We start from the raw sequence: 72089 nt of genomic DNA, 5'->3' as shown, positions 1-72089 counted from the left end.
CATGTATTAAGGTGTCTGTAGTCCAAAACTAGACGATATGAATTGTCTGGCTTGGAGACAGGAAACAAAGGATTGTTCATTTGAGAGGTGCATGTTTCAATCACCCCCTGGTACTCAAGTTGATCTAAGATCTCCCTGACCTGTTTTTTAGCTTCTTGCTTTATGGGATACTGCCGTTGGGCAGTTGGTTCACTTTTTAGTTGGATTTTGTGAGGAGGTGAATCCTCATCCCATCCTACATGATTTTTATACAATGCAGGTGCCTGGGCCACTGCCCATTTCCTTGCATATGTGTATTTTTTGTGAATCGGTATGTGATTCGAGAAGGCAGGCATAATCACTTCTTCGCCACGAGGGCACTCCCTGACAAACTCCGGGGGCCAATCTTTTTCAGCTAACAGAATATCATAGCCTTTTGAGAGCTTATCCCAAAATAGACCCTTAATTTTCCTAGTCTTATCACCCTCTATACGCAATGTTATTTCGTATATTTTATGGGGCTCGCTAAGCCTGGCGTCGGCAGTTTCAACCTGAATGTATTCATTCGTGTCCACTGTCTCCAGATGATTCATCAAGATCTTGCGCGCTATACTGATTTCTGCTGCACTGTCCAACATTGTCAATGCCCACTCCCCGTTTTTCAACTGTGTCCTCAGTATTCTCGGCATGGTTGATTACTCTAATACTGGCTACCTTCTTTTTAGGAAATTGAGATTTCTTATTTTGAGCAGGTTCCTTGTCTTTGGACTTGGTGTGCTCTCCTGGGTCTGACCGTCCTCTTCTTTCCGAATTCTGTGGAAGAGATCGAGAGGGACGTGTATCAATACTTTGATATCTATCAGGTCTTTTTATATTATCCCTATTTCTAAGGTTATATCTTTTCTCAGAGGGCTCCCGTTGGGGAGACTGGCGTTCTCGAGTCGGAGTTCTTTCCCTCCGTCGAGGAGACCTTCCTCTGGACTGGAAAACTTTTTCCTTGGGAGTGGATTGTTTATTTCCATCCCAGCTCTTTTTAGGAGTGTTTGAATTATTTTTAATAAATAATTTTTCTGGATTTTCGAGCAGTTGGGGCTTAACTGGTTTCCCACCCAAGCTGTCTCTACCTAATTCTTCATAGCATTTTTCTATGATTTTTGCAAGCTCAACAGGATCTTTTATATCTGTTTCCCTCAACTTCTGGCGAATCGCCACAGATGCTGCTTCTCCCTTTACATTGGCTAATAATATAGCCGTGACCTGCTTGAAGTCTTTCAGTAATTTCATACCTAGATTTAAAGCTGGTTCTGGACCGAATTCATTTTGAATCTGTTTTAGCACGTCTGGTATTACCGCCATAGACGGAACACCGTGTGTTTTTGTGTAAATGGAAGCAAAGACTGTACCCCAAGTGTCACAGTCCTCCACGTGTGGTGCGATTCCCATAGGAAGGCAGATGGTCAAGATTCTGTGTTTCTCAATAGGGGTAGTATCAGGAAATACTGCCTCTATTTGAGTGATTTTCTGGGCTAACCAGAAAGGAATTTGTTCCCGTTTTACGGGTGTTTTACCAAGACATGACTGTATGTTCTGTGGTGTAATTTTATTTGTGTTCCCCTGATGAGGGGTCAGCTGTGGTGTATTAACAGCTGGCTGGACTGTTGCAGTCCGTATTACATATTGGACTAATTGCCTATGTATTTTTATTAATGTGTTTAGCTGTACTAACAGCTCCTCTCTAGACATTTTTGCAATGTCAGGATGTGGTGTGTAGCTGGCTAGAACCGGCCACGTGGCTCCTGGTCTACCTAGTGGACCGAGCCTGGTTATGTGATCATTGTGTTTTAGGGCGCCATTAAACCAGAGCAGGTGCTCTTGAAATTTAAGTGGGATTTCAACCTCCTCGAAAGGAGCGTACTCTCCCGGAGGTTCCTCTATTTTGTAATAGTGAAACTCTTGTGTTATAGCGTTTACCGCTGGAAAGTTTATCCATGAATAGAATACCTCTGTCTGCCGATACTCGTGAGCCTCTATCACGAAAATTACTGTACCACCTTGAGGTGTCAGTCCGTGTTCTATAAGTTTTAAAGTTATAGATCTTCTTAACTGGACCGGGATGATAATAGCACCCGGGTCTGTGTATTCGGGACCTTGCTGAGTCGCATCTACTGCGACCCCAGGGGCTCCGTTTTCTGGCATTGTAAAAATGCGAGGTTTGCAGAGTAGGTCTCCAAGGAGACAAAGATTAGATGCACAATATTTTGGAACACTGTATCCTTCAACGTTGAATAAACCAGAGCTTTACATAGGAATCTCTTCCTACTAAGGTCGGGCGGATTTTAACCTTTCACCCACTCCAGACGTCTATTGGAGTATTTACGGGAGAAAGGGGTGTGAAATATGCACGACTGAGTTACTCTACAAGTCTTACGTTAGTTTATCGCCTTACCAAACGTTAGGGCGCCATGTAGTGTAGTTCCTAGTTTCCCACTAGGCCCTGCGCATTGGAATAACATAAACAGTAGTATCGACGTGGAACTGGCTATATTCCAGGCCTCCACTGACTATGCTAAACTTAATTGGGTTGTGTTACCAACTAGCTCAGTGGTCACTGGAAACTTTCTTCTCTGCATAGGAAGTGATCAGCTTCCTTGGCACAGACAAGAAGGGATTCAGCTTTCCAACAACCGTGCAACATGACAACTTTGCTCCTCAGATCAAGAGTCGATCTCTAGGGTCGTGTGAAACAATAGACATAGATTTCACTCAGTCAGTCTAGTGCAGTTTACTTTCACAGTATGTAGAGAATAGAGAGACGGGCGTGTATCAATAAAGGTTAACATTTATTGAACAGTCTTTCTTCTCATACAAGAGAAATGTATTGCCACAATTGCAATAACTGTTATTATAAAAAGTACGTACAGTAAGATAAGAATAGCGAAATAGAACTGTAAAAGCATTGATATGGTTTCTTAGCCATACAATGGTTTAAAAGTAATAAAACATTTATACAGTCATATATACATTAGGCTAACATACTCAACTGGTGCTTCTAACTAAACCTACCCCAGTGTGCCTGACCTAGGCCTAACACGTGAGAAGGGGAGTAAGTAAGTAGCTTAAGTTAAGTTGGTTTTGCCAAGGTTTGTTTCAAGAATTCTCGTCTAAGGGTTTAGTCAACACCATACCTCTGAATAGAATGATGGAGGATTGGTATCTCCTTCAGGGGTCTCTCTCGATATCCCAGTCACCTGCGAGGGTAAACTGGAAGCGCCGGGACTGGATTTCTCTGCACGAGAAAGGCAGCGGCTTCTCTCAGTGCGTCGAGGAAGGAGGGGTGACAGCGTCCGCGGGCAGCTGGGCTGGATGTCTTCGCAGAGGACAGCTGCACGGCTCCTCAAGCGTACTGCACCATAGGTCGCGCTGTAGCGGCGATAATGGTAATCAGTAGCTTCACCACCACAGGATAGCAGGCTGCAGCGACAGAGTGCTAGTTTTTACCAACACGGGGTCATGCAGGCAGCTGGCATCAGCAACATGTTCGCTCATTGCTTAAGGCAACGTTGGTAATATTTATACCTGACAGGTGCCGGGTTTGACGCAAGTTTGCTGGACATAAGACGTCAATTAAAGATGTCACTAGGAAGTGATAGTTATCAGTTGCTCATTAGAGTTCCATTACTAATCAAAACATAGCAAGCGGGGATTTCCAGGTTTGCTAAGTTTTTATCTTGTTGAAGAACTCGGAGTGTTATCTAGGAATATCAGATAGTGACTGCTGCTCTGTCATTGCACTAATTGGTCGCAAAGGAAGTAGCAGAGAGTCATGCTGGAATGTGGCTCTGTGGCTCTGCTCGTGTGAGGCCAGAGATGACTTTTCAGAAAATCGCACTTGAACGGTTATGCCAATATAGGGAAAAAGGGGCTTTATAGCCGAATAGGGGCATAAGGTCACAGTATCGATCAGGAACCTAGATAAGCACATGACAAGGGGATCTGCCAGGGAGCCAGATTTAATATGTCTAGTTAACTTGTCGAACTCCTCCTCAGAGATTTCAGGAATAGCCGACAGTTTAGAGACAGGACTAGGTCTCGTGGCAGAGATAGAGCGAGGCCCTATCACAGGGGTGAAGGCTTGATAGATGCCCCGGATATTCTCCACGAAAAAGGAGGCCAGCTCTTCGCACTGGGCCGCCGAAGTGGGGATATTGTTAGCAGATTTTTTTGTGCTGAGTTCTTTAAGAATCCTAAAGATAACTTTAGCAGGATTAGAGCTGATTTTTAATTTCGGAGGCATAGTACTCTGCCCGAGTCCTGCAGATGGCTTTATGATATATCTTAAGCTCTTTTAAATAGCAGGTCTTTTTCTCAGACGAATAATCTTTCCTCCATTCACGCTCATATCGTTTACAGATCTTCTTCAGGCCCAAAAAGGTATTGTTGTACCAAGGGTTGGCGTCCTGCGTGCGTCCTTTAACCCACGTGGCTGGAATGAGTCTATCTAGTGCCCAGGTTAACCATGTAAAAAAGGAGTCATAACCTGTCTCAATATCATTAAAAGGGCCCAACGGATCAGATTCCAAAAGTGCATGAAAATCCACTAAGCGGAGCTTACGCCAGGATCTTTTGCGCATGGCTCTTTGAATTTTACACATGTTAGAGGCAGCGATACAAAAAGTCAGCTCCACTAAAAAATGGTCTGACCAGGCAATTGGTATAGGAATGGTGGTACTGGACAACTCGCTATTCGTAAAAATCGGATCCAACACATGGCCTCCATTATGGGTGGGGCCTTTCACTAATTGAAGGAGCTGAAAGGCAGCTAGATCAGCAATCAAAGTATGAATCGTCAGATCGTGTTTCAATTCAAAACAAAGATTAAGATCGCCCAAAATACTAAAGTTAGCTGACCCCACAGTGTACGCTTCTACAGTTTTCAAAAGAGAGATGTTGAACCCGCACATGGGTCCAGGGGGCCTATATATTAATGACCCTGCAAAGGTGAAGTGAGTGTTAATGGTGATGTTAAAATGTTCCCATTCACAACCTTTCATATTAATCTTCTCAAAAAGGCAGGAATAGGCCGATCTCGTAATCACAGCGATACCGCCACCTCTGGTAGCTCTATTTATCAGAGTGATCGAATATTCAGGGGGTAGTACTAAGTTCGGAATTGTCGTGAGGTCGTCCCTCATCCATGTGTCCGTTAGGAAGAGGATATCCGGAGATTTATCCACTATAAGATCAAATATTTCCACATGGTGTTTTGGTAACAATCTCACATTCTGTTGTATTTCTATCTAGGACCCTAATTCGATATTCCCGATTCATGCCCTTATGTGGTTATAATAAATAATATCCTTATAAAGGCATAAGAATCATATCCATATTTAGTAATAGCCCATGCAGTGCAAAGCACGGCAAGGCTACTCCCATAGACTCCTAGAAAGCACAACGCGTTCTTTAAACAAACCAAGCCTCCAGCAGCCCGGGAAAACCCCCTGCTTTTTGTTTTGATTTGCACGAGAACTCCTGGAGTCCAGAAAGAACTGCTAGTTCTTAGTGACATCTTATGTCCAACCTTAAGTCAAACCCGGCACCTTTCAGGTATAAATATAAAAACATTGCCTTAAGCAAACACACGGTGGTGGGGAGCAGAGCGACGTTCTACTTGTCCGAGAGCCCAGCTGTTGCCAGAGCCGAAGGAAGGCGCCCCTCCTTTTTTGACGCGCTGGAGAAGCTGCCTTTTCTCACGCCGAGAAATCCAGCTCCGGTGTTCCCAAGTTACCCTCGCGGGCTGCTGGGAGATTGAGTCTTGAGAAGCGAGATACAAGACCTCCTTCATTCTATAACCAAGGTACGGAGCTGATTAAAACCTTAGAGAGAATTCTTGATTCCGATCCTTGGCAAAAACCTAACTTTAACTTAAAACTACTACTTATTTACTCCTTCCCATGTATTAGGCTTAGGTCAGGTACACTGGGGTAGGCGTATCTTAGAAGCATCAGTTGAGTCTGTTAGTCAATGTTTTTATGTATGTATATATTTTATCTATTTTAAAGTATTATATTGCTAAGAAACCATATCAATGCTTTTACAGTATTATTTCATAATACTACTTTTACTGTACGCACTTTACTTTATCATAAGTATTGCAATTGTGGCAATTCATTTCTCTTGCATGAGAAAGAAGACTGCTCAATAAAATAACACCTTTTTATTGAAAACGCCCGTCTCTCTATTTCTCTGCATTGTGGTGGAACTAAGCATGCATGATTGACTGAGTGAAATAGCTGTCTATTGTTTTCACACGACTCTAGAGATACACTCTTTATTCTGAGGGAGCAAAGTTGTCATGCTTATGTGGTTGTCAGAAACGAATCCCTTCTTGTCTAAATCAGGACGGTTAACTCTTTCCTGAACATTAGAGAAAGCTTCTAGTGACCTCTGAGCTAGCTGGCAAAACTAATTAAGTCTAACATAGTCAGTAGAGATTTAGATGACCTCAGTCCTACGTCTACACTGCTGTTTATGTTATTCCAATGTGCAGAGTTTATTGGGAATATAGGAACTACACTACATGGCGCCCAACGTTTGGTAAGGCGATAATCTAACGCAAGACAGTAGAGTAACTCAGTCGTGCTTTTCACACAGAACCCTTTCTCCCGTAAAAACTCCAATAGGTGTCTGGAGTGGGTAAAAGGTTAATATCCGCCGGAACTTAGTAGGATGAGAATCCTATGTATTAGTTTTTGGTTTAGTCAACGTTGAAGGATACAGTGTTCCAAAATATTCTGCACCTAATCTTTGTTTCCTTGAATCTTGATCTGCAACAAAAAAACTTTCTTTCAATAACATGACGGAAAGCGAAGAAGAAAGAGATAGAGAAGCATTAGCAGCTCAGCTCTTAGAGGAAGACACAAGTCTCCAGCACGGTGACCCGAATGCTATAATCATTCCGGTCAATATAAGAAATATTATAACTCTTAAACTTATAGAAAATGGACTATCACCAAGAGGTGGTACAGTCATATTAGTGATAGAGGCACATGAGTATCGGCAGACAGAGGTATTCTATTCATGGATACATTTTCCAGCAGCACACGCTGTGACAAAAGATTTCCACTATTACAAAATAGAGGAACCTCCGGATGAATACACTCCTTTAGAGGACGTTGAAATCCCACTAACATACCAAGAGCACCTGCTCTGGTTTAAAGGCGCCCTAAAACATCAAAATCACATCACCAGGCATGGTCCACTAGGTAGACCAGGAGCCACGTGGCCGGTTCTAGCCAGCTACACACCACATCCAGACATTGAAAAAATGTTGAACGTGGAACTTTTAGCTCAGCTAAAACTCTTAATTAAAATACATGGACACGTGGTCCAATATGTCATGTGGACTGCAACAGTCCAACCAGCAATTAACATCCCACAACTGACCCCTCATCAGGGGAATACAAACAAAATTACACCACAGAACATACAATCATGTCTTGGTAAAACACCCATAAAACGGGAACAAATTCCATTCTGGTTAGCTCAAAAAATAACTCAAATAGAGGCAGTATTTCCTAATACTACACCTCATGAAAAACACAGAATTCTGACTATCTGCCTCCCAATGGGGGTCGCATCACATGTGGAGGACTGTGACACTTGGGGCACGGTCTTTGCTTCCATCTATATAAAAACACATGGTGTTCCGTCTATGGCGGTCATACCAGATGTACTAAGACAAATTCAAAACAAATATGGTCCAGAACCTGCTTTAACTCTGGGCATGAAATTACTAAAATACTTTAAGCAGGTCTCGGCTATATTATTGGCCAACATAGGAGGAGAAGCAGCATGTGTGGCAATCCACCAGAAATTGAAGGAGACAGATATAACAGACCAACCATTTGAACTCGCCAGAATCATAGAAAAATCCTATGAAGAACTAGGAAGAGATAGTTTGGGTGGGAAACCAATGAAACCCCAACTAACTGAAAATCCTGAAAAACCATTTATTAAAAATAATCTAAATACTCCAAAAAAGAGTTGGGATGGTAATAAACAATCCACTCCCAAAGAAAAACGATTCCAGTCCAGAGGAAGATCTCCTCATCGGAGAGAAAGATCTCCTGGCCGAGGAGGCAAGTCTCCCCAAAGGGAACCCTCTGAGAGAAGATACAATCTTAGAGATAGGGATAAATTGAGAAAACCTGATAGATATCAAGATATTGATACACGTCCCTCTCGCTCTTTTCAGACTTCCTCACAGAAATCGGAAAGAAGAGGACGGTTAGAACACAAGGAAGAGCACGTCAAGTCCAAAGACAAAGAACCTGCTCATCAAAGTAAAAAATCACAAATTCCCAGAAAGAAGGTAGCAAGTATTAAAATTAAACATGCTGAGGATTCTGAGGACACAACTGAAAAACGGAGAGTGGGCCCAGACATTGCTAGACAGCGCAGTAGAAGTGACCATAGCTCGCAAGATCCTGATGAATCTTCTGGAGACAGTGGACACAAATGAATATATTTAGGTGGAAACTGCAGACACACGAGTTAGCGTGCCCCATAAACTATATGAAATAACATTACATATAGAGGGGGATAAAACTAGGAAAATAAAAGGTCTCTTTTGGGAGAATCTTTCTAAAGGCTATGACATCCTGTTAGCTGAAAAAGACTGGCCACCAGAGTTTGTCAGGGAGTGCCCTCATGGCGAAGAAATGATTATGCCTGCCTTCTCAAATCATATTCCGATTCATAAAAAATACACATTTGCAAGAAAATGGGCAGTGGCCCAAGCCCCTGCATTATACAAAAATCATGTAGGATGGGATGAGGACTCTCCTCCCCACAAAATCCAGTTAAAAAATCAACCGACTGCACAAAGGCAGTACCCAGTTAAACAAGAAGCTAAAAAGCAAGTCAGGGAGATCTTAGATCAACTTGAATACCAAGGGGTGATTGAAACATGCACCTCACAAATGAACAATCCTTTGTTTCCTGTCTCCAAGCCAGACGATTCATATCGTCTAGTTTTGGACTACAGACATTTAAACTCCTGCTGCAAAACCTTTGCAGTACAAAATTCACACAGTGCAACACTAATGAACAACATCGTGCGCAAAAAATATAAAATGACATTAGATATCTCTAATGGATTTTTCTGTCAAAACATTGCACCTGAAAGCAGGTATTTGACCGCTTTCTCAATAATGGGATCGCAAAAACAATTTTGCCGACTCCCCCAGGGATTCAAGAATAGCCCAGGATTATTCTCAGCAAGGGTAACAGAGTTACTACAAATATATGACGATGAGGCATTATCATATGTCGATGACATCTATCTTACAGACGATGACCTGGAGACTCACTTAAAAAGAGTGAACACCATAATTCTTGGGTTCGCATCAGAGGGTTACAAATTAAACTTTAAAAAGTAAGTCAAGAATTGCCCATCTAACAGTCCTATTTTTAGGATATGAATTATCAAGTGAAGGCAAAAGCCTGGCAGACAACTTCGTAGAGAAGTGTGCAGTACTCCAAGCACCGAAAATGCTGAAAAATTTACAATCAATACTAGGCTTCCTGAATTTCGGTAGAACATACATTCTAAATTATGCGGAGTGGGTTAAACCTCTCTATGAATTATTAAAACCTGATTTCAAACCAATACATTGGACTCAAAAACACACAGAAATATTGAGATCAATGCAAACAGACATGTTAACTAAAACAAAATTGCAAACTCGCGACAACGTACGCAACCTTGTAATCTGAGTAATCCCAGGAAAATGCGGATTCACATACCTTACCTGACCTCCAATGAGGGAGAAACGGTATCTATAGCTTACAAATCACACTTGTACACTCAAGCTGAAATGAAATTCAGCTCTACAGAAAAAATTCGGACAGCGGTTCAAACTGCTGTAGCAGGAGAAAGAGCCCTAGCCCAAGGCAAAAGAATGACTGTTTATACAGAGGAATCAGCTCTAGAGGCATTACCAAGTCCACGCAATGGAATACAGTGGCATTAGATCCAAAATGGATACAATGGGAAAATTCTCTTGTTACAGAAGACGTGAAATACTATTTTGACCCGAAACTGAAAAAACTAGATGATCTAGAATAGGAACAAGAATATCCTCTGCCAATCGAAATTCTGCCTCTCGAACAATATACATGTGTGATGTATATGGACAGATTTGCACACCATTACGATGTAGAGAAAAAATCCTACAATGTAGCGTGCGCGATTGTTAAAGGTCGCTGGCGCTCTGGTAAATTCAAACCAATGATCACCAAAACTGAATCACTCCGAAACTGTTCAGCTCAGCGAGCTGAAATAAGATCTTTAAAGATGGCGCTTGAAAATGCCGATCGCGAATTCCCCACACTAATAGTGTGCATTTCGCATTACTGCGTCAAGTCATATAACAGTGACATGCAGACATGGAGCAAAAACGGTTACAGAGATGACACAGGTGCCACAATAAAACATAAAAAGCTTTGGGGACAAGTAGTTCTTTTACAGAGAGAACTACAAAAGACTCACGTGATACACGCACTGAGTCATCGACGTGATGGCGTTCACGTTGCAGGGAATTTGTTGGCTAATAGAGCCACAGCGGAAGCGGTTCAACCGGCTTCCGTAGCCAATAAAAAGTGTTCAGAAAAACAAATAGATGGAGAAACCATGCTGGCGGTAAAAGCGTCATTAAAAGGTGATTATGCAGCATTATCTCTCAACTATCCACTCAGTAATATGTACATAATCGATGCAAACTCCATTCCTTTTGCTCAAATCCCTGGAGTGGGGGATAGAGTAATTCCAGACATGAACCGGAGGGTTTTCTTGATTGAAGACGCACACATGGGACTGGGTCCGAGGCACCAACAGATCTTGAAATCTCTAATAGAATTACAATCAGAATACTGGTGGCCGGGGATGAGCTTACAAATTTACAAATTTGCAATGGATTGTCCTGACTGCAACAGAGATCGCAGTTGTGAACCAGACCAGACACCTGCCCAGACACCACTATTGGATAGCATCAGGCTATCTATGCGCAAAAGTCCCACCGGACAAATGCGGTCCAATAATTATTAAGACTTGATTCACTAAAAATGTAGACCCCAGCGCTCGGCTGACGCCAGACTGTTATAAAAGATTTGCGAGTCTTTATCAGCACATACACAATTGGCATGCTACATTCTGACCAGGGTCCTGCGTTTAGCTCTCGAGCTTACAAAGAGGCCATGACCAGCATGGCATTGCATTGCGGTACTCTTCTCCCTTCCATCCTGAGGGAAATGCGGTAGTGGAAAGAAAAAAACGTGACATAAAGCAATCTATAACGGCGAGGGTATTAGGTTCGGGTGATGGGTGGGTCAAACATCTAATAAGTGTCCAACGTAGTCTTAATAACATGCCAAGGAATTCTCTAGGAGGTATCAGTCCATACGAACGTTTGTTTGGTACTTGAATGATTATCCAGGATCTGGATCGTCAGACTTCAGTGGTAGAAGAAAAAACTTTTGATATCAAAGATCGTTTGGCTGTTTTACAGGACTTGAATGAAACAAGAAAGAGTCTAAGTAACATAAAGAGTAAGCCAACAACCACTGAAGAACCACCTGTCCCAGCAAGACCTGTCTGGATTCCAAACATTGGGGATCTGGTCAGAGAAAAGATCGCAGTGAAGAAGGAATTTGGGCCTTCTTACCGAGAAGCAGTACCTGTCTTAGCTGTCAGCGGAACAAGATCAGTAGTACTACCGTCACTTGCTGGTAAAAAGAATTGTTTCCATCGACCTGGTGAAACCACAAACATGTGGCCGATAATAAATAGCAGGCCCAGCGGACTACCAAGAAATAGCAGAAGACCAAACTTTGCTACAATCCAAGAGGTTCAAACTGAAAGACTAATCACATTCGATAAACCTGCAGTAAATAAAAAGGGACTATGCAACAAAGCCATGGAACTTGTGCCTCTTGAAACCCAAATTGCAACAATGCGTGATGATACACCAATCTACAATGATGTAGCATCAGAATGTACAAATGTAACAAAAGAAAATCAAAGATCAATGGAAATCCGGAAGCGATACCAGCAATTGACAGAACTGCATCTGGCTATTTTATCAACTTTGATGACTTTTCCGATGATCCAAGTGAACCTGGAGACAAGCCAGCAACAAAAACTTTCAAAGAAAAAATGACTGAGCTGTTTCACCAACTAAAAGAGGCATATCTGATTTCACCATGGATTGAATTTTGGATTGTGTTAGGTGTACTTTTCCTCCTGCTTTGGCTCATCATGGTTTTATGTTTGGGTAGATTCATTGGTGGAAAATATAGTACAATGGAGACAGCAAGTCAGAACACCAACTTGGTCTTATAATCTCACAGATCCTCTCACATCGAGAAAAGAGAACTATAATCAGTGAACATCACAGCCAACCCAATACCTGGGGGTATTGCATGGGACAGAACTGACTATGATATTTATGGCCCGATTGAGCTCTTGAAGTATTCACACCAGTTTAAGATTTCCTTAAGCGATTTTGTGAAACCAAGTTCTTTTTCTGATGATTGGGATTTTGAAAATATTAATAATATGATGTCAGATTTAGTAATATCAGCCACATTTACAGAACATGATTATTTACAGGGTTCATCAAACTATGAAGAATTATACTGTTACAATCACTATGGTCATCACTATTTGCATAAATCTGCACAACCTAGAAATGTTTTTACTTATAATCAATGGGAACATTGTCCAACTCCACCAAAAGGAAGTTCGAAAACATTTTATGAGAAATTTCCATACTTCTCAGGGTTTAATACCAGTGATCCAGAAACGTTTTATTTTAAAATGTTAAATAAGACAGGAATGAAAACAATGTTGAAAAATACTAAACTGATTTATTCTGAAAAATGTTATGACAAAATGTCTACATTTGGTTTTGAGTTCTGGAAAAATAACATTGAAACAAAAACCATCTGGGGTTCAAAAGACTGGCAGGTACAAGGTCTTGAATCATTATTTAGAGCCTGCATGATCCCAGAACAAATAATATTCCTGAATGATACCATTCAACAAACTACTTGTCTTGGTGTAGCTAAGATAAAAGACTTAAATAAACCGTCTATTCCGAAGCCCATACCTGATAGCAATAGCACTACAGATGTGGAAATAGACGTATCCAATATTTTTCCCCAAGACAGAACAAATCCTGAATGGAAAAAATGGTTGATCTGGCCCACAGACACAAATAACTGTCAAGATAGATTCCTGAACAAAACACAGGGGTTCAAACTGACCAGGCCAGACCAAAGATACTCCAGAGACAACATCCAGGGATAGTTACAACATACAGTGTAGGGAAAATATGCCTTGAGTGGCTACAGAAATCCACACTGGCTGAAATTAAGCAACACTTGACTTTACCTAAAGAAGGTGCTGACTTGCGAGATTTCATAATGGGACCTCGCAAACAGCGTCAAAAACGTTTCATAGCGGCCGGTATATACGCTGCATACAACGAAGCTTGGAAAGTAATGCAAATTGAAACAGCAGAAAAAATACGAGAAATTGATCGTATAAATTTGGAAAAATCACTTTCTGTTGTGGACAATAGGTTAACGACTCTGTCTTCCAGAATTTATTCAGTGGACATTATTGTATCATCTGCCTTTGATATAATAGAGCAAGACTTGCTAATGTTAGAACATGGTCAGTCCCAATTGTGTTCTATTGTACAGCTTGGCTGGATGTTGCAAAACCTACGTTCAGGCTACGTGCCATGGCGTCTAATGAACATAACGTCATTATTTTCTATCTTTAACCTTACTGATAAACAAATCAGTTTGGCACAAAAAGGAGCAGATTATACGATTCTGAGCATTGAAAAACTTGAGAGATTGCCATTGACAATGTCAGAGAGACCTGTTTTTGAGTGGATAATACACGGAACAATTACAATTCCAATAACAACTTTCCAGTTTAAATATTGCCAAGAATATATACCAGCAGGCCAGTATGAAAGGTTGGGTAAAGGTTACATCAAATCAACCTGGGATTTACCTTACACACACAAATGTTATAGTGAAAGTAAAAAGGAGGTATTCCTTAGTGGCAATAATTGTAAAAAATCACTAAGCGGTACACTTCTGTGTCAAGGTATTAACTTGCATGGAGCCTGCGAAGGGTCTTCAAATAACCTTTCATGTCACCTGCAAGGCACTCCTGCAACACAGATAGAACCATTCTTCAGACAACTCTCCAACGGTAGCTACGTTGTAATAACTGACCACAGCTGTTGTGGAATGGTGCCATGAGAATGCTATCTCGTAACTGTTACTTCCAGGGTAATTTGCTGTATGCAAGTATTGTATCCAAACAGCAACGCAGACATGGAGGCGGCAATATGGCCTCATGTGAATATCTCTTCTATTCGAATTGATACTTTAAGCAGAATGAAGTCTATTCTTTTGCAGACAACTGTGCCTTTGACCTCGTCCAAAGAAACGTATGAACTGCAAGTTGCAAGGACAGTGGCAGAGATACATAACCTTTTATCGGCAAATTGCCCCGTGCATTTCGTAGAAATGTTAAGCCAAATTTTAAACATGTCTGATACCAGTGGCATCGCACATGTATTTAGGACAATTTTTTCGGGACTGGTAACACCATTTGAAACAGTTCTGGGCATCTTCCCGAATTTTGTCCATTCTGTCTTTGGCGGCCTACCTTTAATTTTGGGACTCGTAGCAGGAATTTTATTTTTGTTCCTTCTGCTCTGATATGGCAAGCCAATCCACAGACAAGACTCCAGCAATGATGGAAGAAACGATCCTAGCAATAAGATACCGAGACCGTATCACTAAAGTCCTCGGTTTGGCCCGGCTAAGAGATCTGAGTACAACTTGGTTTCTTTAATTCAGACCAATCTGGCAGGATTGCATCTTACCTGTGCTTCGATGTCTGCTTTGCGGAGAAGAATGCGTGTTGGACGTCTGTCTTACACTACCATCAGCAGTACCAATGGATATCGATACTTTGCTTTGTCCTGTAACGACTCATGCAACGTGTTGTCCCCAGCGGCTACCTATTCTGATGACGGCATTTGTTGAGACTTCACCACTATGAGTGAAGTGCGAGAGCAAAGCAGCACCAAACAGGTACAACCTTCTGTGAGCATTGCTGATCCAAATATCGATGATAGCAATCACGCACAGAACTGCACAGTTTCAGTATTTTCGAACTTGGTCGAACTTTCACCTGATGTTGTAGACCAATTTTTTGCAAGCCTATCTGATATGATGTTCTCCCCTGAACAACAAGAATAACTTTTAAAAACAACATGCACACAGCGTTCCCTGAACTCTGAATTTGGCCTTCAGTTCTGTTAAACAAAGCAAACTGAAAACATTTGGAACTATTTTTCCCCTGAAAACGAAATTATTTTTTCTTTCAAATCAAAATATTTACAATTTTTTCCGGCACATGGTACTTTGCTTAACCCTTTCGATGCTGATGATGAGCTCAGCTCGTCATCACCCACGGGTGTCGTGTGCGGATGACGAGCTGAGCTCGTCATGGTGCCACTAAAATGGCATTTTCCAGCACAGGGGGGGAAAACGCCCAGCAGCCATGTGGTTAAAGTAGAACTATTCTTAGAGAACAGAGCTTCTATTTTTAGAGACATTAGAGACAATATTTTACCTCAGCCTCCAGCACATGTACAGTATCGTATAGATATGTGATGGAATGGTCTTGACCTTCTTTTCTGTATACAGAGCCATTTCATGTGTAATTTTCGCAATTCATTCAGCTGATATATATGCATTTAACTGAATGATAACCATCGACAGGCCAGAATGGTACAGTAACCCCAAACAAATTGGGGAAATCCCAAAGAAAGTCCTGAAAAAATTATGCATGGAGCATTTTAACATATTAAGGCTTGGAGGAGAGGTCATCAAGAAAACTGTGCCCGAACACCAGCTGCTGTTGACGACCCATAGAATGCAACCATACCTAAACCTTGTGACTTTGGGGTTTGACCGTTTTGTCTTGACCAGATTTAGGTTTAGCGTATTCCATCACCTAGTGTCGTTTCCAGTTAAAAACGACTGGCACAGAACCTTGGCCGTATGCCCATGTGACAACGTATCTTCCCAAACTGCCTTCCACCTGGTTTTGTTTTGCAAATTGTATAATAAAGAACGCTCCAGATGGATTAAACAATATTTGAGATGTGGGGCCTGGCGGCAATGAAGGCCAGCGTTTTTAAACTTGCAGCAACTGGGAAACCCACTATGTATAATGACTATGACAATGTTTTTAAAAAGTGTCTTAAGACGACGGAATTCATTATGAACTACTAATTATTCGATTGATTCAATGTAACTGATTTAATACTCTTTTTAATCTGAATGTTATTTATGCTTGTTGGATTGTATAGATATATTTTTGTATGAATCTGCTTTTATGATTTTTAACATTGTGAAAATCGAATAAAGCGTATTGAACTGAATTGAATTGAATGATAACCATGCTCAATACTAATTTTCGTGTATAAACCATACACCAGTTCAAATGCAATTATGTATTTTGGGGTGGGTTAGAAAACACACATACATTGTATGTTTAATATTGCTTTTTTTTAGTAATGATGGACATTAATACGCGGAGTGGGTGTTGTATTTCTATCTAGGACCCTAATTCGATATTCCCTATTCATGAACTTATGTGGTTATAATAAATAATGTCCTTATAAAAGCTGTTGCCAGAGCCGAAGGAAGCCGCCCCTCCCTTTTTGACGTGCTGGAGAATCTGCCTTTTCTCACGCCGAGAAATCCAGCTCCGGTGTTCCCAAGTTACCCTCTCGGGTTGCTGGGAGATTGAGTCCTGAGAAGCGAGATACAAGACCTCCTTCATTCTATAACCAAGGTACGGAGCTGATTAAAACCTTAGAGAGAATTCTTGATTCCGATCCTTGGCAAAAACCTAACTTTAACTTAAAACTGCTACTTACTTACTCCTTCCCACGTATTAGGCTTAGGTCAGGTACACTGGGGTAGGCGTATCTTAGAAGCATCAGTTGAGTCTGTTAGTCAATGTTTTTATGTATGTATATATTTTATCCATTTTAAAGTATCATATGGCTAAGAAACCATATCAATGCTTTTACAGTATTATTTCATAATTCTACTTTTACTGTACGCACTTTACTTTATCATAAGTATTGCAATTGTGGCAATTCATTTCTCTTGCATGAGAAAGAAGACTGCTCAATAAAATAACACCTTTTTATTGAAAACGCCTGTCTCTCTATTTCTCTGCATTCTGGTGGAACTCAGCATGCACGATTGACTGAGTAAAATAGCTGTCTATTGTTTTCACACGACTCTAGAGATACACTCTTTATTCTGAGGGAGCAAAGTTGTCATGTTTATGTGGTTGTCAGAATCTAATCCCTTCTTGTCTAAATCAGGACGGTTAACTCTTTCCTGAACATTCGAGAAAGCTTCTAGTGACCTCTGAGCTAGCTGGCAAAACTAATTAAGTCTAGCATAGTCAGTAGAGACCTAGATGACCTCAGTCCTACGTCTTCACTGCTGTTTATATTATTCCAATGCGCAGAGCCTATTGGGAATATAGGAACTACACTACAATTCAACTGAAGCACCTTTAATCGTTGCTGCGAAGGAGATTTGGGAAAAGCTCCTATGGTATTAGGAGTAGGGGATTAAATTGATCACATACACATGTTACCGGGCCACTCATGGGATCAAGAGGGGCCAAACAACCTTGGGGCTTAGAGGGGCACAGACTAAGCATCTCCTCTCTAGAGTAGAATCCCTTCTCCGGTAGGTTTTGGCCAGCATCTCTGGCGAGAGGCGCTAGACTGGTGAGAGGCGCTGGACTGGCGCGGACGGTGCAGACGGGCTTGCATTTGGCGCGCCTTTGGCGCGCCGCCGGCATGCCCGCTGCGCCCCCCCGCTGTGCCCCCCCGCTGCGCGGACGGAGTCCGATGCACATTTATGGGGCGAGAGGAGGGTGGAAGGATGCAAACAACTGGTCCGCAACCCTCAGAGTCCCCCCAAGATGGTGGCTTGCCCCTCTCCAATCCGGCGTCAGCACCTAGTCGGCTGCGCGAGGATCATGGGTCGGGATGCAGTGGAACTAGGGTAAATCAGCCCCTAGGACGTGGTGCATGTAAATAATGCGCTAGTGCAGTTCGCAGAGTAAAAAACACAACACTTTTAGATTCAAGCAGTTTCTAAACTACAATCTACCGGCTTCTGCCTCAGGAGAGTTTCACCACAGGATATGCGCGCGGGCGCTTCAGGCACGATTTAAATCCCCGGGAGGGCGGGAGGATGAAAACAACTCGTCTGCAACCCTCAGAGTCCCCCCAAGATGGCGGCTTGTTCTCTCCAATCCGGCGTCAGCACCTAGTCGGCTGCGCAAGGATCAGGGGTCGGGATGAAGTGGAACAAGGGTAAATCAGCCCCTAGGACATGGTGCAGGTAAAAAATGCGCTAGTGCAGTACGCAGAGTAAAAAACACAACACTTTTAAAATCAAGCAGTTTCTAAACTACAATCTCCCGGCTTCCACCTCAGGAGAGTTTCACCACAGGATATGCGCGCGGGTGCTTCAGGCGCGATTTAAATCCCTGGCAGGGCGGGAGGATGAAAACAACTGGTCCGTAACCCTCAGAGTCCCCCCGAGATGGCGGCTTGCCCCTCTCCGATCCGGGGTCAGCACCTAGTCGGCTGCGCGAGGATCAGTGGTCAGGATGCAGTGGAACTAGGGTAAATCAGCCCCCAGGACGTGGTGCAGGTAAATAATGCGCAAGTGAAGTTCGCAGAGTAAAAAACACAACACTTTTAGATTCAAGCAGTTTCTAAACTACAATCTACTGGCTTCTGCCTCAGGAGAGTTTCACCACAGGATATGCGCGCGGGCGCTTCAGGCACGATTTAAATTCCTGGGAGGGCGGGAGGATGAAAACAACTCGTCTGCAACCCTCAGAGTCCCCCCAAGATGGTGGCTTGTTCTCTCCAATCCGGCGTCAGCACCTAGTCGGCTGCGCAAGGATCAGGGGTCGGGATGAAGTGGAACTAGGGTAAATCAGCCCCTAGGACATGGTGCAGGTAAAAAATGCGATAGTGCAGTTCGCAGAGTAAAAAACACAACACTTTTAAAATCAAGCAGTGTCTAAACTACAATCTCCCGGCTTCCGCCTCAGGATAGTTTCACCACAGGATATGGGTGCGGGTGCTTCAGGCGCGATTTAAATCCCTGGCAGGGCGGGAGGATGAAAACAACTGGTCCGTAACCCTCAGAGTCCCCCCAAGATGGCGGCTTGCCCCTCTCCAATCCGGGGTCAGCACCTAGTCGGCTGCGCGAGGATCAGGGGTCGGGATGCAGTGGAACTAGGGTAAATCAGCCCCCAGGACGTGGTGCAGGTAAATAATGCACTCGTGCAGTTCGCAGAGTAAAAAACACAACGCTTTTAAAATCAAGCAGTTTCTAAACTACAATCTCCCGGCTTCCCCCTCAGGAGAGTTTCACCACAGGATATGCGTGCGGGTGCTTCAGGCGCGATTTAAATCCCCGGGAGGGCGGGAGGATGAGAACAACTGGTCCGCAACCCTCAGAGTCCCTCCAAGACGGCGGCTTGCCCATCTCCAATCCAGCGTCAGCACCTAGTCGGCTGCGTGAGGATCAGGGGTCGGGATGCAGTGGAACTAGGGTAAATCAGCCCACAGGACGTGGTGCAGGTAAATAATGCGCTAGTGCAGTTCGCAGAGTAAAAAACACAACACTTTTAAAATCAAGCAGTTTCTAAACTACAATCTCCCGGCTTCCGCCTCAGGAGAGTTTCACCACAGGATGACATTTGTGAGACTGACAAAAACAAGGGCTTTCATTGTTGGTTTACTAGTGTACAGTACGCTGAGAAAGGATAGGAAAGAAGAAGAAGAAGAAGAAAAATACAAATGTAACGGACCCTTTTTGGCATTGTGCATCACTTGGGATTCGACATTCAGGGAGCTGCAGCTGACAATGGATAGAAGCAATACGCCAAGAGGAAGAAAGGAAAGAGAAAGACATTCAGGCCTAATGCAGAAGCACACTGGCTGCCTTCACAAAAGGGCAACCAGCCACATAGCCAGGCAGGCTACCACAACAAGAAGCAATAAGCCAAGAGGAACAAAGCAAAGAAGACATACAGGCCTATGGCAAAAGCAAGCACACTAACTACCACCAACACAAAATGGCCAACAGCCACATGGTCACTCACAAGCTATGATAACAAGTAGGAGGCCTGGAAACAATGAACTCAAGCAGGCCTATATGAACACAGACTTTACAAAATGGCCCCTTGCCACGTGGGGAGGCTCAGCCAAGGCAAATGCTGGCTGGCCCACTATTATAAACACAGTCACACACTGGCCAGACAAAGGAGGCATGCTGAACAACACAGCTTTAATACAATAATGCCAAAAACGAAAATCCACAGGGCTAAAAAAGGTTGGCAAGTTACACAACAAACACATACATCCAACAAAGATATTTATTTAACACACATGAAAAAAGTGAAACCCCACAAAAAACACATTTTGTATTTCAATCCAATGTCATTCATGCCCTAAATGGTGTTTTAATTCAACAGACACCACAGAAACAGTTGTTTCATGCACCCATGAGTAGCTCTGGGCATATTGGTTGGAATACCCATTGGCAGACTAGCCCACATAGTGAATCAATCAATTCAAATCAATAATATTGCAAATTTATTAGAAATATTAGATATTAGTGTACTGAACTGTGCTACATTTTTTGCTGGATAAAACAAAAGAAGAAAAAATTGCATGCAAACCAACAACCAGCAAGACGGCATGGCCACCACAAAGAAGGCTTGCAGGCCTAATGCAGAAGCACATTGGCTGCCCCTTCACAAAATGGCCGCCAGCCACATGGCCAGGCCACAACAACAATAAAGGGAAGACAGACAATGCAGGCCTGTGGCAAATGCACACTGGTTGCCTTCACAAAATGGCCACCAGCCACATGGACAGGCAGGCCACAACAACTAGAAATGGAAGACAGACAATGTAAACGTGTGGCAAATGCACACTGGTTGCCTTCGCAAAATGGCTGTCAGGCACATGGCCAGGCAGGCCACAACAAGAAGCAATAAGCCAAGAGGAACAAAGGAAAGAAGACATGCAGGCCTATGGCAAAAGCAAGCACACTAGCTACCACTACCACTAAATGGCCACAAGCCACATGGTCACTCACAAGCAACACCAACAAATAGGAGGCCTGGAAAACAATGAACTCAAGCCGGCCTATATGGACACAGAATCTACAAAATGGCCCCCGGCCACAGAAGGATGCTCAACCAATGCAAATGCTTGCCCACTATTACAAACACACTCACACACTCACCAGACAAAGGAAGGAGGCATGCCAAGCAACACAGCTTGAAGGCAACAATGCCAAAAACGAAAATCCAAAGGGCAAAAAAAGATTTGCAAGTTACAACCACACACATCCAACAAAGGCATTTATTTAACACACATAAAAAAGTGAAATGCCAAAAAAAAACATTTTGCATTTCAATCCAATGCCATCCATGCCCTAAATGATGTTTAAATTCCACAGACATCACATAAACAGTTGTTTCATGCACCCATGAGTGGCACTGGCCCTACTGGCTGAAAGGCCTATTGGCAGAATACTGGGCTTGGGAATTAAATAAATATTGCAAATTGATTTCAAGAGTTGGAAAAAATGTAGTGAACTTTGCAACATGTGTCCTTTATAAAAGAAAGCTAGTAGAAAACTTACATACAAAGAAACAACTAGGCCTTTACTGAAACTACAGGCCACCCACCACAATACATTTGTAAAAAATGATGAAAAGTACAAAACAAAGTAGGTGCACTGCCCCAATCAATCAAACAACACCAATTTTCTAACTTACCTGTGAAATCTCAAATCCAAAAGTCCTCGAATCAATGATATATGATGCAGCAAACACAAAGAGTGATCTTTCCAGCTCCAAATAAAAAGTGAACAGGAGACGGACAAAGCACTGGGAGGAGCCTGCTGGACAGGAACAGGAAGTTGGAGACTCTGGGGCACTTCCTTTCTCTTCAAAAACATGTACAAAAAGAAAAAGTGCTCCTTGCACAAAAAAGTACAGCAGAATGCCAATCTGAGGAGTTTTTTTAATCCAAATCATAATTTCGAGAAGGCTTTGATGCTGCTCGAGAGAGAGTCTTCTCCAGTTTGCAAATTCTGCGTGTTCAGGATTGCGATCTTCAAAAAACTTCCACCGGAAGTCTGATGGCGCGCCCGAATGACGTGTTCGTGATCGCACACTCTCGCAGGACCGTGCTGCTGGCTACCAAATCTCGTGGCACTTGCGAACAGATGGGAAATCTCGTCAGCGAACAGAGGCATCGCGGTAAGTCACTCATGGATGCATTATAAACGTGCAAACACAGAAAAACCCTCAGCTCCATTGCTGAGCGCAGAGTTTTTCCGTAACTCCGGGTTCTATGTGGAATGCAGAGTTGCCAAAAATCCACAAACTCCGCGAGTGGAGCGGATTTTACACCCAGGGTTACTCAACAGGACACCTCGCACAACTAAGAACCACAAGGCTTTCCTATAAGAAATATGGGGCATATTTACAATGGCTTTATCTCCGCTCTTTTGGCTTACAAAGCTACAAAAAGCTGAGATAAAACCAGCGCCCTATTTACAAGAGGGTGCTAACATGCATAATCCCATGTTAGCATCCTTTTTCCCAAGGCCACCCTTTGCATCTCCAATGAGATGCAAAGTGGGCGTTACTAGGCGTACCCCAGATGGACTACCTTGCAAATATTGCTGATGTTTACATCGCAATATTTCCAAGGCAGCCCACATGATTGTAGCACACATTAGATTTTGGCAAATTCGCCAAAATCTAACGTCTGCTAAAATCCTGATTTAGCCATCCCTAACATAGGGGGTGGATTATGCTTATACAACCCTATGGGTCGTATCAGCAAGGTTAAAACCAGCAATGTTCCCTGCAAAAGGGCGATAACCTCGCTATCTCTGGAATTTTTATCACCCTGGAGTAACACGTTGTCAATTACGCGCTATCAGGTCGATAAATACCAGAGATAGCCTGCGATAATATAACTATCGCTAAGCACGGACAGCGATAATTCTTGATGGCCGTTGTTAATATGCCCCTACATCTTTAGAGAAAAAAACGCTTTCTTTTGCAATCAACTTCACCGTGCTAGAACAGACCCAGGGAGCTCTTCAACATTATTAAACAACAAACTAACCTTACCTTCCCTCACGAAATAACAGCCACCAATGAACTCTATGAAGAAATTGTCAACTTCTTCACTGATAAAGTTGCTAAACTTGAGCAATCCTTCATCCAAATCACAAATCTGCCATCCCTCCCTACCTTCCCCACTGACTCACTGCCCTCCACATTAGCCCCACCACCAGAGCTAACTAACGACTGAATTCCCCCCCCATAAAAATAAAACAATGTCAACTACGATCTCACTCAACTGAAAAACAATGCTAACTGGTCTGACTTCAAATACATGACAGAAAATGAAGTCTTCAATATAATTGCAAATTTAAAGCCCACTTCCCACATGACGGATCCCCTCCCATTGACAATAGTACAAAACCTCAACCACATCTTTGCCGCGTTCTGAACAAAAACCATCAATACTTCTCTCTCCTCAGGCTGTATAACTGCCTTCCTTCAACTTGGACAAATCACAGCCACACTCAAAAAATCAGGGGCGGACCCCAATCACCTCAATAACCTCAAACCTATCAACAAACTTCAGTCCCTAGCCAAAATAATGGAGAGGTTTGCCCTACTACAACTCAACCAACATATAACCAAATTAAATCTTCCAATCAGGATTCAGGAAAGGCGGTTTCACTGAAACTGCTATGCTCAATATCTCGGATGACATTCACATATCCTTGGATGAAGGTGATGCATGTCTCCTAACCGTACTTGACTTATCTGCAGCTTTTGATACCGTAATTACCTCAGCATTACTTGACACTCAAGAACCGCAATGGTATAAATGGCACAGCCCTAAGATGATTCACTTCTTACCTATAACATCGCTCGCAACCAATTAAAATCAACAACTGTCTCTCGAAACCTACACCTGTTACTCGTGACGTACTCCAAGGCACAATTCTCGCTTTTTTCAATCTCTTCCTGGAACCCTTTAAAATCATCCTGACGCAAGCAGGGGTCAAATATCACCACTATGCTGACGACACTCAACTCTGCTACACAATCAAATCACCCAGTGACATCCTACATCTGAGCGCCATACTAATCAAGATATATACTTGGCTAAACACCAACCACCTACAGTTGAATCCCAACAAATCTGAACTACTTGCTACTTTTCTTCCCTAAAAACAACCCTCTACCAATCCAAGACTGGGTCAAGATCCTGGATGCTATTAATTGTTCTCTCACTCTGTCCTATTCCGTTACGTCCTTAGGCATCACTCTGGACAAAACCGTGTCAATGAAAGATCACATCAAAATCTCATCCAAAGGAGCGCTTTACTCACTAAAACATCTCAAGAAAATCTAACCATTCATCCCCTGATGATTTTAAGGTGGTAGTAGAATCTCTAGTCCTCTCAAAACTGGATTATGGGAACGTCATCTTCAGAGGAACCCTGGAAATTCACCGTGCCCCCTAAGATCAGTTCTCGGCACAGCAGCCTGGCTCCTCACAGATTTTAAACAGTTTGAGCACATCTCAATGGCCCTCAAGAACCTCAGTTGATTTACCATCGAAGGAAGATGTATCTACAAGAATGCTTGCGTCACCCACAAAGCCCTCCACACACATGACCTCAACTATATAGATACTAAACTTTCGAAAACAGGAAGAGCCAGAACTCTGAGAAGTTCTAACTCACTTCTTCTCATACCTCTCAAACTGAAAATAAATCTGCCCCAACACGCTCACTTTCTGGAAATGCACCCAGGATATGGAACTCACTCCCTAGAGATCTTTGCTGCAACCCCTCCTTTTCCTGCTTCAAAGAGGACCTGAAACACCTTCTCCTCAACAGATACTTTACAGGCATAAACCGAGCTGGGCTCTTATAGCCCACATTCGGACTGAACCGCTTGTGACGGTCAGTTGATTGTCTCAGCGCCTACACCAGTGACTTCAATGAACTCATGCTCTTATAATGTTCGCATAATGTAACCACCTTAACTGCATAGCTATTCTCTTCTGTCTCTATAAATGCATGTACTTTAATCTAATGGTCTTGCTTTATATGCAAAGCGCTCTGATACTCTCGGGTCTAGCTAGCGTTATATAAATCCTATCAATAAATAAATAAAAAATAATTAACATTTCTGAAGCAGAGTGTCCCATCTCTGCCAAGTGAAAGCAGAATATTTTGCTTCCATCTTAACACCTTCAAATGTGTATATTTATATGGAAACAGACATTCTCCATACACACACACACACTCACGCACACATGCATATATACATTGTCCAATACGCACATACCACACACACACTCACGCATACACACCCATGCGTCCCGGAGGGACCACACCGCCAACCAAACGGGAGGGGGCATCGCCATCATCCACAGGGACACCATCCGCATCACGACCAACACCGACGGCATCCTGACCACCGCCGAACACCTACACTTCCAGATCCACACCGACCCGAGAACCACCCTCAGAGGCACCCTGATCTACCGACCCCCGGGACCACGCACACACTTCAGCGAGGACATCGCCGACTTCGTCAGCCCGCATGCCCTCCCCTCCGCTGACTACATCCTCCTGGGGGACCTCAACTTCCACCTGGAGAACAACAACGATCACAACACCTCCACCCTCCTCGACAACCTCGCCAACCTCGGCCTCAAGCAGATGGTGACCACCCCCACCCACCTCGCCGGTCACACACTCGACGCCGTCTTCTCATCCAGCAAAGACATCGCCTTCACCCACGCCACTGGACTTCACTGGACGGACCACAGCTGCGTCCACTTCACCTTCAGAAGAACGACGACCCACCACCACCAGCAACAGGTTGCCCGTAGAAGCGGAAACAAGATCACAGCCGACCAGCTCGCCGCTTCCCTGAGCCAGCACCCTCCCGCCAGCTCAGCGAACCCCAGCCAGGCCGCCGACAACCTCACGAAGTGGATCAGCAACTGCGCGGACGAACTCGCCCCACTGAGGACCCCGCCCAGCAGACCCGGCAGGAAGAAGGCCCCATGGTTCACCGACGAACTCAAGAGCTCCAAGAAGAACTGCCGAGTCCTCGAGAAAGCCTGGAGAAGAGAACCAACACCGGACAACATGACCACCCTCAAGCTTGCCACCCGGAAACACCACCAGCTGCTCCGCGCCACCAAGAAAACTGCCTTCAAGGACCGGCTGGACAACAACGCACACAACAGCAAGGAACTCTTCAACATCGTGAAAGAGCTCTCCAACCCCAACGCCAGAAACAACGACATCACCCCTTCGCAAGAACTCTGCAACTCCCTCGCCTCCTACTTCCACAACAAGATCGCAGATATACACGACAGCTTCAGCACCCAACCGACGAACGCCACGACCGACACGACCGAACCAACGCCCCCCACCACCACCCTCTGCGCCTGGACCCACATCAGCACCGAAGACACCGTCCGCATGATGAACTCCATCCACTCCGGATCTCCGACCGACCCTTGCCCTCACCACATCTTCAACAAAGCCGACGATGTCATCGCACCCCACCTACGGGACATCATCAACACCTCCTTCACCACCGCCACCTTCCCAGAGAGCTGGAAGCATGCCGAACTCAGCGCTCTACTCAAGAAACCAACAGCGGACACCACCGAACTCAAGAATTACCGTCCCATCTCGCTGCTCCCGTTTCCGGCCAAAGTCATTGAGAAGACCGTCAACAAGCAGCTGACCACCTTCCTCGAGACGAATGGTTCCCTCGACCCCTCGCAGTCGGGCTTCCGGGCCAACCACAGCACCGAGACCGCCCTCATCGCTGCCACCGATGACATTCGAGCCCTGATGGACAACGGAGAAACAGCGGCCCTCATCCTCCTAGACTTCTCCGCGGCCTTCGACACCGTCTGCCACCGCACCCTAGTGCAGCGCCTCAGCAACATCGGAATCCAGGAGAAGGCACTGGAATGGATCGTCTCCTTCCTCAGCGGAAGGACACAGTGAGTCCGCCTACCACCGTACAAGTCAGAGGCCACCGAACTCATCTGCGGCGTACCCCAAGGCTCCTCGCTGAGCCCAACCCTCTTCAACGTTTACATGAGCCCCCTCGCGACCATCGCACGCCAACACAACCTTAACATCATCTCCACGCCGACGACACCCAGCTGATCCTCTCCCTGACCAACAACCCAGCCGCCGCCAGAGCCAACCTTCACGAAGGAATGAAAGAGGTAGCCGAGTGGATGTCGACCAGCCGCCTGAAGCTGAACTCAGACAAGACGGAAGTCCTCATCCTGGGATCCTCGCCCTCCGCCTGGGACGACTCCTGGTGGCCCCCCGCCCTGGGCACCGCACCCAAACCGACAGACCACGCACGCAACCTGGGCTTCATCCTGGACTCCTCCCTCTCCATGACCAGGCAAGTCAACGCCGTATCCTCGTCGTGCTTCAACATCCTGCGCATGCTACGGAAGATCTTCCGGTGGATCCCCACCGAGACCAGGAAGACGGTCACCCAGGCCCTCGTCACCAGCCGACTGGACTACGGCAACGCCCTCTACGCCGGAACCACCGCCAAGCTCCAGAAGAGACTCCAACGGATCCAGAACGCCTCAGCCAGACTCATCCTCAACGTCCCACGACACAGCCACATCTCCGAACACCTGAGAGACCTACACTGGCTCCCGGTCAACAAGAGAATCACCTTCCGTCTCCTCACCCACGCTCACAAAGCCCTTCACGACCAAGGCCCGAGCTACCTCAACAACTGCATCAACTACTACGCTCCCAAACGACACCTCCGACCAGCCAGTCTCGCCATCGCCGCCGTCCCCCGCATCCGAAGAGCGACGACAGGAGGAAGGTCCTTCTCCTACCTGGCCGCCAAGACCTGGAACTCCCTCCCGACTGACCTGCGCCTGACCCAGGACCACCTCTCCTTCAGGAAGAAGCTCAAGACCTGGCTGTTCGAGCAGTAGCAGCACCCCCCCCCCCCCTAGCGCCTTGAGACCTTCCGGGTAAGTAGTGCGCTCTACAAATGCCTATGATTGATTGATTGATTGCACGCACACACACACACACACCATACTTGCCAACACTGTAGAACAGGAAAGTGTGAGACTTTGGAGAAAAAAAAGACTATATATTGTCTCCATCAATTTCTATTGAATCAGCAGCAATTGCAGGTGGGAGTCACGAAAAGAAAGTCATTTTTTGCTTCAAAATGTGGGTGTCTCCCGCATCAATCGGGTCTTTTGGCATTTTTGACATAGACACACGCAAACCCGTGCATGCACACATGTACAGCCTCCACACACAAAGGTACATGCACACAAACACCCTCAAACATACCCTCCACACACGCACATACACACAAACGTGCACCCACACACGTGCGCTTGCGCACAAGAATGCCCTGCAAGGTGCACACATTTGCCCTGAACACGCCATTCAGTCTCATTTCCAACAAGTTCCAGCCTGATCTGTTGTGCACACTGTACACAATCACCTGCCTGCCTAGCCACACCTTGCAGTGCGAAGGACACACCTGAGGCGTTCGCTTCTCAGCCGGTTAGAGGAGCAGCTGCGTGGGTGTTTTATGGGTTTCTTGGAAGACACACTCTTGTGTTGAAAGGCTTACATGTCATCTCTGGAGCCAGCTGTCTGTAACCCCAGCTTCAGGGTGAAGAGAGTCTTTGAGGACACGCAGGTACTCATTTAGGGCCTGCCTCAGAGGTGGGTGTGCCAGAATTCATCTACCCTGGGACTTCATGGCAGGTGGTAACCCTAGGTGGGGATAGCCTGGTGGGGGCATTTAACAGAGGAATCCCTGCACTTTCACATTTCCTTCCATGCCACGCAGCTCTTGCCCTCCATGTTGCTGCTGGGGGTGTTAAACTGGAGGCCACAGGTTGCTGTGTGACTGCTGGGGTGTTAAACTGGAGGCCACAGGTTGCAGTGTGGCTGCTGCTTGTGTTAAACTGGAGGCCACAGGTTGCTGTGTGACTGCTGGGGTGTTAACCTGGAGGCCACAGGGTACAGTGTGTGTCTGATGCTGGTTTTGTTAAACTGGAGGCCACAGGTTGCAGTGGGTGGCTGCTGCTTGTGTTAAACTGGAGGCCACAGGTTGCAGTGCTACAGCTGGAGGTATTAAACTGGAGGTCACAGGTTGCAGTGCAACTGCTGGGTGTGTTAAACTGGAGGCCACAGGTTGCAGTGTGTGGCTGCTGAAGGTGTTAAACTGGAGGCCACAGGTTGCAGTGCGTGGCTGCTGAAGGTGTTAAACTGGAGGCCACAGGTTGCAGTGTGTGGCTGCTGAAGGTGTTAAACTGGAGGCCAAAGTTTGCAGTGTGGCTCCTTGAGGTATTAAACTAGAGGCCACAGATTGCAATGTGGCTGCTGGGGGTGTTAAACTTGATACCGCAGGTTGAAGAGTGTGTCTGCTAGGGGTGTTAAATTGAAGGCCACAAGTAAAAGTACGTGGCTGCTGGGGATGTTAAACTGAAGGCCACGGTTGCAGTGTGTGGCTGCTTGTGTTAAACTGGAGGCCACAGGTTGCTGTGCGGCTGCAGTAGGTATTAAACTGGAAACCACAGGTTGCAGTGTGTCTGCTGGAGGTGTTAAACTGGAGGCCACAGGTTGCAGTGTGTCTGCTGGAGGTGTTAAACTGAAGGCCACAGGTTGCAGTGCGGCTGCAGTAGGTATTAAACTGGAGGCCACAGGTTGCAGTGTGTCTGCTGGAGGTGTTAAACTGGAGGCCACAGGTTGCAGTGTGTGGCTGCTTGTGTTAAACTGGAGACCACAGGTTGCAGTGTGGCTGCTGGAGGTGTTAAACTGGAGGCCAGAGGTTGCAGTGTGGCTGCTGGGGGTGTTAAACTGGAGGCCAGAGGTTGCAGTGTGTCTGCTGGAGGTGTTAAACTGGAGGCCACAGGTTGCAGTGTGTCTGCTGGAGGTGTTAAACTGGAGGCCACAGGTTGCAGTGTGTGGCTGCTTGTGTTAAACTGGAGACCACAGGTTGCAGTGTGTGGCTGCTGGGGATGTTAAACTGAAGGCCACGGTTGCAGTGTGTGGCTGCTTGTGTTAAACTGGAGGCCACAGGTTGCTGTGCGGCTGCAGTAGGTATTAAACTGGAGACCACAGGTTGCAGTGTGTCTGCTGGAGGTGTTAAACTGAAGGCCACGGTTGCAGTGTGTGGCTGCTTGTGTTAAACTGGAGGCCACAGGTTGCTGTGCGGCTGCAGTAGGTATTAAACTGGAGACCACAGGTTGCAGTGTGTCTGCTGGAGGTGTTAAACTGGAGGCCACAGGTTGCAGTGTGTCTGCTGGAGGTGTTAAACTGAAGGCCACAGGTTGCAGTGCGGCTGCAGTAGGTATTAAACTGGAGGCCACAGGTTGCAGTGTGTCTGCTGGAGGTGTTAAACTGGAGGCCACAGGTTGCAGTGTGTGGCTGCTTGTGTTAAACTGGAGACCACAGGTTGCAGTGTGGCTGCTGGAGGTGTTAAACTGGAGGCCAGAGGTTGCAGTGTGGCTGCTGGGGGTGTTAAACTGGAGGCCAGAGGTTGCAGTGTGTCTGCTGGAGGTGTTAAACTGGAGGCCACAGGTTGCAGTGTGTCTGCTGGAGGTGTTAAACTGGAGGCCACAGGTTGCAGTGTGTGGCTGCTTGTGTTAAACTGGAGACCACAGGTTGCAGTGTGGCTGCTGGAGGTGTTAAACTGGAGACCACAGGTTGCAGTGTGGCTGCTGGAGGTGTTAAACTGGAGGCCACAGGTTGCAGTGTGGCTGCTGGGGGTGTTAAACTGGAGGCCAGAGGTTGCAGTGTGGCTGCTGGGGGTGTTAAACTGGAGGCCAGAGGTTGCAGTGTGTGTGCTGGAGGTGTTAAACTGGAGGCCACAGGTTGCTGTGCGGCTGCAGTAGGTATTAAACTGGAGGCCACAGGTTGCAGTGTGTGGCTGCTTGTGTTAAACTGGAGGCCAGAGGTTCATTTTGCAGTGTACATCTGGTTTTGTTAACTGAAGGCCACAGTTTGCAGTGCCTGGTTGGTAGTTGTGTTTACTGAAGGCCACAGTTTGCAGTGCATGGCTCATTGTGTTAATTGATGGCCAGAGTTTGCTGTGTGTGATTGGTGGGCAGATTACACGTTTGGTAACTCATGTCACCTGTCCCACTGGTCATTCACATGACTGAGTGTAAGATTCCATCCTCTCTATTCCAAAGAATGAGTCCATGTTTCAGACTCTGTAATAGTGACAACACGTGCCTTTGAGTGGCTAGCAAAGTAGGTCTCTGGTGGGTTTGACTGAAAGGGATAATGTAAAAAACACCTTCACAATGATTCTAATGTATGTAAATGCTCTTAACAGATCATACATGATGCTTTCTAAACCATAGTTTCGTTGCCTTACTGTTAGATTCAGAGATGTCACATTAACATCATTCTTAAGTGCTTTGAAAAAACGGAGATGGAAAGCAATAGCACTTAAGCTGTACAATGTGTGCACAATGCATTAAATAAGTGAGGGACATTCGGACTTGGCCTTTACAGATGTGGACATCTGCAGTGTTGACACAATGGTCAGGAGTATTGAGTACACATTTTCAAGTAAGATGTTCATCACTAATAGTTTGCACAGATGATGCATTCATGCGACTCAGTGGGATAGTGACCTCCGTGAAGTATAAGGAAGATGCAGTCATTGGACTTGGCAGTGTGCTGACCTTTGTTTACATGGCTAACTTGTGAAATGCATCCATGTTGGACAACAATCAGATTCATCTTTCTATTACTGTGCATAAATTCCACAAGACTGTGGGTCAAATACCTTTCACTCTAGCTAAACCTACTTCCAATGAATGTCCACGATAAGAGAAACACATGTGACCTGACAAACAACGACATCTGCTACTGGACATGTGAGCAACTTCAATATGATCTGCGTGATATGGCCTTTCGATGACTATACCAGCTTGCTGTGTATCAATCAAGATTTGTAGCCTGTAACACTAGACATGCTGTCCCCTAGTTGATGAATAGGGATAGCAGAATGTTTACCATTTCGAAACTCAATTGTGTGACTCCTGTACTCATTATGAGGTCTAAACTCTCTTGCATTAGTTGAGACAGGTATGCTATTACAGAAGGCCATCAATAGTGAGAGGCAACACATCAGCTGGCACGGAGTTATGTTGAAGATATTGTGAAAGAGGAAGTCCAAGTTGCAGCACACAATGTTACTGATGTGTGAAGGCGCACAGGTTGTCGTGCTTTCAAACATGTGGAGTTTACAGAACAGTATTAAGTATGTTACCCACACGTTCCAATAATGTAGTTGTGTAATCTCAGAAGAGATTGTAGAAGCGAGTCTGGAATACAAGGGATAATTAATCATAGGAAAGACAAACACAACCACAGATTTTTGTCAGCTCAGTAGATGGCATATTTATTGGCCACAACAAATAACAATTTTAACGTGCAACACGGTGACAGTCAGCATAGAAGGCTGAATGTCCAAGGATTTAATGTGTTTGATATACTTTATAGACTCAAACCACAAGACCACCCATATGACACGTAGCAAGAAGTTTTATACGTAGTCTACAGTCCACCATGATTCCCACAGCCAATGGACAAGATCTGCAACAAGACATCTCCTTGTAAGGTGTGATACATTTGATGCACATATACTGGAGCTAACCATGTGATCAGAATGGGCAGTTTTGGGGACAGTCAATCAAGATGCGAGCTGCCATGGTCTGGTATATTTCTATACAAACTGCGACATAAGCAGGCGATGAGTAATATTGCGAAATCTGTTATTTGCTAATAAAAAATGTATTGTGCAAGCAGTGTGTCACGTACCTCGTCTGGGCGTAGAGAAATGCAAAGACAGCATTTCTCAGACGGTGAAAGGGCAAAACATCCCAAGATGGAGGTTTTTAGATGTAGGCTAAGTTAATAGGGCCTGAAGCTATTATATTTGGTATCAAAGGAAAAGATGCCTTCAACATCATGTGATGAAACCTCTGTGGCAAATCCATATGGACAACCCATGTAATTCGTTGTATTTCTTGCACACAGCATCAGACCCGGGCAGCAAAGGAGACACCACCACAGATGTTGGAGAAGCAGCTAGCCAGGGTGGTTCCTATGCTGACACTGATCACGATGGAACCAGTGGCACAGAGGGTGATGGGAGCATCACTGAGTGACATAACATCGGTCACTCCAACTTCAAGCTCAAGCAATGACTCCCAGGTGGTGGTGGATGCCTCTGGACCTGTATCCACTCCATCAGAGTCCACCACCAACCCACCATCTCCACCCTCCCGGCTGTTCCTGTCCGTGGCCGCTCCCGTAGAAGGGAAAGCATCTTCTTTGCACCAGGTACCTCACCCCCTGCCTCTGTCTTCCCTGATGCCCTGAGTGCATTGACCTCATGGGGCAGATCTCTGTGGGGCAGACAGCAGTGACGAATGTCCCCAGGTGCATACCACTCAACTTACGCAGATCTTTCCTGGTGAGCATTCACTCTGACATGTATTCCCTACAGAGATCCAATCAGGCTCTGGCCTCCACACCAACGGCAGCAGTGTCCCAGGTCCAGCTGTCCCACCCCCCTCCTGCCTCTTCCCCATCCACAGTCCCAAGTACCTTCCCTGACCAAGGCACACACAAACATACACATGCATCCACCTCAACATCCACACGCAACACACAAACACACACACAGAAGGGAAAACACACACACACTCACACTCACAAGACAGACGTCACATTCACTACCACAGACATGCCAACTAACACAACACCCACTGCGCCACATGACACACTAACAGCAGAACAGGCAGACAGCACGCCACCAAACCAGACAAAATAGACACCACACCAGCATCCACAGACATGCCACAAACCTCACAACCCTCTGCCTCCAAAGCCCCTACCCTTGCCTCTCCTCATACACACTCTACCCAGAAACTCCCCACCTCTTTTCCCTTGACCTCTTCCATACCCAAAACGACCAACCCCCTTCCAAAAAAAAAGAAAATGACACTTGCAATACCCTTCTGCATTCTCCCAACACCAACTCCGCCCCCTAAACAAAATAGTACCTCCCAAGCTTCCCTCCCCTGGGTCCCTTAGGAATGGGCTGAGATGTGAAACTGTTTGGCACAAACAGACTTTCAGTATACAAATTAGAATTATAATGTTGAATTTGAGTTTATTTTCCTGCCACACTTGCCTTGCTGTCTCCCCTCACTCGGCCTAAACAATGCATTGGCATCATGACAACAAATAGCCACAGCACTTAAGGGTGCCATGGACATGACAGGCACCTGCCCCTGTCTGAACGAAAATCAGGTGATCCTAGGGATCGCCCACAAAGCTTAAGTCTAAAAGCCATTATGCCATTTTATCACAATGGGCACTGCTCAGTAGGGAGGCGGCAGAGGGAGAGGAGTCGAGAATGGAGGAGAGTGGTGTTTGGTTTACACTTTTCCACTGACAAATTGTTTGTTTGTACAAACTATGACTATAGTATTTTACCCACACACCATTTGGAACTGAGCGTATGATAGGTGTCTATGTAGTTATTTGTGTATTTAAAATGATGAAGGAAGTTTGAGAAACCCTTGTTGCTGGCCCAGATCACACAGAGAATATTGTGAAGGGTTGGTAAGGCTAGTGGAATGCTCTGTGCTACATGTGGTCAGCCGAGTGGACTGTGATTCCCCAGAAGTGTTTTGGGCCCGGGTTGTGCAGGGGCTACATGGGCCTGTGTTACACTCATGTACTAAAATGGAAGACAAGTGAAGATGTGGGTGTAGAACTGTGAAGCACAGCTGCACATGTTATTGGAGAGGTAAATGTTTGAGGGGCTGAGCTAGCTGAACAAGTGTAGAGGTGACGGCGAGTTGTGATAACAGTTTGTGCATGGAGGGGAGACTCAGATGTAATAGAGGCAGAACAAGTCAAATAAATAGATAGTAGTGGAAGGAAGGAGTTAGGTTTAAAGGCAGTGCTTGGATAGGATATGTAAAGTATCCTCATTATGACAATGGGAATTCGAGGAAAGTCTGGGGTGTGGATGTCAGAGTGTAGGGCCTCGAAAAACTGGTTAAAGCCTGGGTGAGGTGTGCTGGGAATATGTGGGTGTGAAAGAGGTAGAACCAGCTAGACAAGGTTAGAAGCTGGCAAGAGATGAGAGCTAAAGTACATCGCACTAGGGTGAAATGGGGTTGTGAAAGAGGCAGATTCACTGAGAAAGGTAGTTGTTAATATGTAGAAGTTAATGGAGGTATGGAGCATGGAAATGAGATGTGGATGAAAGAGAGACACAGAGAGACAAGGTTAAAGTTTTTGGAAACCAAGTGGATAGGTGGATGTCAAGGGTATACACCAGCTGTTTAAGTTAGGATGCTGAATGCAGAGATGCGAGGTGTTGGCCAGAAGATGGAAGGTGTGTTTAAATATATGGATGGTCTGGTTTGTCTAATTACTCTACGTAGGCTTAAACAGAGTAGAGTGAATGAATGGTGGGAGGCCAATGAATAAGGCCAGATTCAGTGAGCAATGTAGGTGTCAGTGTGAGAGATGTGGTGAGGTGGTAAGAGTGTATATAAGAGGAGGATATAATGGTGCACCTTGGCAGAAATGAGTGTCCCAAAGCCAGCGGAAAGGGGAGACATGGGGATGAGAGGGGTACATTTGACACAATACAGTTATCGGCTGCTAAGGAGGTGATACGTGCAGTACATTGTGAATACAGCAAGAATGGGAGGGGTGTTCTGTATATAGAGGTGAAGAGTGGTGCAGGGGATGTGGGTGTAGATGTAAGAGGGGCAGCACCAGAACTAGAAGGTGAGAGTCTTGGTGGACTAGTAAGAGTTCAAGGGTAGAGCTTAGAGGCAAGAGATTGTTTATGGCAGTACCAGAGGGTGATTGTAAGGAGCTTGTGGATGAAGGGGAGGTTGAGAGTAGGCCTGCATGTAGTTGGCAGAGTTCCACTATGCGGAACTCCGCAATGTGACATAAAATCTCCATGAAGTGCCACAAGAATCGGAGTGTGGCACTGTTAGAAATGGGGTTTCCGGTTGGCTGAGGCTTGCGCCAAAGCCAGGCAGAAAGCACCACTCTAGTCAGGGCAAGGAAGTCACCCGCCAAAGATAACCCCTGCTCACCCCCTTGGTAGCTTGGCACGAGCAGTCAGTTTTATCTCGGAGGCGATGTGTAAAGCATTTGCGCACGAACCCACCAGCAACAACATCCAAGGCCCCCCACAAAAGGAACTCCACACAAGGTTATATATAAAAATAGCCTTTGTATTATACCAAACACATTAAATAATAAACACACATTTTACAATGTGCCATAGGCACTGGCAGAATTTACAGGGGAATATGTACATGGGACAGGGCCACGTGGACCACTGTCAGGAATAGCACTTGGTAGAAATTAGCACTTAGAACATAAGATAATTGTAGCACCAAAGAACAAGTGTAGCACACAACATGTAACCACTGGCAAAGGGTAAGTACCAACTACGCAATCCTAAACACCTTAGGCAAATATCACGCAGGGAACCAGGACCTCACTAGCAACACCTGCACTAGGAAGAACAACCACCTAAGCATCACAATACAATTAGGGGTATAGGCATAAGACATTACACATGATGCATCACAACACATTCAGAGATTCAGGAAAAACACATGATCCGTTAAAACACATTCAGAGGTGCAGGAAGAACACATGATGCATAAAAACACATTCAGAGGTCCAGGTAAGAACAATTGCGCAGAAATCACATAAGCCACAACCTGTGACTGTCCCCAGGCCAACTGACCTCTCTGGGGCTAGGACGCCCTGTGTCCCAAATGTCAGGGGGCCTAAATGGAGCAGCTGCCCACTAAGTGCTGGGCAGCTGTAGCAGGGAGCCTGGCAGGCTCTGTAGACAAACGCCCAGTGTGGGGGGAGTGGCCCGCTGCCAGCTGGGGCCGCTCTACCACCCAAAATGCCAGAATTGTCGGAGTCCATCTTGGGGGACTCGGGAGGAAATTATGCCACCAAGAGCCTCTCATGGGCTCTTATATACTGCTTGGAACTGGGGGGGGGAGTGGCCTGCTGCCAGCTGGAGCCGCTCTACCACCCTCAATGTGCCCAAGAGCCTTGCAGGCTCTAAATAAGCAAAGGGCTCACTGGAGCTTCTCAAGGCTCGTGACCTCAAGGCCCCACAAACGCCGGTTGCGCTACTGAGGGGGGGCGGGCACCGGCAATGTACCCCGACGCCCCCCACTCTCTTTTCCACACAGCCCCCGTGCTCCACTCACCGGCGGGTCGCTGTACAGGAGCTCCCGCTCCTCGGGGCTCCGTCGGTGTCCTGGTGCTCGGGTGGCTCTCGGCAGCTTCTTGAGAAGGCGGGGTGGGCTCCCGGCCTCTTCCACCCCCGCCGTCACACTTCTCGGTGCAGTCCAATGCGGGGTAGGCTCCCACCTGGACTTTCCCCACAGCACACCTCTCCTCTGCTCCTCTGCTCACCGAAGCGCGGGGTGGACTCCCGCCGGCTTCTGGTTCTGGTTGCGGCCCGCCCACGTCGCAGCACGGCTTGCCTGGCTTCCGTGTTTTTAGCGGTCATCCCGCTCTTTGTATGATTTAAACCAAATCGAATAAAGTATTTTTTACTACTACTTTTTTTTACTACTACTGGGGGCCGCCAATAGCAGCGCGGCCCTCGATCGGGAGGCGGGCCCAGCGCCTTTGCAGCGATCTCCTGGCTGGCAGTGGTGTTTTTCCCCGGGAGTTAATCCTTAAATAACACGGGGTGGGCTTCCGTGAAGAGGCAATATACACCATAAAAAAAGGGCAATAAGTGGCAGGCTCAGCGGGGTGGGCTCCCGCGCTGCAAATTACCACTGAGAAGGGGGATTCCCACGCCGGGGAATCCCTCCAGGTAGGCAGCTCAGGAACGCAGCAGCACTGGTCCCCTTAGGCTGCCCACAGAGTGCTCCCAAGCGCTACAAAGATCAAGGAGCCAGGGCAAAGTGCTCCCCAGCTCTAGGATGCCCCAACGGGTAGAAACAAGTCCTTCAGGAGGTGGGGGGGGGGGGATGGGGGCAAGGCTGGGCCCAGGGTCAGCTCACAGGGTCCTCCTAGGCAGGGAGGCAATCCCAAGTGGCGGTCCTCCTGGCGCCCAACAGCAGCAGGCCCCCCTCCAAAATAAGATCAGCAAGAGAACATTTTGCAAGGGGACACAGCCCCTTTTTATACAGGTAAATCCTTTGTCCTTAGGTGCAGGGTGGGGGGAAAACCAGTCGTAGCTGGTTTTGGAGCACTGTAATGTGCTCAGTCACCCTTCCTATTCACTGACCAGGAAAGGGACATTAGACGCACCACAGGGGGCAGAGCCAGCATTGTGTGGGGAAAGCCCAGCCCTATTCAGGTCCCAGGTGCACTCCTCCCCAGCCATCACACATGCAGATCTCCCATTCACCACTGGGGAAGACCCATCCTGACTCCTGGAGCCTAGCACCCCAGCCAGCTCCAGCCAATCACACGCCAAACATAAATTACACAGACATGCCAACTTCTAGAAGTGGCACTTCCACACTAGACACAATCATGCCGCTCACATCATCGCGCAGCATTTAATCACACGAGTCCGCACATACCAAATTCGCACCTGCACTCCCCACGCATCAGGAACTAACACGGACACATACATTCCCCATGCATTCCTATAGGATGGCAGGCCAACCTTACCACATGCACGCACTTTACCCTGGGACACTGTGGTAAAGTGCGCAGAAACCAAAAATCACTATCACCAGGTCACCATTAAAAACCAAAAAGTTTAGGGGTGAACCTGTCAGAAGGGCCAAGTCCAACAGGCGCAAACTGCAGTTCGCGCTGATCTTCCTGTCACTTGGGTAGAAATTCTACTCGTGCTGCAGCTCGTGCTCGCTGACTTACCATTGGCGAGCGGGAGCAGGGAACAACTCTGCTGCGCTACGCAGAGCAGAGCTTTCGGCACACTGTAAGCTCCACGGAGTGAGGAGTGCTGAAAACTCGGGGAACGGAGCAGAGTTCACTGCCCAGGCCTAGTTGAGAGATGGGCATGTACATTGAGGTGGATGTGAGAGGGATCAAACCAGTAAAACTAGGGAATAGGCAGGCCAAGAGGTAATGTGGAAAGATACACATGTAGAAGATAATTAGATGTAAGTAGGCAACATCTGATTGTTGAAATGGCTTCTAGGAGACCACTAGCATATGTAAAACCTATTGGCATCACAGGGAACTATCCCTCCACCCTGCATGCCTTGGCTGAGTTGTGTGTGGGCATAACTGTTAAGTTTCCTTTTGTAGGTTGATGTTGTCACTGATTGCTCAATCTTCCCCTTGGATACTGTTCTGGGAGGGAGGTATTGAGGGTTCATGTTTTCTTTCCTGATGCAGATCCATTGAGTAGCGGGCCATCAATTAGGGCACATAGCCCCTCAAGGAAAGACTCCAGAATGTGTATTGCTGGCCTACCTTGGGGCAGACGACTCCCGAAACCCCTCCCCACATTTCCCAGTACACTACACACACATGGGTACTTATGGCATTATGACTTTGAATGTCAGGAAGTATGATTCCATGCACTGTAAATCTCCTTCGGGAGGCCCTCAGTGCTCCCGGTACCAGTCTTCCACAACCTGACAGCAAGCTAGGCCTGCTGCCGACCTGAGACATGACTCTGCCCTCGTGCTGCTGAGCCAAGCTCGAGCAGGGGAGGGCAGAACAATAGGTATCTTGTAACAGGGAGTTGTGACCGCCTCTCAGACAGGGATTAATGTATTGCCACAGGGTGGGGGTGCTTGTTACCACCACTCAGACTGCTTGAGGGGCTCATTTGGTGCCCTTCTTGCATACTCCAGCTCAAGCCAGTTCAGGGATCCTTTGGTTTCTACTCTGGCGCGAAACTGGACAAAGGACATGGGAGTATCCACTCCACTATCCAGCAACAACTCTGGGAGGGACCCCTGAATCATCCAAACCCTTCCCTTAGGGTACTTAAGGGGTGTAGGAAGGGGGAGGCTCTAGTTGGCGCAGTGCAACACTAGCGACAAGCAGGGACTCTCTCTTCCTCGTCAGGGCTGAGGGTTACCTTCCAGACAACCTCTGCTTACCCTCTAGGTAGTGTGGCTTAAGCAGTCTCAGGCTAATCTTTGGGGCACATAGGGTTAAACACTTGCAACAGTACACCTTCACAACCAACCCACCACACAACAAGACCAGACTGTATTCTTGTAAAAATATATCTCTTTATATAGATTTTACGCAGGCTTGTGAATACAGTCAAATAACTTTAGGGATACGGTTGCAGGTTATTAGCTTTAGGTTACCACAGTTCTTATCGTAGTTCTTTAGGGGCCCGTAGGCCGGTGTTAAACAAAGTTCTTTGTGGAGCCAGCGGCTTCCAGGGGATCTGTCCCACGTCGCGTTGCCTTCCCGGTGTCGCTGATCGTTGCGGCTCTTCGGCCGAGCAGGTCACTGGTCGTCCGGGGCAGCGGTGCTCTGTGGCGGCACGGTCCTTTCCTTGTTGCCTGCTCCGACCTTGGAGACGGCGGCTGTGCGGCTGTGACAAGTGGCAGTACGGTCCCCAAGTGCAGGACGTACCCAGCCAAATGTCGGTGCAGCTGTGGGCTCACAGCTGGGCTGTCGGGCAGGCTACCGACCGTGTGGATTCACGTAGGGCAACTGTCTGTCCTTGCAGGTGAGTGACGGCTCGCTATGCAGTCACCTCGATAGCTCGGACCGGACGGGTCCTCCTTTGCTTTGCTCTCGGGCTCCCGGTGCAGTTGTGGTCACGATGTTCGGGCCAGCGGCGGCTGGTCCTCACTGTGCTTCCGCTGTTGCTTTGGGCCCCGGTCACGGTGGTCGGGAGGGTGTGGATGCCTTAGAGGAGATTCCTCTTTGTCGGTGCTGCGGCGATGGTCAGCACCCGCAGTCGCTTTTCTTCCAAGGGGGGTAGCGTCCACTGGTCCTGGGACGCTGGTCAGGGGGCAAGTTCAGTTCCAAGCCCTTGGAGATCTCTTTGCAGAGTTTGGCACAAGTAGCACAAAAGTCTTTTCGTAGTCTTTTTGTCTTCCTCTCCTTCAGCAGCAAGGCACCAGACACAGGCAAGAGTCAGCACCCTTCCTTGTCTTCTCACGGTCCTTCTCGTAGGGCAGAGTCGTTCTGTGGCCCAAACTGGATCTAACTTTCAAGGAGCAGGGCTCCATCTTTTATAGGCCAATTCTTTTGTTCTCGCAGGCCAGGGGGGCCTTTGCATAGCCACTCTCAGTTCTGGAGTACCCCGGCGGGTGTACTCCGGCTTCTGCTTTCAGTGTGAGGGGCAGGCGCATCAGACGCCCCACAGGAGGTGGAGCCAGCATTGTCCGGACAGGGGTGGCCAGAGTACCTTGTTGATGGGGCTTCGCCCTTCCTGGGCCAGGTGCCGGCAGAGTCATCCGCCGCTCCCCAGGAGGGTGGAGCCAGCATTGTGGTGGTCGAGCACAGTGACAGTTCGAGTCAAGAGGCACTCCCACCTCCCACTAAGGTGTAATCTGCTCATTCACCACCTGTCATCCCTCCAGCCCTGTCACTCACACATTCCAGACAGTCGGATACACATACTGGCAGAGGCAGCTGAAATGGTTAAGCAAGCAAATGCTAACTTTCTAAAAGTAGCATTTGCAAACCCAGGATACTGAAATAAACTTGACTACAAGAAATATCTCATTATCCTGAGTTCAGGCATACTAAACATGACTCACTACCGTGCTCCTTGAGCCTGCGGGGGTTATAGGTCGTAATAATCCTCGCAGCTCAGTCTGGCCTAATGGAGCAGGTAGCCTTCAGTAGTGAACTACGGTCTTCGTTGTAGGTCACTACCAGGACATGCCACGCACATCAGGGCTTGTCCTACCTCGCACCTACAATGCACCCTGCCCGCAGGCCTACCATAGGGGTGTCTAATATGTAGTCCAGGGAAGGGTCGGGGCTGGCAAGTGGGGACACTTGCCCAGCTAGCGTGACAGTACGAGACCGCACGCGGGTTCTGCGGTCGCAGTTCCCAGACACATCTTTACGGCTGCTCGGGTGGGTGGCGCAACCAGCGCTGCAAGCCCACCAGCAGTATTGGCATCTACACGCCCCGGCACTCTCTCGTGCGCTTTACTAGGGACTAACAGTAAATCCAATGCACCAATCATGGATACCAATTGTATGTACAGTTTACAGTAGGGAGCACTTGCACTGCGGCACGGATCAGCCGTGGCGCAGTGCCCTGAGTATCGGAAAACCAGCAAAACATCGGAGGCACATCAGCAAAAAGTGGAAGGGAGACTCACGCCAAGGTGCCAGGTCTAACATGTGTCCCCTCCAGCTGAAATGTGGGGGGGAACTACCCTTCCCCAGGGAGTTCCACATCACTAAGGCGGAAAAATCTGGACCGTTGGCGTGATCGGTGCCAGGGCGGTGTTCCACCGTAAAGTCCATACTCTGTAGAGAAATGGACCACCTCAACAGTTTCGGGTTCTCACCCCTCATTTGCATCAACCATCTGAGGGGCCTGTGGTCCGTCTGGACTCGGAAGTGAGACCCAAACAAGTAGGGTCTTAGCTTCTTCAGCGCCCAGACCACAGCAAATGCTTCACGCTCTATTGCACTCCACCTACTTTCCCGTGGAAGTAACCTCCGACTTATGAAGGCTACGGGTTGGTCAAAGCCCTCCTCAGTCATCTGGGAAAGAACAGCCCCTACACCATGCTCTGAAGCGTCTGTTTGCACAATGAACTCTTTGGAGAAATCAGGGGCCAGGAGCACGGGCGCCGTGCACATGGCAGTCTTCAGGGTGTCGAAAGCTTTCTGACAGGTGTCAGTCCAAATCACATTCCTGGGCTGCTTCTTCGAAGTCAGCTCTGTCAAGGGGGTCACGATCGTGCCATAGCCCTTGACAAACCTCCTGTAATACCCAGTGAGCCCCAGGAAGGCTCTCACTGCAGTCTGGGTCTTGGGGGGTTCCCAAGCCAGGATGGTTTCGATTTTGGGCTGCAAGGGGGCTACCTTGCCACTCCCAACTTGGTGTCCCAAGTACACCACGGAACCCTGCCCAATCTGGCACTTGCTTGCCTTGATTGTGAGGCCTGCTCTGCGCAGGGCCATCAACACTTCCCAGAGGTGTCGCAGGTGTTCGGGCCAGGTGCCGCTGAACACCGCGATGTCATCCAGGTAGGCGGCACTGAACTCGTCCAGTCCAGCCAACACCTGGTTGACCAATCTCTGAAAGGTGGCAGGGGCATTCTTCATTCCAAATGGCATAACCCGGAACTGGAAATGCCCATCTGGGGTAGAGAATGCCGACCTCTCCTTTGCCCCATCGGTCAAGGCGATCTGCCAGTACCCAGACGTTAAATCAAACGTGCTGAGAAACCGGGCAGCCTCTAGCCGATCAATGAGCTCGTCAGCTCTGGGGATGGGGTGCGCGTCAGTCTTCGTGACTGAATTGAGTCCTCTGTAGTCCACACAGAACCGGAGTTCGGGTGTGGCTCCCGGCGCAGCAGCCTTCGGAACCAAGACCACGGGGCTGGACCAAGGACTGCTGGAAGACTCAACCACCCCGAGGGCAAGCATCTTGGAGACCTCCTCCTTGATGCAGGCCCGCACCCTGTCAGTCACCCGGTAAGCCTTATGCTTCACCGGCAAGCTGTCTCTAGTGTCCACATCATGGACGCACCAATCTGTGACACTCGGAACCAGGGAAAACAGGTCTGGAAACTGCCCCAGCAACTGGCGGCAATCCTCCTGTTGTTCGGCGGTCAGGGAGGGTGAGAGGTTAACTCCATCCACTGACCCATCCTTCTCACAGGCCACCAAGAGGTCCGGTAGAGGCTCTGACTCCTCCTCCATTCCGTCATCGGTTGCCAACAACATGCCCACTTCGGACCTTCGCAAGTGGGGCTTGAGGCGGTGACATGTAGGACCCGCAAAGGGTTCCTGGGCGTCTTCATGTCCACCAAGTATGTCACGGGGCTTTTCCGCTCCACAACCTCGAATGGTCCTGTCCACTTATCTTGAAGGGCACAGGGTTCCACCGGGGCCAGGACATACACCTCTTGTCCAGGCTGAAGCTCGACCAGAGTGGCATTCTGATCGTACCACCGCTTCATTTCTTCCTGGCTCGCTTCCAGATTTGCCTCGGCAAGTTGTCTGAAGCGCCTGGTCTGGTTTCTGAAGGCCAGCATGTAGCTATATACATTCTGGGGAGGTTTCCTGGGAGATTGCTCCCAGCCTTCCTTTACCAAACTCAGTGGTCCTCTCACGGGGTGGCCGTACAGCAGTTCAAAGGGGCTGAACCCTAGGGACCTCTGTGGCACCTCGCGATATGCAAACAGCAGGCATGGTAAGAGGACGTCCCACTTACGCCTCATCGGACCTTCCAGGCCCATGATCATGCCTTTGAGGGTTCGGTTGAATCTTTCAACCAACCCGTTACCTTGGGGATGGTAGGGTGTGGTGAACTTGTACGTTACGCCACACTCCTGCCAAAGGGATTTCATATATTTCGATATGAAATTGGTCCCCCTGTCGCTCACTACCTCTAGAGCGAATCCTACTCGTGAGAAAATTCCCATCAGTGCACGCCCCACCACGGGAGCCGTCACTGTCCTCAGAGGTATGGCTTCAGGGTACCGGGTGGCATGGTCCACCAAGACCAGGATGAACCTGTTGCCCATGGCTGTCTTGGGGTCCAGAGGCCCAACGATGTCAATACCCACTCGCTGGAATGGCGTACCGACCACAGGGAAGGGTTGGAGGGGAGCCTTGTTCTTCCCTCCCGTCTTCCCACTTGCCTGGCAAGTCGGACAGGTTCTGCAATGAGCATCTGAACTCTTATGCATTTGGGGCCAGTAAAAGTGGGTGACAAGCCTGTCGTAGGTCTTGTCCATCCCCAAATGTCCTGCTAAAGGCACATCATGAGCCAGACCCAGTAGGAAGGCTCTGAACTTCTGGGGTACCACCAGCACACGGGCTGACCCCGGTTCAGCAGCCTTAGGCTCCGAATACAGGAGGTCGTTCTCCCAGTACACGTAATGTGTTTTGGCCTGAACACCATTGGCCTGGTCTGCAGCCTGCTGCCGCATACCCGCGAGAGAAGGGCATTCTTTCTGCTCCCTGCAGAATTCCTCCCTGGAGGGTCCTCCTTCTTGCTGCCAATGGGTCAGCTCAGGCAGGTCCCCCAGTTCGGCGATCTGTTCCCCTGTAGGCTCCAGGGCATCCCCCTCAAGGTCTGCCTCCTCCTGGACCGTAGGAACTTCAGGGGCCGGTTTCCCGCGCCCCCTGCGCCTTCTCCCTAAGGCCGGTTCCTGGGCCTCTCCATCAGGCCCCAGGACCTCTCGATCACCCTTACTGGCTGCCATCGACCGGGTGGTCACGCACGCCCAGTCAGGCAGACCCACCATCCGCAGATGAGTCGTTTTCTCCACCTTTTCCCAAGGGGAGTGCTCCAAGTCGTTCCCTAGCAAACAGTCAACAGGCATGGTTTTTCTCACACAGACCTGCAGAGTACCAGAGACCCCCCCCCCACTCGAAGGGAACTTGAGCCATCGGACACTGACTCTCAGAATTATCAGCGTTGATAACCCTACAGTAGGCATGGGGTACAACCTGCTCTTGAGACACCAGGTGCTGCCTCACTGCAGTCACACTGGCTCCTGTGTCTCTAAGAGCCTCAGCTTCCTTGCCATTGATGATCACCACCTGCCCATATTTCTTAGTGTTAGAGGGCAGGTAGTTCGTAGGGATCATCTCACTGTCTCCTAACGAGACCAGGGTCATGTGAACGGGATCTCCACCCCCCGGGACCATCATTTCTTCTCCCAGGTGAACGCTAGTCACCTGTCGGGGCGGAGCACCAGTGGGTGCGGGTTTTCCAAATAGGCGACACTTGGGGTCACTGGATATGTGCCCAGGCTCGCCACATTTGAAACAATTGAAGGGCCCCTTTGGAACAGGTTTACCTGTCGGGGCCCCATTCTGCTTCGGGGGTGGGGGAGGCTGAGAACCCTGCTGCGGGTTCCCTTGGGAACTACTTTGGGGGCCTTTTTGGAACCCTTTCTGTTTTCCCCCCTTGTCCCCCCCACTCTTCTGCTGGGGACCCTGCCCACTCTTGGCGGAATCTCCCACGGGACCCTTGTGGACCCTGGTGCTGAGCCAGCGGTCCGCCTCCTCAGCAAGCTTCCTCGGGTTGGACAGCTTGCTATCGATCAGATGTTGGCGTAACTCAGGAAAACAGTGATCAGACAAGTGCTCCCATGCAATTAAATCAAAGAGACCTTGAAAATCATTCACTTTGTTACCTTTCACCCAACCATCCAGTGCTCTGCAAAAGTAAGTCACATACTCCACATACGTATTCCCAGGCCGCTTAGTACATCCCCTAAACTTCTGTCTATACATTTCAGGGGTAAGCCCGTACCTGTTCAACAAAGCTTCTTTCATGTGGGTATAGGACCTCTGATTCTCAACGGGCAAATCTAGCAAGGTATCTCTCCCTTCGCTAAGGAACCTTCCCCACAACCCCGCTCCCCAATCCTTTTCAGGGACCCGGTGGGAGGACATGGCTACCTCATATGCCCTAAACCATTGTCCTATGTCATCCCCCTTAAAGAACTCCTTGACTACGTCCTTCGGGATATGCACTCTTGACTCTACCTGCACTGGCGATGCGCTGCCACCAGAGGGAGGCCGATCCAAGTCTCTCTCCTTGAGACTCATCTCCCTCATCTTGATTTCGTAATTCATTTGGTGCTTTCGTTCTTCCAGCGCCATTCTTTTTGTTTCCAGCTCCAGCTGGATTTTCAATTCTGCCAACTTTCTTTCGTGATTCCGGGTTTCCTTCCTGTCCGCCAGCTCCTCTGGCGACAGGCCTTTACCCACGCTGTGCTCGCTGTCTTGTCGCTCGAGATCGATCAGATCCCCAAGCGCATTCTGCTCCTCCGTTGCATTCTGCTCCTCCGTTGCATTCTGCTCGGCGAGGACGTCTTGCTCTTCCGGGGTCTTTCTGGACTCTATCCAGGCTTTCAGGGCCTTGTAGAGCTCCGGCTTGTTCTTGCAGCCAGCGTGCGGAACCTTTAGTTTCCTACAAAAAAACTTCAGCTCCATCTTTGAGTATTTGTCCAGCTTTGCGGCGTCCCATTCTATCTCCAAGACCTCGGAGGTCGTGGACTCCGCTCCATCCAGGCTCTTTGTGCCCGGCATGGTTTCTGCACTCGGAATCTTCTTTCAAAAAGCAAAGTCTGTGGTTTAGTAACTGTACCGTAATCCTTGTGTAGCGGTCAGAAGCTCAGGTATAACTATCGCAAGTGTAAATTCGAAATCCTCACCGCTGCGTCCAATGTAGGAAGGGGGAGGCTCTAGTTGGCGCAGTGCAACACTAGCGACAAGCAGGGACTCTCTCTTCCTCGTCAGGGCTGAGGGTTACCTTCCAGACAACCTCTGCTTACCCTCTAGGTAGTGTGGCTTAAGCAGTCTCAGGCTAATCTTTGGGGCACATAGGGTTAAACACTTGCAACAGTACACCTTCACAACCAACCCACCACACAACGAGACCAGACTGTATTCTTGTAAAAATATATCTCTTTATATAGATTTTACGCAGGCTTGTGAATACAGTCAAATAACTTTAGGGATACGGTTGCAGGTTATTAGCTTTAGGTTACCACAGTTCTTATCGTAGTTCTTTAGGGGCCCGTAGGCCGGTGTTAAACAAAGTTCTTTGTGGAGCCAGCGGCTTCCAGGGGATCTGTCCCACGTCGCGTTGCCTTCCCGGTGTCGCTGATCGTTGCGGCTCTTCGGCCGAGCAGGTCACTGGTCGTCCGGGGCAGCGGTGCTCTGTGGCGGCACGGTCCTTTCCTTGTTGCCTGCTCCGACCTTGGAGACGGCGGCTGTGCGGCTGTGACAAGTGGCAGTACGGTCCCCAAGTGCAGGACGTACCCAGCCAAATGTCGGTGCAGCTGTGGGCTCACAGCTGGGCTGTCGGGCAGGCTACCGACCGTGTGGATTCACGTAGGGCAACTGTCTGTCCTTGCAGGTGAGTGACGGCTCGCTATGCAGTCACCTCGATAGCTCGGACCGGACGGGTCCTCCTTTGCTTTGCTCTCGGGCTCCCGGTGCAGTTGTGGTCACGATGTTCGGGCCAGCGGCGGCTGGTCCTCACTGTGCTTCCGCTGTTGCTTTGGGCCCCGGTCACGGTGGTCGGGAGGGTGTGGATGCCTTAGAGGAGATTCCTCTTTGTCGGTGCTGCGGCGATGGTCAGCACCCGCAGTCGCTTTTCTTCCAAGGGGGGTAGCGTCCACTGGTCCTGGGACGCTGGTCAGGGGGCAAGTTCAGTTCCAAGCCCTTGGAGATCTCTTTGCAGAGTTTGGCACAAGTAGCACAAAAGTCTTTTCGTAGTCTTTTTGTCTTCCTCTCCTTCAGCAGCAAGGCACCAGACACAGGCAAGAGTCAGCACCCTTCCTTGTCTTCTCACGGTCCTTCTCGTAGGGCAGAGTCGTTCTGTGGCCCAAACTGGATCTAACTTTCAAGGAGCAGGGCTCCATCTTTTATAGGCCAATTCTTTTGTTCTCGCAGGCCAGGGGGGCCTTTGCATAGCCACTCTCAGTTCTGGAGTACCCCGGCGGGTGTACTCCGGCTTCTGCTTTCAGTGTGAGGGGCAGGCGCATCAGACGCCTCACAGGAGGTGGAGCCAGCATTGTCCGGACAGGGGTGGCCAGAGTACCTTGTTGATGGGGCTTCGCCCTTCCTGGGCCAGGTGCCGGCAGAGTCATCCGCCGCTCCCCAGGAGGGTGGAGCCAGCATTGTGGTGGTCGAGCACAGTGACAGTTCGAGTCAAGAGGCACTCCCACCTCCCACTAAGGTGTAATCTGCTCATTCACCACCTGTCATCCCTCCAGCCCTGTCACTCACACATTCCAGACAGTCGGATACACATACTGGCAGAGGCAGCTGAAATGGTTAAGCAAGCAAATGCTAACTTTCTAAAAGTAGCATTTGCAAACCCAGGATACTGAAATAAACTTGACTACAAGAACTATCTCATTATCCTGAGTTCAGGCATACTAAACATGACTCACTACCGTGCTCCTTGAGCCTGCGGGGGTTATAGGTCGTAATAATCCTCGCAGCTCAGTCTGGCCTAATGGAGCAGGTAGCCTTCAGTAGTGAACTACGGTCTTCGTTGTAGGTCACTACCAGGACATGCCACGCACATCAGGGCTTGTCCTACCTCGCACCTACAATGCACCCTGCCCGCAGGCCTACCATAGGGGTGTCTAATATGTAGTCCAGGGAAGGGTCGGGGCTGGCAAGTGGGGACACTTGCCCAGCTAGCGTGACAGTACGAGACCGCACGCGGGTTCTGCGGTCGCAGTTCCCAGACACATCTTTACGGCTGCTCGGGTGGGTGGCGCAACCAGCGCTGCAAGCCCACCAGCAGTATTGGCATCTACACGCCCCGGCACTCTCTCGTGCGCTTTACTAGGGACTAACAGTAAATCCAATGCACCAATCATGGATACCAATCGTATGTACAGTTTACAGTAGGGAGCACTTGCACTGCGGCACGGATCAGCCGTGGCGCAGTGCCCTGAGTATCGGAAAACCAGCAAAACATCGGAGGCACATCAGCAAAAAGTTGAAGGGAGACTCACGCCAAGGTGCCAGGTCTAACAAGGGGGTTACCTGAGGGTTGGTCCCTAGATTCATTGTGGGGTTCAATTCAGATCAGCCGCCACGTCTTCTTCTACCGTCTGGACATTCTGATTGTGTCGTGCTGACTGCCTTTGGGAATGAGACTGCAACCAGGAAGAATCTGTCCGCTCCTGATCTCTTTGTTCTGCAAGCCAGCCGCAAGATCAGTGTCCGTGTGCCATACAGGTCCCTCCCAGGCAATGTAGACATCAAAAGACACCTGACGGAATCTCCCTTGGAGTGAAGGAGTCACTCCCCTGCATCCGCAGGCACCGCAATGCAGTTGACGGATTGCTGATCCTGGTCTCCAACCAGGTCGGTAACACCGGAGGCAGTTCTACCACTTCCTTGAGGCCGGCACTGTCTTCAGACCAAGTCTGAGGCTAGGATCCCTCGTCGACACCGCCGGAACTGAGTCCCTGTGCACCACATCGGCTGGCCGTTGCTAAGGCTGGGTGACTATCGTCTCCAGAGATCTTCGGACCCTGCCGAAGGAGCCTAAACTGACTTGCTGAACATGGTAAGTCACTTGGACCTTGCTGGTCCGAACACAGTACCTTTTCGTCTTCTTCCACTTGTTGCCGTTCCAAGGCCTGTTGGTGCTCCTGCCAGATACCGACCCTCTGGATATTGAAATCTGATGTGAGAGAGCTTGTACACTTTTCCTGGTCACCAACAGCGTCACCTGGTCCACGTAGCTGCAGAGACAAGGGCACTGTGAACTTGCCTGCAACAGCCGACATTGGTGGGCATTCAACTCCCCTGCCCACTGGTCACTCCTGAGTGACATAGACTTGGTTCCCTCTGCTGGCAGATACTACTCTTCTTGAATCCACCCTTGGATTCCACCAAACTCTTACAGCTTCTTTACCAGCACAATCTGGGGTTCCTTAGTCCTTACCCTGGATGGTTCCTTGGTCCCCAAGCACTTCTAAGTCATATGGGTCCACTCGACTTCAGTCGTTGGTCGCAATCCACTATTTTTGTATATAGTTTGGTCTCCCCCGGGAGCCCACTGTATTTTCGTGCTATTTACCTGTCATAATATTAAAGTATTGTGTGTATTGTAATTATATCTCTTGCATGGAGATTGTGAGTGTCCATAATAAATAACTATTTTTATAGCTACACAGTCTGGTTCTTTTTCACTTAATCTGCACTATAAGTTTAAATACTGGTGGAACAAACTGCTTTACACTGCTCCTAGACTGAGCCCGAAGGCTGATCTCCACAGCTACCACTTAGAGATCTTTCTAAGGTTGTCTAAACCACTAAAAACACCATATGGGTTGTCTGGATTGGTGCAGGGTGCTACACCTGAATAAGTGTGCACCATAAACCAAGCCAGCCTTGTACACACTCCACCTGCTATTACACAAGCTGCATCTAGTGCATAAGGTCCAAAAGGTTTTTATCTCTGATAGAGCCAAAACACTTAGAGCCAGATGTAGGTAATCCCCGATTACCGATTCTTAAATACCGAATCATACCGATTCGGTATTTAAGAACTGGCAATCGGGATGAAGGTATATTTACCGAATCAATTACCGAATCAGTAAGATTCGGTAATTACCGAATCGGTATTTACCAATTCGGTAATTGCCATTGATTCCTATGGGCCTTGAGGCTCATAGGAATCAATGTCAATTACCGAATCGGTAAATACCGATTCGGTAAAATTACCGAATTTACAAGGGGGACAGGGTGTCACTTTGACAGCCTGTTGCACCCCTGATTCTGGCTTGTGTGCAATGTGACACACATACATGCCCTTAGGGCATGTATGTGTGCCACATGGCACAGGTGTACATGCACAGATGTGCATGTACACAGGAATTCGTTATTCACCATGAGATAGTATTTCATGGTAAAGAACGAATTCTTAAGGGCCTGTGGCACTATTTTAAGTGCCACCTACATCTGGAAATACCGATTCGGTAAATATACAGAGTTGGTATTTTACCAAATCTGTAAATATACTGAATCAGTAAATTTACAGATTCAGTAAAATTCATCCGTTACCGACCGGTAATTGGCGACCTACATCTGGCCCTTAATATTTGTAGGGTAAATAGGGTGCTGGTGCTGGTCAGGGGAAGGTGGCCATACATAGCCTGCCTAGGGCTGGACTTAGTGGAGGCATTTCATACCATTTATTGGGAATACCTGTTTACCACTTGGTCAAAACTGGGCATATGTCTTTTTCCGACCAATCACTGCCAAAGTCATGATGTGAATAGACATGTCACTCTCTTTTACATTGGGCAGGGGGGCTCTTCAGGGCTGTCCCCTTTCGACAGCGCTCTTTGCTCTGGCAATGTAGCTGCTAGCCCAGCAGCTTTGTCAGGGGTGGTATGTGAGTTCCACTAGGCGAGGATGTACAAGTAATAACCATTGATGCAGACGACATGCTGCTGTATATTCAGTATCTCTACAAGGAGAATTTCCAGATATTTCTGTGAGATGATCAGATTTCTAGAGTGTGTTGAGTTTTGGTGTTAACTGGGCCAAGTCTTGTGTTTGTCCCCTTTGTGTGGACCATCTTCCACAAGAGGTAGTGGCGGGTAAGCAGAGAGTGATGTGGGAGCTTCAGGTGTTTTGGTATTTAGTGATCTGTTACTGTCATGACGCTAACGTTCTCATTGTGTAACTCTGACCAGGGCAATATCCTCCATACGTCCACAGATGGCTTTTTGGAGTACTCTCCCAGTTACAGTCCAAGGATGTATGTCACTTTCCAAGATGGTAATTCACCCCTGCATCTTATACTCTTTCCAACACCTAGCGATGACTAAGTCTCGTGCCCCCTCCAGGGAGCTGGACACCATGCTTTGAGGGTTCATCTGGAATGAGCGCAGGAGAAGTGTGGCTCTGAAGAAGCTGCAGCTGCCGGTGGGAAAAGGTGACCTGGGTGTGCCGTTTCTAGGACATGTTACAAGGCAGCACCACTGCAATGGCCGGCATCAGGTTTGGCTGGGAGGCAGTTATACAAAGTGGGCAGGTTCCCAACATGCAGGGCGCAGGAAATATTGGGTTCTATGTTGCTCCTGGAAGCACTGGTCCCCAGTGGAGCTGACAGTCTGGTGAAAGTGGCTTATTGGAGCTGAGCTAAGAGCCTGAGGTTGCTGACAGACATGATCCCGTACTCTCCGTCTATTACTCTACACTTCCTATCACTGCTCCATACAAGCATTTATTAAAGAATTTTTTTAATGGTTTTATATAGCGCGAACTAGAACCGAGACATCGGTTATCAGAGCGCTTTGCATGAGCACCAGTTTTGTTAGAGATGGACACATTCATATTTGTTGGGCACAGGGAGGTGAAGTGATTTGCCCAGAATCACAGGATGTTGAGCGTTCCTGCCAAGACTCGAACCCGGTTCCCCAGCGTGTAGATCGAGCGCTCTAGCTTTAAGGCTACATCCTCTCCCCTATTGTTTGGGAAGGGCTGACGGCATGGCAAGACACATGATTGACCTCAGTGGAGGATCTATTCTGGGTCCAGAAGGTCATAACCTTTGGTCAATTACAAGAACATCATGACATTCCGGTGGGCCATGTATTGGCACATGGTAAACTGATAGCTGAGATGGGACGCCTGTGGAGGGTCACAGACTCTGACCCAGAGCATCAGCCACTAACCCACACCCTACACGTCATGGGTGGAGGTCGGAGACTGGTGACCATGTTTATTAATGGCTTGGCGCACACATCGACTGACCCTCTATCACCCGTTCACCGGCTATGGGACACAGCCAAGGAGTGGGAATGCACCAGGTACTCCCGTTGTACAGTATCTCGTAATGCCAAACTCCAGTTTTCCACTTCAATTCCGCATCCAGCACAGGGCATGTCTCTCTGCAGCTGTCCACCCCCAAAAGTTTGTGTCCTCCCCTCTGTGCCCACAATGTGATGCACCTATTTAGGATTTGATACACATGTTCTGGTCATGGCTGGATGCAGCCAGCCTGTGATCCAGAGTCACAGATATACCTGACACAGTGACAGGTTGGGTCAACCTCCTTCCATTGGAGGGGATGCTGCTAGGGATATTCAGGCAGATGAGGGCTCGAAAGGTATCCAATGAAAGGAAAGATTTGTAAATGTTCATAGCACACCAGGCCATTTGCATGCTTTGTAAGGCCACTGCACTACCATCACTGCAACACTTGGGCACAGCGACTCTCAAATGGGATAGGGGTAAGGCAACTGAGCTGCTCAGGGAGGAATGTGTGTGCCTCCACAGGATTGCAATAGGTAACATATAGGACAACTTGTTACAGGACTTACAGGATACACAAGAAAGAGCCACCGGATGGGTGAAGGACTTTGAAGGGACAGGCTCACAGACTTGTGGTCATGGACCTATCAGAGGTTGTCCTGATATGGCTAGATGAGGCAGCAGCTCTGTCATGTGAGGCATACTGGGTGCCTTACATCTCCTCCTTCAATCACTGGGAGGGGAGTCTCTTCGAATCCGCATATGCAAAAATGACAACTGTCAACAATGGCTATTGTACTAGAGGCCACGGTCTCACCCCCTGTCTGTACTGTGGGGTATGTGGGATGATGACCTTCTAAATGCCCAGGATTCCTCTGTGCTCGTCTATCTTGTTATAGGTATTGTGTTTTTTTTTGTGGAATATTTTATTCGAGTTTGAAAGGTAATGCAATACATACATTTCAACTACAAACACATAATCAGGTGTTTTATCATAGTATCATATACACATTCAATTATGCCGAAACCACATGTATACATTTGTATCGCCTTCTGGAGGTGACTTCGTTGAGTGAGTTTTGAGTCCTTACTCTTCCTCAGAATCTTCACTGCTGTCATTCCGGTCCGGAGGTGGCTCACAAATGTCTCCTCTATACTTGTTCCATGCCCCCCATATTTTGGACCATTTTTTGGGGAATCCCCTGTTGCTTAGCACCGCCCTTTCTGTTATCATGGCAGCATCCATGTCTCTACACCATACTGTTAAAGTGGGTTTTTCTGCACGGCCCCATTTCTGTGCAATGTTCCGCTTGGCTATCATCATTCCCATTGTAGCCAAACTCTGCCCTGCGCGTGTGAGGTCGTTCGGTTCCCAGACATTTAGCAGGCAGTGCCTGGGTTCTGGCAGTATTGTAACCCCCTCCGACTGTGACATCATCCTCATCACTTGTGCCCGGTATTCGGCTATTTTGGGACAGTCCCATATGGTGTGGAAAAAGGTTCCGACCTCCCCACAACCTCTCAAACAATAGGGTTGTGTTATACGTCCCATTTTGTGTAGGGTGTGCCTTGTGTAGTACGAGCGATGTAGGATGTGTAATTGCACCAGCCTAAGACGTGAAGGAATGCCTATCTCTTTCGGGATGCCAGTGCCTCTTGCCCTTCAGAGTCGTCACTGTCACCCACATCAGTGGACCATCTGTCCCGCAGTGTTCCCATCAGATCGGGTAGGTTGTTTATTAATTTCCGATATGTGAGGGAGGTCGCCTTTCTCGACGTGTAGTCTGTTAACAGTCTATCTTCAAGGGGGGAGGATTCAGGGAGTTCTGTGTCTAGTGGAAGCGCTGTCATTAGGGCATGTCTGATTTGGTTATATCTAAATATTTCAGATGGGGCTAGGTCGTATTGCTGCCGTAACTGATCGAAGGGTAATACTCCTCCTTTTTGCCATAAGTCTCCAATCGTAGAGATTCCAATATCATCCCAACGATCGAAGCCTTTGCTGTATCTAAGATTTCCTAGCCGCTTTGTGTCCCACTGCGGAGTGAGTTGCGTGAGTAACCCCTGCCATCCCAGTCGTGCTTGAGCTGTGTGCCATATCCCCAGTGTGTGACGTAGCGGTCCTGATTTCTGCATAAATAATTTCTTATCGTAGAGGGGAGCCAGCATCTCAACCACACCTAACTGGTGTCTGTCCGCCTTTAGTGCTGGCTCTATCTGTGGAAGATGTACCCATTGATTAATAACTTTCAATTGTGCTGCTCAGTAATAAAGTTGCACATCAGGGAGCGCTATTCCACCATCGTACCAGCTGCGCACCAGCTTGGCTTGCGCTATGCGCAGTAGTTTGTTGCCCCATAGTAGATTGGTTACCTGTGCCGCGATTGCTTTAAAGTATGCGGGTTTTACTGGGTAGGGTGTGTTTTCCACTATATATAGGAAACAAGGCAGTGACATCATTTTGAATAGCGCCGCTTTCCCCAGTTGGGTTAGCGGTAAAGTTTCCCAATGCCGAATATCGTGTTTTAAGCGTTCCAGCGGTGGTTTAAGATTCCTATTGTGGAAGTCTTCAGCATCAGCTGTAATGTGAACCCCTAGGTACTTGAACCTGCCCTCTGCTGTTTTCAGTGGGCAGTTGTCTGGAAGACGTGGAGGAGGACCATGGAGCACATACATGAGGGATTTGGACCAGTTTAGGGTGTACCCTGAGGCCCGTCCATAGGCCGTGCATACATCCAATAGGCTGATTATGGAGCGCCTAGGGGTAATGAGGTACAACAGTATGTCATCCGCGTGGAGGGAGATCTTAGCTTCCCAGGTATCTGTCCACCTGAACCAATGTGTCGTTGGTTCCCACCTTATCCAGACCGCTAAGGGTTCCAATACTAACGCAAACAATAGCGGCGACAGTGGGCAGCCTTGACGTGTGCCTTGCGCCAGTGGGAAATTTTCTGAGATGTGGCCATTAACGGCGACATGCGCCATGGGTTTTGTATAGAGTAAACTGACCCAGGCACAGAATTTAGGGCCAAAGCCTAGATGTCTCATCACCGCGAATAGGAAGGGCCAGTGAAGCATATCAAATGCCATATGGGCATCTAGTGAAAGTATTACCGCCGGTTCTTGCACGTGGTCCGCTTGAGCTAGAGCTCCATGTAATCGTCTCAAATTAAGTGCTGTGCTCCTGCCCGGCATAAAGCCCGACTGGTCCTGGTGGACAAGTTCAGTTAGATGTGGAGTCAGCCTTGTCGCTAGCAACTTGGCGAGAATTTTGGCCTCTGCATTTATGAGGGAGATGGGTCTGTAAGAGGTACATTGGTCTGCTGGTTTGCCTGGTTTAAGGATGGCTATTATGGTGGCTATTCGCTGGTCAGGTGGGAGCTCCCCCTCTTGTAGGCTTTACGCAAACATGTGCAGCATATGCGGTGCCAATGTGTCTGCCATGTTTTTATAAAGTTTAATTGGTATGCCATTTGGGCCTGCCTCTTTGCCCGATTGTAATGCCCTTATGGCTGTGTGTATGTGTGTGTGTGTATGGCTCTATTGTTTGCGTTACTCCTGAGGCGAAAAGCCGGGAGCTGTTACTGCTGTATTTTTAAAAAATCTGTTGTGTATCCTGATTTTAAAATACCTGCCTATTTGCACAGTGAATATTTCTTTGACACTTACCCTTGACTCGCCGAGAACCTGAATATTAGCTATTGGGAACGGAATCACTCGTTTTCTTGGCGCCATTGCTCGCCGAGGGAGACGACAGCCACGCCCATCTCTTGCTGGCCACGCCCCCTCCACAGGGATAAATAGAGCGCGCTGAGCACTAGCGCTGCTCTATTGTTTGCGTTACTCCTGAGGCGAAAAGCCGGGAGCTGTTACTGCTGTATTTTAAAAAATCTGTTGTGTATCCTGATTTTAAAATACCTGCCTATTTGCACAGTGAATATTTCTTTGACACTTACCCTTGACTCGCCGAGCAGCTGAATATTAGCTGTTGGGAACGGAATCACTCGTTTTCTTGGCGCCATTGCTCGCCGAGGGAGACGACAGCCACGCCCATCTCTTGCTGGCCACGCCCCCTCCACAGGGATAAATAGAGCGCTCTGAGCACTAGCGCTGCTCTATTGTTTGCGTTACTCCTGAGGCGAAAAGCCGGGAGCTGGTACTGCTGTATTTTTAAAAAATCTGTTGTGTATCCTGATTTTAAAATACCTGCCTATTTGCACAGTGAATATTTCTTTGAAACTTACCCTTGACTCGCCGAGCAGCTGAATATTAGCTGTTGGGAACGGAATCACTAGTTTTCTTGGCGCCATTGCTCGCCGAGGGAGACGACAGCCACGCCCATCTCTTGCTGGCCACACCCCCTCCCACGTCACTCGTTGCCACTATAACTCATGTGTCAACACCGGAAGCGCAGCGGACGAGCGCAGCGGGCACGCCGATTGTGCGCCGAAGGCGAGCATAAGGCAAGCTCGTCTGCGCTCGTCCGCGACGAGGATGCGCCTAGTGCCACCAACTCTGCCCAATTCAGCCCACAGTCCCCACGCTACAACCGGGATGCACTGCTTAATCTACGAGGGTATGCACACGAAGGTAAGCTCACCTTTGAAGAGACAGCTTTTCCCCTACCTGACTTCACCCACAAGGGCTTAATCGTAGGAGGCCTACTGAACGTCAGATCCCTACCTAAGCATGCTACTGAAATCAATCTCCTCATAGAATCACACCATCTGGATGTCCTTTTCCTAACTGAGACTTGGACACATGCCGACTGTGATATCGATTTAGCATCTGCCTGTCCTTTAAACTTCAACATCCTGCATCTCCCCAGACCCAAAGGCCGCGGCAGTGGAGTTGGCATCATCTTCCGAGCCTCATGGCAAATAAACACAATTGACATAGACCCAGTACCTGGAATTGAGCTCTTTGGTTTGGCCATAAACTGCCACCCAGGTGTCACCTTCACGGTGATCATCTGTTACCGACCTCCGGGGGCATTCTCCATCCCGCAACAGCAAGCTCTTCTTACGATCGTTACAAACATGGCAACCTCCCACAACAAACTAATTATTCTAGGAGACTTCAATCTCTGGCCAAACGGCAGCCTAGATACAGGTTTAGACAACCTCTTGCTGTCCTGTGACAGCGTGGGGCTTCACCAACTGATTAAGGATCCCACCCACTCTGCAGGCAATCGACTTGACCTTATTTTTTCGAGCCCTGATCTAACTCAAGTAGGCGACATTCTGTCTATGAGCTGGACGGACCACTCGCTCATTAAACTCTACATTACCAACACCACAATAAGAAAGCCCAATAATAGCTCTCTACCAGAATTTACGTACCGAAATTGGAAAGCCCTAGAAAAACTCAGCACCACCATCAAAGTCTTTGATGTGCAGGATAGTTTCTCTCCTACCAGCTCGGTTGAAAACAACTACAGAGCCTTCAGCTCGAGAATCACTTCCATCACGGACTCTGTTGCCCCATTAAAACACTGCAAACCCAAAGGTAGAGCACCGGCTCCCTGGTACAATGACTCCCTAAAAACCCTTAAATCAGCCTTTAAACAGGCCGAGAGAAAGTGGAGACACGGATACTGTGATAATAATAAAACCCTCTGGAAAAATACACTCCGTGACTACAAATCTGCCATTGCAGAGAGCAAATCGACTTACTACTGCTCCACTATAGTTAACGCAGCTAACAGTCCAAAAAGCATATTTCAAATTCTGGATAATATTATACATCCTGACTGCGCCAAGAAATCTATTCCCCCATCTCAGACCCTCTGTGACAATCTCGCACAGTTTTTCACGGAAAAAATCGAGACCATCATTAACAACCTGGCAACACCCCCATCACATAACCCCCCAAACCCCCCCCGGAGCTGACTCCGCTAACCCTGATCCTCCAAGTTCAGCGTGCCCTCCTAGGGATAGTCTCCTGGCCTTTCCCCTGATCCCTGAAGCAGAATTTGAGAAACTGGCACTGGGCATTACCTCGGGATCTCCCCTTGACCCTCTGCCCCCGAAAACCTGGAAAGCATGCGGGAATGAGCTATTCAACACCCTCCGGAGGATCTGCAATCAATCTCTCGGGTGTGGCCTCGTTCCCAACCCCTGGAAGCAAGCGCTCATCACCCCGCTACTGAAGAAACCAACTCTGAATCCAGAATGCCTTTCCAACTTCCGCCCCATATCACTTCTGCCCTTTCCGGCGAAAGTGATAGAACGATGGGTCAACACCTGCCTCTCAACCCACCTCGAGCAGCATCACGTTCTGGACGACTTCCAATTCGGTTTTCGTCCAGCCCATGGCACAGAAACAGCAGTGCTTACTGCCATAGAAGAACTTCGAATGCGTGCAGACAGGGGCCAAGCCGTGGCCTTGATCTTATTAGACCTGTCTGCCGCATTCGATACTGTCAACCACGTGACCCTGCTTGAGAGGCTGAGAGAGGCAGGGGTTGATGGCACGGCCCTGCTCTGGTTTCATTCCTATCTCAGAGATAGAAAGCAGGCCGTATCCCTCCCTCCTTTCCAATCTGCCTTCTCCCCTGTCCCTCACGGTGTTCCCCAGGGTTCCTCTATCAGTCCGATCCTTTTCAATGTTTACTTAAAACCACTGGCACTTTAATCAAATCCCACAATATGACTACAGTAAACTATGCGGACGATACCCAGCTCCTTTTCTCTTGGGAGGGCGAAGATTCCATTTCTTTAGAAGCCTTCCACAACTGCCTTAGAGACACCGCAGGCTGGTTACACCGGAACTCCCTCGAAATTCAACTCCTCGAAAACCGAGGTTCTGTTCTGTCCTGCGAGCCGCATACCTCGCCTTCTGCCTGCTGAGTTCTGGTCCCCGGAAAACTCAAACAATCCGCTACCTGTTGCCAGCGTTCGCAATTTGGGCGTCATGCTAAATAACAAACTTAGCATGGAAACGCAGGTTACAAGAACAGTCGCCACCTGCTCAGCCCTTATGCGCTCACTGCGCAAAATCCTGCCATTACTACCACCTCCAGCCCGAGCATTGATAGTCAGGTGCACTATTCTGAGTCGCCTCGACTATTGTAACGCCCTCCTGCTTGAATCTCCTTCGACACTGCTGGACAGACTCCAACGAGTTCAGTCGGCAGCAGCCAAACTGGCACTTGGATGGACCAGGAGATCCTCGGCCACCGCTGCCTTGGCCGAGTTGCACTGGCTTCCCTTGAAGCAATGTATTGCCTTCAAAGCCCTTTGCTTGGTCTTCAAGGCACTACAAGGTTCAGGACCTAGACCTCTTCAACATCTGTTCTCTTGGTACATCCCGACCAGAACAATCAGATCCGCAACCGCCTGCCTTGTGAAGGTACCCAGATTTAAGAAGGTCAGGATTGGGGGAAGATCTTTCAGAGTAGCTGCTGCCAAGCTCTGGAACAGTCTGCCTGCCGACATTCGCCAAATTCCTCACCTCCTACCCTTCAGGAAACTAATAAAAACATGGCTCTTCCCCCAGCCTTCTACCCCCGCCCGCCCCTAATCAACTCCCCAGCCTGTAACCCAGGAGTAAGCTACCAGCGCCAGGATACCTGCCAGGTGACAGCCGTGCTCTATAAATGTTTTAAATAAATAAATAAATAAATAAAATGTCTTCTTCTGAGAGGTCTTTCTGCAGGTCCTGTGCCTCCTCTGCAGTCAATTTAGGCATGGCCAAATCCCTTACATAGGTCATCGCCTCTTCCTCTGAAATCACTGAGTTTGAACAGTAGATAGTGCTAAAGTGTTGTGCCATCAAGTTAACTATGGTGTGCAGGTCTGTTGTGCTGAGGCCGTCAGCTGTGCTTATCTGCGCTATCCATCTGTCCTCCCTATCTCTTTTACCTAACCATGCTAGAAGATTTCATGCCTTATCGCCAATATCTTATATTTTGTGTCGCATATTTGCTATTTGCTGCCTGGTCAGTTCCGTCAAATGCTCCTTGTGGCGTCTCTGTGCTAGATGCAAAGCGTGGGATGTGCCAGGGGTAGGGTCATTGTTATGTTGTGCCTCCGCCATCAGTAACTCCATCTCCAAAGTTTATAGTTCCCTCTGTTTCTCCCTGTTGGTATTCGTTACGGAGGATATGGCCTGTCCCCGAAGGACTGTCTTATATGCCTCCCACATAATGACAGAGGAGGTCACCGACCCCTCGTTCTCCTGAAAGTAATGTTTTGTCGTCTTTTTAAGCGCTTTCTTAATCTCAGGGATTTTGAGGTAACCAGGGCGTATCGGGTATGTCCGGCGTTTTAAGTGTTGATGGTGCGTGTAACTGAGTAGCATAGGTGAGTGGTCGGAAATGCCTCGAGGCCTAATTTCTATTTTGTTAATATCAGCCAGGCTACCCATTGATCCCACAAAGTAGTCTATTCAGATGAGGCTATTATGTACACTGGAGTAGTATGTGTATTGTTGTTCGGTAGGGTGGCATTTCCTCCAGATGTCGATCAGCCCCATCGCTGCAAAGAAACTCCCTAAGCGGGATTCCCCCTGCATGTACGGCTTCTGAGGGTGTCTATCCATGGAATTGTCAACCACCCAGTTAAAGTCTCCACCAATGAGCAGCTCTCCCGCCGGGAGTCCAAGCAAAAATGCACTCAAGGCCGGGAGGGCCACTGTCTGCAGTGCTGGGGGTATGTATACTGAGATAATATTTAGGTGTTTCCCTTCCCATTGCGTGTGTATAGCAGCGAATCTTCCCGCTTCATCTGATTTGATTTCTTTTATAATTAGTGGAAATTGCTTTTTGACTTATATTCCCACCCCTCTTGAGTTCGACGAAAAGGCGGAGTGCGCCACCATCCTGTAGCCCCACCTGTCGAGTTCTTTAGGGGATATGCCAGTGAGATGCGTTTCTTGCAGCAGTATTACCGCAGGGTTTCCCCTTTTAATACATTGCAGTACCAATCCGCGCTTAATTTTATCGCCCAGACCTCTAACATTCCATGTCATCACGGAAAGGGACGGGGTTGTGGTGACAGAAGCTCCCCCCTGGTCAGGCAGTGATTCATCCCCATTGTTAAAGTTTACGATACCAGTGGCTTCAGTAACGTGTGTCACATTTGAACTAATGTGCGTGGTTATGCAATTGAGGATCTCATGCGCAGTTGCAATCTTGAAACTATGAATTAATACTTTAGTAAACAGGACCCCAACTTCCCCCTCCTCCTATCCCTCCCACCCACCCTGCCTCCCTGCTTAACGGACATGGAACCGCCCACCGCCCCAACTTAGCAGAGTGCTTTTTCCCTCAACCCCAACCAAAGTACTTGACGGGGTAAGGAGTCTTTGAACAACATGAACCCCCCTTCCAGTCCATGGCCTGCGTCAGTCCGGTATCCAAGCTGGCAAGAACAGGTCTTTACAATCACTACATTTTCATTCCGGGTGTTTATATTTCACATTTTCATTCTTGACCGAGAGTTTCTGTGTCCGATCGTGGTGATCTCTCTGTGTCCGGGCGCCTTACAGTCCGATTGTCTGTGTCGTCGTCCTCCTTACGCAAACACAACCTCAACATCATCTCCTATGCCAACGACACCCAGCTAATCCTCTCCCTCACCAACGACTCCGCCACTGCCAGAACCAGCCTACACGAAGGGATGAAAGACGTCGCCGAATGGATGAAGAACAGCAGCCTGAAACTGAACTCAGACAAGACCGAAATCCTCATCCTGGGATCATCACCCTCTGCCTGGGACGACTCCTGGTGGCCCCTTGCCCTAGGCACCACTCCCAAACCAACGGACCACGCACACAACCTGGGTTTCATCCTGGACTCCTCCCTCTCGATGACCAGACAAGTCAACGCCGTCTCTTCATCATGCTTCAACACCATGCGCATGCTCCGTAAGATCTTCAGATGGATCCCCACTGAAACCAGGAAGACGATCACCCAGGCACTTGTCACCAGCCGACTGGACTACGGAAACACCCTCTATGCCGGAACCACAGCCAAACTTCAGAAAAGACTCCAGCGCATTCAGAACGCCTCCGCACGACTCGTACTGGACATCCCCCAACACAGCCACATCTCCGGCCACCTGAGAGACCTGCACTGGCTCCCGGTCAGCAAGAGGATCACGTTCAGGCTCCTCACCCACGCACACAATGCCCTCCATGACCGGGGCCCCAAGTACCTCAACAACCGCCTGACCTTCTACGCGCCCATCCGCCAGCTACGATCAACCTGCCTCGCCCTCGCCGCCGGACCATGCATCCGCAGAGCCACTGCCGGGAGAAGATCCTTCTCCTACCTGGCAGCCAAGACATGGACCTCCCTCCCGATCCACCTCCGGCTGACCCAGGATCATCTATCCTTCAGGAAGCTCCTCAAGACCTGGCTCTTCGAGCAGTAGCGGACCCCTCCCCCCCAGCACCTTGAGACCCTTCCAGGTGAGTAGCACGCTATAAAAATGTCCATGATTGATTGATTGATATAGGACCGAGTGATTGGGCTGGTGGGGGAGTGGCAGGCCAGGCTGGACTATATTTTTCAGTTTAGTGTTTTGAAACATGTATTGATCTGTCAACAATTAGAGCCTCGGATTATGTTAGATGTGAAATTGGAAATTACCCAGGCCTAGGTTTTCCATCCAATTGGGTGGATGCATTGTATTGACACTTGACAGATCTCCCATTTATTCTGGTATCATTTTGACGTGTTAGTTATGCATATTGTTTTCCAATTTACAGATATGCACACTAGAATAAATGCTTGTTACAAACCTGGTTCAACAATAGCAGGTTCACTTTGGGCGCCATCTTGGAGTGGTGTTCACTCTGGGTGGGTGTTGCTGGCGAGCGGTCTAGCGCTCCGGCTGAGTGGAGGGACGCCTATTTAAGGCGACCTGCCCTGTGGACTGCCCTGAGAAGGTACTCGCGCTTTGCATCGCGCTATGTGCCTTAATACCGCGCTATCATTTTTTAAGCTACCCTTATAACTATTTGTGTTCTTCTTAGTTGTATTTTGCCTTGATTTTAATAGGACTTATTGTAACCCCCTCACCTGCACTCTAATCAGCTCCTTCACCACTGTTTTGGCGGGTCCGGTTTCTGGGGTGGGATTGGCTTTGGGCGTCATCTTGGATTGGTGCTCACTTTGGGCGCCATCTTGGAGTGGTGTTCACTCTGGGTGGGTGTTGCTGACGAGCGGTCTAGCGCTCCGACTGAGTGGAGGGACACCTATTTAAAGCTCCCTCCAACGCGCAGCGGTTACGCGCAGTGGGCGTGCCTTCGCTGTGCCTGAGTCGTGCCAGAATCCTGCCCGTCTGCGCCCGTCCACGCTAAGGAGGCACGGCCCGCAGCAGAACTCTGGACCTGGCCATCATGACTTTACCTTTGAGAACTTATAGTAGGGCCGATCTACTGGCCCTTCGGGACCGATGTACACATTGCGAGTTTTCGCCTGTAGTCCCGCTTTGTGGCCCATATCATTGTAGGTGTGGTGCTTGGTCATTGGAACCCCCCTCTCTTATGCGCTCCTTGGGGCCTGTTATTAAGAGGGTAGGACAACGGGACCTGAGTATCTGGAGCTTAAACGTCAGATCTGTGGTAAAGCACCATCAGGAGGTTTACGACCTTCTCATTGATGGTTCGCCGGATGTGCTTTTTCTGACGGAAACGTGGCTCCAGGACTTTGACTCCTCGATAATTAACCTAGCCTTTCCCCCAGAGTATGCTATTTTTACTTTAAATCGGACGACTAGAGATGGAGGCATTGCGATGGCCACCAAACGGTGTTATCCCTGCGAGTGGAAAGCCGCTGAACTTTTGGGGTGTGAGGGTGCCTTATTTAAAATAGCGTTTAGTCACCAGTTTACCTTCTCTGGTTTATTAATTTACCGGCCTCCGGGCTGTGACTCTGTTTTTAGGGCTGCTCTTCCTGAGAACATTAGTACAGAGGCACTAGGATGCGCAAATTGTAATGTTGTGGGAGATCTTAATCTCCATTTGGACTGCCCTTCTTTACCCTCTATTAGGAGCTTTCTGGCGGATCTTGAGGCTCTACAGCTCTCGCAGATGATTACTTTCCCCACACATAGAGGTGGTCATACTCTTGACCCCTTCTTCAGAAATCTAGAAGGATTCAGAGTTCTTGGTTCCTCCCAGTTGGTCTGGACAGACCACATGCTGGTGAAAACGGCATGCTTTTTGTCTGACTCTCCTTTTCTATCTCAGGACAGACTTGTTCTTAAACGACACTGGAATAAATTAAGACAGGAGGATTTATACCATCTGCTCGAGGAGGTTCCTTTAGGTCCGTTCACCGAGGTCGATTGTGGATACGACTCCTTCTGTGAGTGGATATCTGGTGCCCTCGATTCTCTGATTCCTATGTGTTGGTCCAAGTGTCATCGGAAGGAGCCGAGTCTTGGTATGCCACTTCCTTGGCATCTCTTAAGAGGGCCTGTAGACAGGCCGAAAGATTATGGAGGAAGTTGTACAAACCAGATCTGAAGATATGTTATCTGGCCAAGGCCAAGATCTACCACAGGTCAGTGTGTCAAACTCGCGCTTCCTTTTATGCTCAACAGTTTCAGAATTCTACCAATCCATCAAAACTTATTTTTAAAGTATTAAAGGACCTGATGGCGAAGAGAGCAACTGCAGTGGAAATATGCTCGGACTCACTTTGTGAGGGTTTGGCCTCTTTCTTCCATGAAAAAGTGCAAGCCATATATCGCACTTTTCCAACGGGTTCTCTGATGCTAGAGCAGGTTGGTCGCACCTTAGGTGAGGGGGAATGTCTTTCTATCTGATCCCCCTTATCTCTGGAGGTGTTTGACTCTCTCAGCGCCAAAATCAAGTCTGGATTTCCGGCAGACCCGCTGAAACCGGCCCAACTCAAGACCCTGGCGCCGGTTTGCCGCACCCCGGTGCTGTCCTTGATCAACCTGCCTCTCTCTTCTGGAGTGGTTCCCGGCAGATGGAAGCAGGCAGTAGACACAACAATTTTGAAGAAGGCGACCCTTGACCCCTTTAAACCTGAAAGCTACAGTCCTATCTCCCTTCTCCCTTGGGCCACGAAAATAGCGGAGGCCCATGTGAATGCCACTCTTACAGACCATCTTGGTAGGCTTAACATTCTCGACCCTACCCAGAACGGGTTCCGTGCGGGTCAGAGCACGGAGACGGCCCTTCTCTCGATGGTCGAGCATCTGCGTTCCGTGCTGGATTCCGGTCGGACGGCGGCACTATTGTTATTAGATCTCAGTGCCGCCTTCGACACGGTCTCGCACGGGGTTCTGATTCGGGGTCTTGAGGAGGTGGGCGTTTCTGGCTCCGCCTTGCACTGGTTTCGATCCTTCCTTACGGATAGGTCATTCCAGGTGGCGATCCCGGCCGGTAAGTCGTCATCCTACCCGTTAGACCAGGGAGTCCCACAGGGGTCATCACTGAGTTCCACCCTTTTCAATCTGTATGTGAGACCGTTGGCTGCGGTCGTCAAGCGGTGGGGCCTGACCATGGTCTCTTACGCAGATGACACGCAGCTGGCGGTCACACTGAGTGGGGACTCAGACCTGGAGGCTCCCAGGTTCTGTGATGGTCTGCAGGAAGTGGCTAACTGGATGAATTTCAACTGTCTCCAGTTAAACACCAAGAAGACGGAGATTATGGTGGTTGGTAAACAGGTGGCTTTGTGGGGTGACAAATGGTGGCCTTCGGAGTTGGGTGTGACTCCCCTTCCAGCGGCAGAGATAAAAAACCTGGGGGTGTGGCTTGATCCTTCTCTGAGTTTCATCTGTCATACCAAGAAGGTGGCGACTTCTTGCTATGGCATCATCAGAGGACTTTGAACCATCCTCAAATTCTTTGATGCACCCACAAGACAGCTGGTGGTCCAAGCATCAGTGCTGTCCAGGCTGGACTATGCCAGCTCCTTACTGGCGGGGGTTAACCAGTCAGAATTTCTGCGGCTCCAGCAGGTTCAAAGCGCTGCGGCCCGACTGGTGACAGGTCTGCCTAGGCGGTGCTCGGTGTCCAATGCCCTGCGCTCTCTCCACTAGCTCCCTGTGCAGCAGAGGATTAGATTCAAGGTTCTTTGCCTTGCATTTAAAATCCTCAAGGGTACTTCCCCACAAATCTTGGAGAAACTGCTGACCCCCTATGTCCCCTCTCGCACTCTTAGATTGCTAGGCCAGAACTTAGCAGTGGTCCCGCGTTTTAAGTTGAGCAGAATGGTGGCCGCTCCTTTCGAGTCCTGGCAGCGAGCTGGTGGAATTCTCTTCTTCCACAAATCCGGGCCATCGATGAGCTCCTTCAGTTTAGACGGGCTATCAAGACCTTTTTATTTGTTTAGCTCATCTGTTGTGTCTCTTCTCCTTTCTGCCCGCTTTTAATGCTGTGTTGTGTTTACCTTCTCAAAGCGCCAGGACGCCCCTTTGCTGGGGCAGCTGTGCGCGGTACAAATAAAAATAACATAACATAACATAACATAACAATTCATGTTAACATGAGGTCACTTCCTGTGATGTGGCTTTATATGACATGACATCCTATTGGTATTTATAGGTGGTTCACTTAATGTGGTTCTGGTCGGGGAACTAATAATTCTAGGAGCGGCCCTGGTGCCAGTGCATATGTTTCTGGGGACATACAGTGTGTGCATTGATTTTCTGATGTCATAAAAAGTTGCTTTTTTCTGCTGTGGTGTACTCATCCATGCATTTAGGTATGCATACATATACGTACCTATGGCCATTTCTGATCAGATCTTACATTTGTGTTTATCTCAGTATTTCAATGTTAGACTGTGGATACCTGATGATGACATTCCCTCATTTACCTTACTAAACATTCTACAGGACACTTTAAACTCAGTTGGCTTTTTTTTTGTTATCAGGAACCCCACAAGGCTTACCTTTGCTTGTGAAGCGATGCCGCAGAGACGACAGGAGCCACTGCCCCAGTCCCCACCTGACCAAGTGCAGAAAGGAAATACCTGGCAGGGAGTATATGGACCCAGGGAAGGGAGCCAAAAGAAAGGAAGGATGACAGGAGGCTTGTGGCTGTAGACTCTGGGTGATGCAGTGGCCAACAGCTGTGGAGAACAAGAGAGACCAGGTTAGAGGCTTCCCGCACCTCCCACAATCCAGTCACATACAGAAGACCGTACCACAGGACCACTCACCAAGACTATGAAGTCAGAAGAGCTTTGTAAAGTAAGTCAGGTACAAAGATGTATCAAAAACGGGTTTATTTGATGAGGAAAGACACAGAGCATCCAAATAACCGGAGATCAGGATTCAACTGACAAGCAGGGAATCTGGAACATAGAACCAGGGAAGCTCACGCAGGAGCAAGGTTCTAGTTCCAGTACGGTAAATAAATAATTAATAAAGAACAGCAATAAAAGAGATACAGTAAAATGTAACACATCTCCTTCCTTTAAAACCAACTAAGTAAAGGAGGAAGGACAAATTAGGACAGAAACCTAGTAGGAAGGACTACAGGTCTGGCATTGGTTTTGACCCTGTGAGCAACGGACTGAGAAGGAAGATCACAGTCGCTTTTGTCATGGGTAAAAGTCTGAACAGAACCAGGAGGCACAAACTTACACTTTGCGACCTTTCTTATGTTCCAAGCTCTACCATATTGGGTGATGACAGAGTTCCTGAAACCTTTAACAATCTTAATGGGATTACTGAACTTAGAAAGACCCCTGAGAGTGAACCCAGGTCTCTTGATCCTTACCCATTCACCAACTGCAAAATCAGGAATTTTCACATTCATTTCACAGTCAAACAAAGTCTTCATAGTGTTCTGTTTGGTTTCAACACGTTTGGCCACCTGCGAAATGTCAAAGTGGTCAACCTTCACATCAAACTTCTTAACCCACCAAGGACAGATATCCGAACTCGGAGTTCTCCCTCTCAGTAGCTGGAAGGGACTGACCTCCGTGACCGCATGCGGGGTGATGCGATACATCCATAGTCTTTCCCTTACCACATCCCTCCAAGACTCGCCCGAAGAACAAGCAAGCTCTACAGCATTTTTAAGAACACGGTTGAACCTTTCAACCTGGCCATTCTCCCTAGGCTCATACAATGAAGTAGTGTGATGCCTGATACCACAAGAGACAAGAAAATCCTCCATCTCCCGTGAAATAAGTTGAACGCCGGTCTCAGTAACCAGGATCTCAGGAGACCCCTCTCTAGCGAAAACCTCCCTAAGGAAGGAAATAATGACCAAGGTGGTGGCACAGGAGACAAATTTAACTTCCGGCCATTTGGTGTGATAGTCAATTAAAACTAAAGCAAAACGAGCATTCTCAGGAAGACGATGGAAGGGGCCTGAGATGTCAAAAGCAAGTTTTTGCCAGGGATGATCAGGCCAAGGAACAGGACAAAGAGGAGCAGAAGACACCTTAAGCATCCTGTCACTATTAACACAATCCAAACAGTCACGAACAGTTCTATCTACCATCTTGTCAAGACCAAGCCACCAAAAGTTGGTCCTAATAAGGCGTTTCATGGAAGACATTCCAATATGAGCTTGATGGGCCAAGGAAAGGATTTTCTTATACAATGAGGCAGGAGGAATCATTTTCCCGGCCTTAAACAAAATCTTACCAATAGCCTCAATCTCGGAAGAAACTTGACAAAAAGGAGCAAATTCAGGCATAACAGACCTATCTTTGGGCCAACCTTTCTCCAAACACTCAAAAATAAATGAGAAAACAGGATCTTTCTCAACTTCAGACATCCACTCGACCTCAGAGATCCCCTTGAAATCACTGGAAACATAATCATTGACAACAGAAACAATTTCAACCTCATGATTATCCGAGTTAGCACCAATGTCAGGGCAAGGCAACCTGGAGAGAAAATCAGCCGTGACATTACTTCTACCAGGAACATACAAAACCTCAAAATCATACTCCTGCAATTTAGAAGATAAGCGCGCAATGCGAGCAGTTGAATTCCAACCACCCCCAGGAGACAAGATTCCAACCAGAGGCTTGTGATCAGTTTTGAGGATGAACCTGTTGCCCCAGATATAATTGCGGAAGTGCTCAACAGCCCATGTGCAGGCTAATAACTCCCTTTCAATGACCGCATATCTTCACTCAGTGACAGATAAGGTCCTGGATGCAAAAGCAACACACCATTCTTCCTTACCTGAAATTTGACTTAACACAGCCCCAAGACCATAACAACTGGCATCCACAGTGATGACGCACCTCTTGTTAAGGGAAAAGGATCTCAAGGTGGGAGCATTCACAATATCTTGCTTTATAGAACAGAAGGCAGACTCTTGCCTATCAGACCACACAAACTCTGAGGACTTTCTAGTTAGCTCCCTGAGAGGTTCCATCTTAGTGGCGAAATTCTGAATAAACTTACTATAGTACTCGCATAAGCCAGCAAAAGAAAGTCGTTTCTCTTCATTGTCAGGGGAAGGGGCATTCACAATAGCGTCAACCAGGGAACGCTTGGGAACAACTCCATCAGCGGATAAAGTGTGACCCCAATATTCCACACTCTTACAAAAAAACTTACACTTGTTAAATTTAAGAGTAAGACCAGCATCGCCTAACTTGTAGCAAACATCCTTGAGATGGACATAGTGATCATCCACATTCTTGGAGAAAAGGAGGATATCGTCCTGGAAGCACTTCACGAAAGCACAAACATCCTTAAAAATGTGATGCATAGCCCTTTGAAAAACTGAAGCGGCGGAGGCTAGGCCAAAAGGCATCCTTTTAAATTGAAAAAGGCCAAAAGGAGTAATAAAAGAAGTAAAATGTTTTGCATCATCAGTCAATTCAATTTGGTGAGAAGCGGAACGCGAATCAAGGGTTGAAAAGATACAAGCTCCATCCAGTAAGCACACCATCTCATTAATGTTGGGTAAAGGGTGGCAATCAGTGATTAAATTGGCATTTAGAGCCCTTAAGTCTACACACAACCTGATGCTTTTATCGGGTTTCTGTGCCAAAACAATGAGCGAAACCCACTCAGAGGATTCTACCTCCTCAATAACACCTCCAAGAATCATGTCATCCAATAAGGTCTTGAGTTCAGCTCTGATACTAATGGGTACACCCCTCAACTTCTGTTTAACCGGGATAGCACCATTTTTGATTTTAATTCTATGGGAAAATCCTTTAAGTTTGCCCAGCTTTTCAGAAAAGACCTGAGGAAATAACAAAGGGAGATCCTTCTCTAGAGTGCTTACATACTTGGAAGTCTCAAGAACCTTCTCACCACATTCAGACAGAAGTGCACTATCACAACAGGAACCAGTGTTGTCTGAATGTGTAACATCACAAG

The sequence above is a fragment of the Lissotriton vulgaris genome, chromosome 3_2 (assembly GCF_964263255.1).
Source record: "Lissotriton vulgaris chromosome 3_2, aLisVul1.2, whole genome shotgun sequence".
Taxonomy (NCBI): Eukaryota; Metazoa; Chordata; class Amphibia; order Caudata; family Salamandridae; genus Lissotriton; species Lissotriton vulgaris.
Note: the sequence above shows the minus strand (reverse complement) of the source record.